General features: G+C 42.3%; 2 protein-coding genes across 6 annotated transcripts in view; both read left to right on the plus strand.

The window, feature by feature from the left end:
- Window positions 1–1,655, plus strand: part of LOC139380920 (zinc finger E-box-binding homeobox 2-like) — a 78,186-nt gene extending 76,531 nt beyond the window's left edge. For all 5 annotated transcript variants that reach the window (XM_071124083.1, XM_071124084.1, XM_071124085.1 and 2 more), the window contains one exon: window positions 1–1,655. This exon is cut by the window's left edge and continues 430 nt beyond it. In XM_071124083.1, coding sequence (XP_070980184.1) covers window positions 1–157 — 157 coding nt within the window. In that variant the 3' untranslated portion in view covers window positions 158–1,655.
- A 2,136-nt stretch (window positions 1,656–3,791) lies between these two features.
- On the plus strand, window positions 3,792–30,971 carry LOC139380712 (tRNA-queuosine alpha-mannosyltransferase-like). The gene is made up of 4 exons (XM_071123663.1): window positions 3,792–3,997; window positions 14,030–14,172; window positions 20,644–20,812; window positions 30,375–30,971. Exons 2-4 carry the CDS (start codon window positions 14,139–14,141, stop codon window positions 30,469–30,471), a joined length of 300 nt encoding a protein of 99 aa, XP_070979764.1. The 5' UTR covers window positions 3,792–3,997; window positions 14,030–14,138; the 3' UTR covers window positions 30,472–30,971.
- The last annotated feature ends 41,118 nt before the right edge of the window (window positions 30,972–72,089 follow it).

The raw sequence follows: 72,089 nt of genomic DNA on the forward strand, positions 1-72,089 counted from the left end.
GGTGACAGACAGACGAGAGGCGGGAAGTTTCAGGGAAGGAGAGGGCGAGGGTGACGGAAGGATGGACACAGCGAGGGATGACGAGGGGAAAGATGCAATGCATTCGATGGATGACAGTTCAACAGAAGGGAAAAGAGACACCAAGTCAGACCATTAGGAAGCAGATTAAATCAATTCTGCAGTCAGTCCCCAAAAAATATTGCAGAAAATATTTGTCATGATGGTTTGTTTCATTTCCTTTTTCCATTCTTCCAGCAAACATGAAACTTGCTTTGTTATAAGAAGGGCACTGCAGTGGCTAAGTCAAGCAACTTGTAGCTTCTCAGAAGCTCATAATGATGGACTCATGGAATGTGGTGACTGACTGCCAACATCAGAGTTGAGATGACAAGCTGGATGGGATTATTTAAGAATCAACATTATGATGTAATAACGATTATCATCATAATAAACAAATTAAATGAAGCTGTCTTTAATGCACAGTGTAAAATAAGGCCTAAAAGCTGTGTGGTGCTATAATGTTGTTAACCCTGTTTTATTGTGTTCATACCCCAAACCAGGAAATTGCACTCTGCCCTTTTAATCACTACAAAAACAATAAAAAACTATTTAAAAAACCCTATGTATATTTATACCGTGCTTGAAGACTTGGTAGCAGTCCGTCAGTGTTGTACTTTGTCTACTACTTACTGTGATGTCCTTGGTTCTACCCTCCCTTTTGCTCGGCAAACTAACCACACCATTTTTTTGTCTTTATGTGAAGGAAACTTTAAACCTGTGTGATTTTGATGAGTCTTAAAATGGACTGGAATGAAATGACAGAATGAAATAGAGAATTGTGAAATACGAAGGGCTCCATATGACAGACAAAAGAGACTTAGTATGTTTTATTTTCTCAAGAGAAAGCCTTATATGCAAACCTTTTCACCTGTGCGTTTCTGCAAGTGCCATCCCTGTACAGTGTAAAAATCAGAGTTTACTTGTATTATCTTTGCTCTGGCTTCAGTATTAAATCAATATTTCATCTAGTTTTTCAAAGTACCTATGTCAGTATTAGCATCGATAGAGACAGCAGTTCGTTAGTTTACATGTTTGTGCAATTTTACGTATTTTTCATTACCTTTTTTCAGTATTACTTTTGTTTTTGTAGATTTTTTTTCCCAAGCATAAATTACATTTCAATCAAATTTTAAGATTGCCATTTTATTTATGTGACTCATTTTATATTTCCTAATTGTATTTATTTCATACTGTAGTGTACAGTATGATAGTTCCTCAACAAATATATTTTAGTAAAGGATTGTGTCATTGACTATTGGAGAAAATCATCAATAGAAAGCACTCTATGGTATTTGGAAAAACAGTCATTGTTTTAAATTGTCAATTTAGTTCTTATCATTTTATTTCCTTTAAACTACTGGAAATTCGCAATTTGGGGAACTTTTGATACAATATTGTGAAAACACTGTATTTTTTGACAATAAAAACTCCACTTTAGTCATCCAGGTACAGAGATTAAGATAGAGGGGGTGTTGATGGAAAATTCCTAAAATGTCTTAAGTAGGCTATTATTGAATTTTTTATTTCTCTTGGAAATGACCTCGAATAAATGTAGCCAAAATAAATTTGAATAAAGCTGTGTTGTTCTTCTTGTACTTGAATGACTTCTATTCATTATCGATCTAACAGTGATCATTTATACTTGCAAACAGGCCTGCAGTCTTATCTCTATAGAATTTGTATTCAAGGTAAACTCAGCGATATGACGTGGATGCAGAACAGCATACTGTTTTTTTTCCCACTACAACTTAGCGTTGAAGTGCAAGGCTCATCTTCTCCCCTGTTTTAGTGCCCTGGCTACCATGCGGTACACAGCGTGAAGAGAATCCTTGCACAGATGCTGTGTGTGACTGTGTTGCATCATGCTCATCTCAATATATCGCTACCAGTGTTGCTACTATTGGCAGTCCTCAATCCATGTTCATAGGTTGAAGTGAAAAGATATCGATTGCGACACATACAGTAAGCTTACATCTCATACGTGGCCTCACGTGGATCTTAGTAACCACACAAAATACATACTTGCTGTTTTACATTGGATGCCGAGACGCAGTTCATCTTTCAGAATAGCCTATTTCTCCATAGGGAAACGTTTACCACGAGTAAGGCAATAATGCCTCTCAGGTTTGAGGATGGATTAACCTACTGTTTGTTTTCCAATGTCCTAACTAGAAAGCCCATAGAAGGGATGTGAAAATGTCACAGTTCAGTGTGTGGACTGGAGACGTTCTAACGGAGCATGGCACAGAAGGAAGCGTTTGTGTGTTGTGTTTTTGTTTCGCTTTACAATTGAATAATAATTGAATTTGAACATACCAATATAATGGTAAGTTCAATAAACATTTAAAAGGGAAACATTTTCAAAACTACTATAGACATTTCTAACTATCCCTGACAAGCTTCTAGTCAAGGATAGTTCCAATTTAATATAAAGTAATTAGCACAGACTTTTACTTTACTATAAAATGAGAAAGAATAATCTAAAATCTCTCTCTCAACTGTTAGTTATTGCTGCCTTTACACTTATGTGATTAGTTCTGCTGAATTATGACCTTCTGATGTGGATTCTACTTTATGTGAAGATTTCTTAGAGGCTGTGTGATAGACTTTTTTAAATTACTTTCGCCTCTTTGAAGTTTAAAAAGACTAGGCTTGAGCTCAAATTACCACAGCAGCAGACAACCAAACTGGCCATGAACTGTTTACACAGGATCTCAGAAGAACTACATTATCCATGACTTTACTAATTTAACTAACATAATGAAATGCAAATAAAATACCACACACACACACACACACACACACACACACAAGATAAAGTCTATTTTAGGATCTTGCAGATGTTGGGTAAAATATTGTACATATCTTCACTGAGTCCACTAAAACATGGAAGATCAGTTGTTGGCAGAGAATATGTTCACAAGTAGCCTAGAAAAATCATCCCTTGACAGTATTGTCAAAATAGCGAGCGAAAAAGCTATATCTCTCTCTTAGCCAGTGAAGACCTAAACAACGAACAGCGTGAGGGGCGTTCCTAAAACGACACCATCACGCACGGACGGAACGAGTGCGTCATTTTTTCTACCAATAATATTCAGGAAAAGGTGAGTTTTCGTTCCACATGCTGACAGAAACGAACACTGACATGTGCACTGCATGTTGTTTCAAACACTTTCTATAAAGCGACGCTTTATTTCTACATTAATTTGTCTTACTGAATAGAAAAACATTTGTCAATTTGCATAGGGAGACTGTAAATGTTTTCAATGACAAATATGGTTACGAATGGAAATGTGTCACTGGCAAAGGAGACGTTGTGTACAATCTAGCTCTGGTCCAGGGCATTACTGCGCCTTGTAAACTGAGCATTCTGGATCGGGCCAAAATACGAAATCCACGTGTAGTGACTGAATTCAATGTAGGCTACAAAGTAAAAAGGAAAGATGTTGCTAGGGTGTTGAATAACTGCTATCTGTAGGCTATGTGCCAGCTGCTATTTAAAAAAAATATGACTTATTTTGAGGGCATTTTGTTTACTGCCTTTTTGTTTTGTTTCCTACAGCATTGAACACATGCGCCTGAATCGGTTAGTCTAGCAGTTACCTAAAGCATTTTAACTTCGTATTATATTTCCTGAGCCTTGCCAACATGTCATGTGAAATCTAAATAGGCCTGGCCATGTGTTTTAAGCACTCTGTCACAAACCAGCCCATCATTTCAGATAAATCTAGGTCGGATGGTATGGCAAAGAGACGAGATGGGATTTGTATAAAATTGAAGCTCACTTACTTAATTTTTACACAAATTAAAAACAGTTAAAATCGAATTTGGAGAAAGGTAAAAACAAGCAACAGTGACTCCAGCCATGATCACCTTGTTGCTGTAGTTTAATTCACATCAGACAATATGGGATTTAAAGGGATAATCCACCTCAGAGGTAAAAGTCTTCATTTTTTATTTAACCTCATATCTCCCTCATTAACTTTAAGCACCAGCTGTCAGAGCAGCTCATAGATCACTGCACCTGTACATAGCCCATCTGTAAATAGCCCATCCAACTACCTCATCCCCATACTGTTATTTTTTGTTGTTGTTGCTCCTTTGCACCCCAGTATCTCTACTTGCACATTCATCTTCTGCACATCTATCACTCCAGTGTTTAAATTGTAATTATTTTGTCACTATGGCCTTACCTCCCTTATCTTACCTCATTTGCACACACTGAACATAGACTTTTTTTATATTGTGTTATTGACTGTATGTTTGTTTATTCCATGTGTAACACTGTGTTGTTATTTGTGTCGCATTGCTTTGTTTTATCTTGGCCAGGTCACAGTTGTAAATTATAACTTGTTATCAAATGGCCTACCTGGTTAAATAAAGGTGAAATAAAACACTTTATTTAACTAGGCAAGTCAGTTAAGAACAAATTCTTATTTACAATGAAGGCCTACCCTGGCCAAACCCGGACGACGCTGGACCAATTGTGAAACTCCTGTGGATTTGGTGAAAGCCTATGTTGTATCTGTAACCACGTTTCCATTCATATGTTTTTATGCGAGCAATGTCATACCGTATAAAACAAAATCAAGACACCTGTCATGGAAACAGGAAGTTTCAGTACAATTTAATGAATGCAGCCAGATCATTTGTTTGTTCGATATGGTGGGATCATTTTGTGTCGGTAAGAATAATTATGCGAGAAATGTCAGTGGAAACACCTTTATGCGCAAATATTGATATAATAGCCATTATATCAAAGTAAATTAGTCATGAGATGATATGGTATGTGATCCTTCTACTACAACTCAGGAAACCATGCCGTTTATTTGGCTACAGATGAAATAACTTATGATGAACTTCAAAGGTTGATGAAAGTACACAGTGATCTTGATACTCCTTTATACAGTAAATATCGAGGGGCTGATTCTGGTGACATGATGATCGATACTTGACTGCCATTTGACTAATAAAAATATTCTCGCTCTTTATCCATAATAATCTCATCATGTAGACTAGCTTACCCACTCTGTATCTGAGCGCAAATGCCAAGACCAGAGGCACATTTGGTATTTAACCCAACAGTTTTTGTGACAAACTAGAGTAGAATTAAAACTGTGATGGAAGTACGTTCAACTTTGAACTTTACATTTGATTCTGTACATAAAAACTTAAGCAAAAAAGTCAATTTTTTTGTGCACTGTCACCACGCACTGATTTTGTATCTGCAACGAGTTTGTTTGGTGGGAATATGCACATCTTTTTTTTAATGCTGATTTTGAAAATTTGTCATCAATCTAAACTGTGTACTAAATTCTTCAACTCAGTTTCTCCCTTTAAGTACCATCTTGCAATGCTCAGTGGCTGCGTTTCAAACTCATAAAAGACACCCTCGTCCACTTACCCTCGGCCTTATGCCCTTTGGGGAATCCCCGCGGGCATATTTGTCATCACTGTCCAAGTGATTAGCCTAGCAAGGGAAGTTTGCAACGTAAGCCCCTCAGCCCTCGTATTTAATGGAGTTTGCAAGTGTACAATTATGTTCACTTCGGGGCCTGAAACGCCCCATAATTCAATTTGCGATGATTGTACATCCCTAAGAAAAGTCAGCCAAAACTTAAAACCTCAACGTCAACATACAAGTGTAAGTAAAAACAAATGTAAATATGTTAGAAGTTGTCCTACTAATGCACAAACACGTCTTGTAAAAGTAAATATGTTTTTGTTTGGTTAGCTTTTGGATATTGTAGAAATAAAACATTTTCCTTCTTCGGAAGTTCCAGCTTGGCATGCTGACGTTAGTTAGCTCATTCATTTGCTAGCTATTATACTTACAGTAATAATTATATGGTTAATATAAGTAGACATGCAATAATAGAGCATATAAAACACAATCGTTGCAGGACGAACAAGTGATGAATTTCCGAACAAAAATGTAATGAATTCAAATGAATTCCTTCCTCCCTCGCCGCTTGCCTTGCAAGTGTAAACTCGTCAGATGTCATGATACGTCATCAGAAGTGTCCACTTATTTTGAGGGCTGAGGGGAGAGGGTATGTCTGTTAAGTGTTTGGAATGCAGCCAATGTCTGTGGGAAAGTGCCATTGTTGCCATAGCAATGTACTCTGCACTCGCTTTGGGCAGAGGCGGACTGCAAGTTGAACTCCTGAGATGGGACTCTTAAATTGATAGTGCAGTTTGTTAGTTTTTTTTTTTTTTTACAGCTAGCTAGCTACTGACTTTGGTATTATTGTTTGGATTTACGTTTGCTAGCTAGCTAGCTAGTCAGCCAGCCCAGAGAGAGATCATTGCATCGTGGGTTTTGTAGTCGACTTGAGCTGCAACAGATTTCCACAATGATTTTGACGTTGAGAGATTACCAACCTTGTTATGAGGACAAATTGAAAAAAAAAATCAGCAGAAATATAGTTTTCACATATTAGTGTTATTTAACGTAATCATAGGAATGTGTGGTTTGGGATGGATTCTAAAAACACATGTCATACTGTTCACCAGTTCAGCATCGGGATTACAACACTTGTTTAGCTCCATGACAAGTCAAACAGCAGTTACCTAGCCAAACAACAGTTACCTAGCCAAACAGCAGTTACCTAGCCAAACAGCAGTTACCTAGCCAAACAGCAGTTACCTAGCCAAACAGCAGTTACCTAGTCAAACAGCAGTTACCTAGCCAAACAACAGTTACCTAGCCAAACAGCAGTTACCTAGCCAAACAGCAGTTACCTAGCCAAACAGCAGTTACCTAGTCAAACAGCAGTTACCTAGTCAAACAGCAGTTACCTAGCCAAACAGCAGTTACCTAGTCAAACAGCAGTTACCTAGTCAAACAGCAGTTACCTAGCCAAACAGCAGTTACCTAGCGAAACAGCAGTTACCTAGTCAAACAGCAGTTACCTAGTCAAACAGCAGTTACCTAGCCAAACAGCAGTTACATGTACCTAGCGAAACAGCAGTTACCTAGCCAAACAGCAGTTACCTAGTCAAACAGCAGTTACCTAGTGAAACAGCAGTTACCTAGCCAAACATCAGTTACCTAGCCAAACAGCAGTTACCTAGCCAAACAGCAGTTACCTAGCCAAACAGCAGTTACCTAGTCAAACAGCAGTTACCTAGCCAAACAGCAGTTACCTAGTCAAACAGCAGTTACCTAGCCAAACAGCAGTTACCTAGCCAAAGCCATCTACTACAGTCATCTCTTCCTATGCACTGTTTTTAGAAAAAGTCACACTGTTCTCTGCAGCTGTGTCGACCCATTCTCCATAGAACAAGCAAGCCAGCCATACAGACACTCTTCTGCCATCCCGCTCCCTGGTGTCCGCATGGTCCTAAAGTCAGCCCCTAATACCGCTAAACTGCATTGACATTTAATTGGGATTGGAATGATTTTTGTAGCCTATTTTAAATGGTTGTTGAGCTAGGGTATGGTGACTGGTCACAATGTATGACATTTTTTCTGCCAACATCTGATAAGCCAACTCATACTAAGTAGTACCAAGTACGTCAACTCCATGATGATTTAATCCACGGAGTTGAGCGTAGACTACAGATTTTGAAATGAACATCTGACTAATTAGTCACTATGCAGTCGATAATATATATATTTTTTTTACATTTTAAACCCTTTCTTTGTTTGATGAAATCCATACTTTCTAATAAAAAATAAAATAAAACCATCGACTGCTCCCTTGTTGAGATTCAAGTGGCACATGGACATTTGCGCTGAGTTGCCATTTTAGATCAACAGCAATGAGGAAGCAGTCGGTAGTTGTATTTGATTTATGATTTATTAAAAAGGATGGAATTCAACAAACAAGATAGGCACTCAACAACAGAGGACAAACATAAGTACACGGTAAGGATAAAAACACACTAGTCTGCGCTCAACTCCGTGGATGAAATCATCGTGGACTTGAGGTACTTTGTAAACTTCGGAGCAGAGTAAAGTGTTGTCGTTTATGACAGTTCACTTACTGTGTTAATCAACAAATGACATTGTTCTTACTGCAGTAGACCTAGCTCATAAGTGAAACTTTCACCAGTGATGTGGTTTTTAAATGACTAAGGCTCTCTAGGCCTACTTCAAAGGGATGCTCTACATTTACAAGGCCACCCAAAGTCCTGAGAATTGCTTACACACAATGTAAAAGCCTTTTTTCAGTCAGTGGAATGCCTGAAAGTGTGATAAGTCAGCTGCATGACAAATCATATTCTGACCGATACAGTATGATTTTAATAGCAGAGTAAATCATTTTATATTCAATACATTTTTGACAACCCCTTTTGATTTGAACAGAACCTTCCATATGTATTTGCCCATTGTAGAAGTGCTCAGAAAGTAACTTTTTGGACCTGAATGCCAAATAATTTGAGATAAAGGTGTTTTTTGCATAACCCACCATACCATGAGACATACAGTACCAGTCAAAAGTTTGGAAACACCTACTCATTCAAGGGTTATTTTTTATTTTTTACTATTTTCTACATTGTAGAATAATAATGAAGACATCAAAACTATGAAATAACACATCGAATCATGTTGTAACCAAAAGTGTTAAACAAATCTAAATATATTTATTTTTTAGATTCTTCAAAGTAACCACCACCTTGATGACAGCTTTGCAAACTCTTGGCTTTCTCTCAACCAGCTCATGAGGTAGTCACCTGGAATGTCTTTCCAACAGTCTTGAAGTTCCCACATATGCTGGGGCGGCAGGGTAGCCTAGTGGTTAGAGAGCGTTGGACTAGTAACCGGAAGGTTTCAAGTTCAAACCCCCGAGCTGACAAGGCCCCTGAACAGGCAGTTAACCCACTGTTCCTAGGCCGTCATTGAAAGTAAGAATTTGTTCTTAACTGACTTGCCTAGTTAAATAAAGGTAAAATAAATAAAAAAATATGCTGAGCACTTGTTGGCTGACTTTCCTTATTTACAATGACGGCCTACCATGGCCAAACCCAAATGAGGCTGGGCCAATTGTGCGCCGCCTTATGAGACAATCACGGCAGGATGTGATACAGCCTGGATTCGAACCAGGGACTGTAGTAACTCCTCTTGCACTGAGACCACTGCGCCACTTGGGAGCCCATTTCAATGAGCATTTAACAACAGAGTTTTAAACTGCCCTACCGACACTAGGAAATCCAGGTGTTATTAGTTTTGTAAGGTATTCTATAATTATGGTGCATTAAAACTATAGGCAGATTTACCAAACTTTGTGGAGACAAGCGGAACCTCCAGAGTTAACCAACACTGCGAGCTGGACACGAGAAGGGAGTAATGATGTGATCTAAAGGGATTTAATAAGAGTATACTGTCAATCCTATGTAGGAAACCCATTGAAATCATAGAAATAGATAATAGAATACACATAACCATTTAAGTTGACAATCGACGGTGGGTGGGCCGGGTGGCCATCTTTATGGTAGTAATTTAAATGTAGCAGCTAATTTCCAGTGGTCTGAAGGGATAGGGCCATTCTATGAATTATAGTATTGAAATGGCACCCACTCTGTATTCAGAAACATGTTGTGTCTCAACTGATGGTGGGCACTACACCACCTCAGATGATGTAATCTAGGGTCTAAGCTACATCATATGTGAATATGAAAATAAAGACAATTGTAGTTGACACATTTTCAGATAATTGACATTAAAGGTTCAAAACATTTCCATTTGACAACCTTTGTTTGTAAGCTTTTAAATGATATCAAACCCCAACCGTTTATGTTTTCGAGTGACATGATGTCTCATGGATTGGTGGGGTAGGCAAAATGTTTAAACTGAGCACCTTTATCTCCTGAATGTTTTGGCATTCAGGTCCAAAATGTAACTTTCTGACCACTTCTTGCATGATCAAACATGTATGTAAAGTTTTGTTTAAATCAAAAGGGATGCTGTCAAAAAGTGATTGAATTCAAAGGGATTTACCCTGCAGAGTATAGAGGCAAGAGCACAGTTATAAAAGCAAATGAATGGCTCACCTCTCACATGTAGGGGGGTCATTTCCAAAAGGAGGACTGATATTCTTGAGTGGGGCACTCTAGTTTGTCATATATAGTCTGTGAAGTTCTACAGTGTAAAACACATTAAGGACACATTAAGGACACTTGATTGATCTTTCCATGTCATAGACTGACCAGATGAAAGCTATGAGCCCTTATTGATGTCACTTGTTAAATCCACTTCAATCAGTGTAGATGAAGTGGAGGAGACAGGTTCAAGAAGGATTTTTAAGCCTTGAGACAATTGAGACATGGATTGTGTATGTGTTCCATTTGCCTTTGAACGGGGTATGGTAGCAGGTGCCAGACACACCGGTTTGTGTAAAAAACTGCAACGCTGCTGGGTTTTTCACGCTCAACAGTTTCCCGTGTGTATCAAGAATGGCCAACCACCCAAAGGACATCCAGCCAACTTGGCACAACTGTGGGAAGCTTTGGAGTGGGCCAGGATCCCTGTGGAATGCGTTCAACACATTGTCGAGTCCACGCCCCGACGAATTAAAGGCTGTTCTGAAGGCAAAATGAGGGGGTGCAACTCAATATTAGGAAGGTGACCTAAATGTTTTGCACACTCAGTGCATATTGGACTGCCTTTCCATTTTCCTGGCTATTGTTCATATCACTGTGCCTTCTCCTTCTCCCCATTCAAAGCAGCACAGAGAGATTAACACATGTCCATGTGCCTATAATTATAGCTGTAGTCCCTTTCAGTGGATCCTTAAATGATTCGCTTTTACATAAAGCCTGCGCTTGTGAAGTACAAGGGCACGACTCCTTCAATTAAAAGAAGGAAAAGTCACTGCTCACTCATTTCACCGCTTTGAAACCTTAATCTGCGGAAAATGGGTGCTGCCTCCCCTTTTCTAATATGAGATCAAAGGAGTCCTGAATAGCATTACACGTTCCTTGCTCGATGTGGGAAGCCGCTTAAATTTGCATTGTCAACCTGAAAAGCCTGCCATGAGAAGACTGAATGAAAGGTTTTTAGGACACAATATTACTCTCTGTTTTGCTGGTTGAGCACTGATCCTAATGGAATCAGGGTTAGTCTCATGACTGCAGTACCCACTTTTGAACGATATCTGTGAATGTTATTGCCCTATGACCCATAACTTCATTATAAATCAGGATGGAAAATTCTATACATTAAGAATGTAGTCTATTTCAAGTATGTCATCTAACTAAACCTTTCAATCAAAATATTATACCTTGATATATACCATGACATCTATTCAGGTTAAAGGAAGAGAAAATGACAGAAGCTAACCTATTTTCTCAAATGTTTTCCCACATGTCAAACTGCAGTTTATTTGACTGTCTAGTGTATGCATTTCTATATTTAGATGTGTAGTAGGTGTGTTATGTTATAGATGTATTTACAACATTTGTCAAGTGAGACCTCTTCCCTAACTACCTTCCGGACGGTGCCTCCGCATCAGTCTGCCACGTTCTCAGCATCTACAGTATCTGAGGCGATATCTCATCTGATCTTATGTTAAGGATAAGTATCAGATCTATAGCCTCTTCCCTTTCAAACCCCATCCAATAAGTTGATGCCCACACACACACACACACACACACACACACACACACATACACACATACACACACACACACACACACAAACAGAATGCATGCTTAAACCCTGAATGGCCGAAAGGACCAAAAGGGAGGTGTTGGAATCTGGCACTCAAGCTCCAGCGATCTGTGTTTGTCGCTGGCCACTGCAATCCCATCCAACCTGCTATCCGCAAGGGCACGATGGGTGTAGTGCTTCTGGTGACGACTTTAATGGTCACGATTGGTCTTCACTGTGACGTCTTTATGCATTTTCTATATGGAATCACAGCGGCTCAGGCTGCCTCCCCCACCGTTGCTATTTAGGTCTATGTAAATCCTGCGTTTCTGCATGAAATCCCTTTGCACCTCAGGGCGGTGTGTGTGTGTGTGTATTTTTCAAAGGTACACACACATGATTTATAAAGCTGTGGCGATGATTGGCTGATTGTCCTTAGATCTTCACTGTATTCGCCCTATGCTCTGGAAATGTTGTCAGTGATGTTGAGGATGTGAAGCTACATTATACATGTGTAGGCATTGTGCTAAAGATTAAACCAGACAACAACAATTGTCCAATATTCACTTTTTGTCATATTGTTTTGTTTCCAGACAGGTGTTTTCGGTCTAAAGACTAACCCTATCTGAGAGTCTCCAGACAGACAGGTGTTTCAGTCTAAAGACTAACCCTATCTGAGAGTCTCCAGACAGACAGGTGTTTCAGTCTAAAGACTAACCCTATCTGAGAGTCTCCAGACAGACAGGTGTTTCAGTCTAAAGACTAACTCTATCTGACAGTCTCCAGACAGACAGATGTTTCAGTCTAAAGACTAACCCTATCTGAGAGTCTCCAGACAGACAGGTGTTTCAGTCTAAAGACTAACTCTATCTGACAGTCTCCAGACAGATAGGTCAGGTAGTGAAATGAATAGTCAGCATTCACAGTGTCCTTACCTTGTTATTCACTCCTGGGTGGTTTGGTGCGTTGGGGATTCCCTTTCATAGCAGCGTGAGGGGGAGAGAACGGTGACATGAAGCCTTTCAGTTCATTTCTGAGGTGGAAAGATGTCAGTACCCTGAATACTCTGAAGAGGTGGGCGAAAGGTATAGGTGAGGAGAGATTTGATCGTCAGCGGGTCCATTTCGCAATGGTTGGAAATCACCCCGGAGATGTGGTCTAAGACTTGTTGTTTCGTGTTCTATTCCAGATGAGATGTTTGTCTTCTGTTAGCTGTTGTTATGCCGAGCTTTATACAGCAATGGTCCAAAGTCTATCCACATGCTTTTTTATTTTTTTATTTTCCTGTGTAAGCGTCTATAATGTTTTGTGCTTGACAAGAGTCACACACAGTAGGTCAGAGATGTCAATATGTAACAAAGATTTCTACATTTAGCTTTTGTTTACACATTTAATGCTGCCAGTATGTCTTGGTATTCCATTAGGGGTTTTGCAACAATGGGTCACAATTGTGCTTTCAGGAAGATAGATTTTTGTCATTGGCCTAAACTTCTGTTTGACCTGTAAAACATCCACTTTCTACTGAACTCCACGTCTTTTAAACTCCTAAAGGGTTTGTCATTTACACAAAGATTGCACAGCTCATTCCCTGCTTAAGATATGACTTGCATTTCAGAGCGAGAGAGGGACCAAGATATTGACTGATTGGAAAGTCTGTGGGCGAACGATGAGTTACCCATTGTGGGCAGGAAGAATGAGATGGAGGACCGTATTTACTGTAGATGTAAACTGGATGTCATGGTGAGATAATTCATTGGAAAAGAAATTGCACTCAAACACAGTTTTTATTTTATTTAACTAGGCAAGTCAGTTAAGAACAAATTCTTATTTACAATGAAATCCTAGCATAGTACGATGCTGGACCAATTGTGCGCCTCCCTGTGGGACTCACCACTAACGGCCTGTTACGAAACAGCCTGGAATCGAACCAGTGACGCCTCTAGCATTAAGATGCAGTGCCTTAGACCACTGCGCCACTTTGGAGCCCGGTGTCCTGTATATCAATGTATTCTCAGCATTTTAGTCTGCCATTTCCTTCTATCGCCATCACTCATATTCTTCCTTGCGCTTGCCATTCCTTTACACTACCAGATAGAGTTTGTGATGACTATTTTACAAAAAACGAATTTGTATGTGATTGTCAATTTACTGTAACTAATACATTTGGAAAAGACTGTGTGGGGTTAGCTCAGCACATATTTGTATTTGTTCCACAGGAAATGAATAGATTATACTTCCCAAAATGTAACTGGTCTTTTCCCTTTCCCTGCCAAGGAGGCCTTCATTGCCAACCTCTGATTTCCCCATCATTTCCTGTTCTTACTGCAGTGTTCTTTGTCCTTGCTTATGATCATCCCATGTTTCTCTCCTCAGATTCAGCATAGCCTATCCATGAGTGTGCTTCTGTTGGAGGTGCTCCCACAAGCAGCTGATAGACCTGTTCAGAGAGAATGTGGAAGACTGCGTAGCCATCAGCAGCCCAATGCCCAGGCCATCCCGGCCAGCCCCTCAAACAGGTTAACACGAGTTAATTAATACATTCCTGAGTAAGGTTGCTAAGTAATTGGTGTTGCAAAACGTACACTGGGTTTCTCTTTCCAAGACGTTGTTTGTGAGTTTCCATGTACAGTGAGCTCAGTATAGGGGAAATCCAATTCCTCTGTTTTGGTACAGTGAGATGGAGAGTGGGGCATGCGGTTGTCAGCTATTCTAAGGTACCCTGGTATCACTCACTACTAGATGTCAGAGATTGGGATTCCATTCTGTCATTTACTTCCACGTAGAGGGTTTAGGTAATATGTAGAGCAGGTGTGTCACACTCATTTTGGCCCGCAGGTTTCATTCAGTCTTCACCAAGGTCTGGATGGCTTCACTTAAAATGTATTATATTTTCTCGTCATAAAAATTTGCAAACATAATCCTCTATCCCAGGGTTTCCTAAACTCGACCCCCTGAGTGCTCTGGCCTTACACAGCCGATTCAAATAATCTTGATGATGATTTGGTTATTTGAATCAGCTTTGTAGTCCTTGGGTAAAAACCAAAACGTCGGCCCCGGAACTGAGTTTGGGTAACCCTGCTCTATCCCATTGCTTCTAGAATTTCCAATGCTCCCTGATTGTCTATCTTTCGTTTTGATTACTGTTAGCAAGCTGGACAGCGTGAAGAGACTGTAAATACAGGTTCATTTTCGTTTCTACACAGTTTCCATTTGGTTTTAGTCATTTCCATTTCGATTGAGATTGTCCCCCCCCCCCCAAATGTTTTTTTTCTAAACAAAATAATTGAAAGGGTTCCGTATGTTTGACACCTTATTAATAAGGGAAGAACCCAATGTATAACAGTAGTTAGTCATCCTCTTTTTGTGCGTTGGAATTGCTTGCATGTTTTATTGGCTACTTTCCTTTGTCGTTAAGCCAGAGTGTGCAGTATAATCATTTGATGAGAAACTCTGCTTTGCAGACACTGGTCTGATTCAGGACTTGGTGAGTACTTGACAGATTGCCAAAGTTGGGGTGATTTACTATACGTTTGGAAAAGCGATGCAGTGATGCTGCAGTCCTTCCACACACCCACAGGACTACCACTCAGGATGATGTGTAACCTTCTTGTTTGGTTTTTGATCTCTTATCTGTCCTATCTGCAACACTGCTGTAACGGTTGCTACTGAAGAAACACAGTGGGCGAGCCACGTCACATACAGTAGAGTGAAATTCCTACTTCAAAAGGTCATCAGTCAAAATGAAGACAGGTAGTCAAATCGGTAGTGGCTAGATAGCCTACATTATGGAGTGCCATGTTGCTAAGTAATAGCTCATACAGTAACTAAACTAAGCAATTTTCTCTTTCTCTTCTTTTTGATGATACTTTTTGATACAGAACGAGATATTCCCTTTTCCCTAAGTGAAAACAAGTTGTAATTCAACACATAACAAATCAAAATGTTCTACTTATTATTCATATAATAAAAACTGAAAGCAAAAAAAAGAATCTATTTCCTGCTAAAGTGATAACATTAAGTAACTCCTCCAGTCTCTGTGCTTCTAATTCTTAACTACACAGGATGTCCCTGTGGACTATTCTACTGGCAGGAACAAGTTAAAAGTAGAGAACTCTCATCTGGTTTGAGTCAGAGCCCTGCATTACCAACAGAGTTTAGGCGGTGAGGGTGATTTCTGTAACGTGCAGTACTGTAGGCCTCTTTTGGTTTTGATCGAAGGCCCAAACAGGCCAGGAAATTGGGCTAATCCCAGGTCTGAGAGGCACACGGGGACGTGATCTTAGCGATGGCTCGTGGACTCAACCACATCAAAGAGTCCTGCTCATGGGTAAAGGGGACTGACTGACTGATGAAGGGACGAGCCATGGCTTGAAGTCACTTAGGGAGTTGCTGGAGCTTCAAAGACTCATCACTGAGCACGCAACAGATACAGAGACGCCGCAGAGAGAGACGGAGAGAGAGAGAGAGATGTGTGTTCCACAGGGCTGCGGTGGAAACGATGCAGTTCTTATAGCCTTTAGCCGTACCCTCATCCTACTCCTCCTCTGTTCCTCTGGTGATGTGGAGGTTAACCCAGGCCCTGTGTGTCCACAGGCGCTCTCATTTGCTGACTTCTGCAACCGTAAAAGCCTTGGGTTCATGCATGTTAACATCAGAAGCCGCCTCCCTACGTTTGCTTTATTGACTGCTTTAGCACACTCTGCCAACCGTGATGTCCTAACCATATCTGAATCCTGGCTTAGGAAGGCCACCAAATTTTTTAAAATTTCAATCCCCAAGGTTGCGGAATTGCAATCTACTGTAGAGATAGCCTGCAGAGTTCTGTCATACTATCCAGGTCTGTGCCCAAACAGTTCGAGCTTCTACTTTTAAAGATCCATCTCTCCAGAAATAAGTTTCTCACTGTTGCTGTTTGCTATAGACCCCCCCTCAGCTCCCAGCTGTGCCCTGGACACCATATGTGAATTGATTGCCCCCCATCTATCGTCAGAGTTCGTACTGCTAGGTGACCTAAATTGGGATATGCTTAACACCCCGGCCGTCCTACAATCTAAGCTAGATGCCCTCAATCTCACACAAATTATCAAAGAACCTACCAGGTACAACCCCAAATCCGTAAATGGGCACCCTCATAGATATCATCCTGACCAACTTGCCCTCTAAATACACCTCTGCTGTTTTCAACCAGGATCTCAGCTATCACTGCCTTATTGTCTGCGTCCGTTATGGGTCTGCGGTCAAACAACCACCCCCCATCACTGTCAAACGCTCCCTAAAACACTTCTGTGAGCAGGCCTTTCTAATCGACCTGGCCCGGGTATCCTGGAAGGATTTTGACCTCATCCCGTCAGTAGAGGATGCCTGGTTGTTTGCTCACCATCTTAAATAAATAAACTTAAACATGTAGAACTAAGAACAGATATAGCCCTTGGTTCACTCCAGACTTGACTGCACTTGACCAGCACAACAACACTCTGGGGCGTACTGTACTAGCATCGAATAGTCCCCACGATATGCACATTTTCAGGTAAGTCAGGAACCAATACACACAGTCAGTTAGAAAGCAAAGGCTAGCTTTTTCTAACAGACATTTGCATCCTGTAGCACTAATCCCAAAAAGTTTTGGGACACTGTAAAGTCCATGGAGAATAAAAGTACCTCCTCCCAGCTACCCACTGCACTGAGACTAGGAAACACTGTCACCACTGATAAATCGAGATAATCGAGAATTTTAATAAGCGTTTCTCTACGGCTGGCCAGGCTTTCCACCTGGCTACCCTACCCCGGCCAACAGCTCTGCACAACCCACAGCAACTGGCCCAATACCCCCCCCCCCCCCCCCGCTTTTCCTTCACTCAAATCCAGACAGCTGATGTTCTGAAAGAGCTGCAAAATCTGGATCCCTGCAAATCAGCTGGGCTAGACAATCTGGACATTCTCTTCCTAAAAGAATCCTCCGCCATTGTTGCAACCCCTATTACTAGTCTGTTCAAACTCTCTTTCGTATCATCTGAGATTCCTAAAGATTGGAAAGTGGCCGCGGTCATCCCCCTCTTCAAAGGGCGAGAGACTCTAGACCCAAACTGTTACAGACCTATATCCATCCTGCCCTGCCTCTCTAAAGTCTTCAACAGCCAAGTGAACAAACAGATCACCGACCATTTTGAATCCCACCGTACCTTCTCCGCTATGCAATCTGGTTTCCGAGCTGGTCACGGGTGCACCTCTGTCACACTCAAGGTCCTAAACGATATCATAACTGCCATCGATAAAAGACAGTACTATCCAGCCATCTTCATCGACCTGACCAAGGCTTTCGACTCTGTCAATCACCGTATTCTTATCAGCAAACTCAACAGCCTTGGTTTCTCTAATGCCCATCTCTCATCCACCCTATTAATTTTTTAATATATTTTTTATTTCACCTTTATTTAACCAGGTTGGCCAGTTCAGAACAAGTTCTCATTTACAACTGCAACCTGGCCAAGATAAAGCAAAGCAGTGTGACAAAAACAACAACACAGAGTTACACATGGGAAACAAACGTACAGTCAATAACACAATAGAAAAATCTGTATACATTGTCTGCAAATTAAGTAAGGGGGTAAGGCAATAAATAGGCCAATAGTGGCAAAGAAATTACAATTTATCAATTTACACTGGAGTGATATATGTGCAGATGAGGATGTGCAAGTAGAAATACTGGTGTGCAAAGAGCAGAAAAACAAAAACAAATATGGGGATGAGGTAGGTAGTTGGTTGGATGGGCTGTTTACAGATGGGCTGTGTACAGCTGCAGCGATCGGTAAGCCGCTCTGACAACTGGCGCGTAAAGTTAGTGAGGGAGATATAAGTCTCCAATTTCAGTGATTTTTGCAATTCGTTCCAGTCATTGGCAGCAGAGAACTGAAAGGAAATGCGGCCAAAGGAGGTGTTGGCTTTGGGGATGACCAGTGAAATATACCTGCTGGAGCGCGTTGCTATGGTGACCAGTGAGCTGAGATAAGGCAGAGCTATAGCTAGCAAAGACTTATAGATGACCTGGAGCCAGTGGGTTTGGCGACGAATATGTAGCGAGGACAAGCCAACGAGAGCATACAGGTCGCAGTGGTGGGTAGTAAATGGGGCTTTGGTGACAAAACAGATTTGCTGAGTAGAGTGTTGGAAGTTAATTTGTAAATGACATCGCTGAAGTCAAGGATCGGTAGGATAGTCAGTTTTACGAGGGTAAGTTTGGCAGCATGAGTGAAGGAGGCTTTGTTGCGAAATAGGAAGCCGATTCTAGATTTAACTTTGGATTTGAGATGCTTAATGTGAGTCTGGGCAGAGAGTTTAGAGTCTAGCCAGACACCTAGGTATTTATAGTTGTCAACATATTCTAAGTCAAAACCGTCCAGAGTAGTGATGCTAGTCGGGCGGGCGGGTGCGGGCAGCGATCGGTTAAAGAGCATGCATGCGTTTTACTAGCATTTAAGAGCAGTTGGAGGCCACAGAAGGAGTGTTGTATGGCGTTGAAGCTCGTTTGGAGGTTTCTTAACACAGTGTCCAAAGAAGGGCCAGATGTATACAGAATGGTGTCGTCTGCGTAGAGGTGGATCAAAGAATCACCCGCAGCAAGAGCGACATCATTGATACATACAGAGAAAAGAGTCAGCCCGAGAATTGTTGAACCTTGTGGCACCCCCATAGAGACTGCCAGAGGTCCGGACAACAGAACCTCTGATTTGACACACTGAACTCTATCTGAGAAGTAGTTAGTGAACCAGGCAAGGCTGGGTGGATTATCCTGCTGGGGGAAAGTTAGTACATCTGGGTGATGTTAATGTTTTACCTGCTGGTTTTAACCAATGGCTATTAAATTAATTTTAGAGGTTGGCATCGGAGGGAACATTTAATTCTGACATGGCTCAGCTAAAAAAGACAGTTCTCTCTCACCTCCCAAAGTTGAATTTTAGTCACACAGTAGTAGGATTAGAGGATTAGGAAGTAAGGCTTGGCATTTGTTAGTGAGGAATTCATGTATTTGCAGATAGATGAACTCACCATCCTGACCCACTGTGCTGTGTTCTGGTCTAGTGTGGTCTGGTCCTCAGGGTACTGAACCTGTCTGAGCTGGTGGCCCTGTGCCCTGATCTGGCCACACTGAAAAATGTGCTATACTTCCACCAGAACCAGCTGGTCTATCCAGTCCGCAAGAGTCAGGACAGACACTTCCAGTATGGATGCAACCATGGTGAAGATTGACCTGGCCTTGACTGTACAGTACACAATGGATTTGGTGCCATGTGTGTGTACCTTATTATCACAGTTAACATGGACAAAACTACAAAACTAACGTTAAAGCAAACAGCTGTCCCAAGAAACAAGAGCTCAAACAAGCAAGGAAAAATTAGCAGCACGCATAATTACTCTGTGTATTTAAAATAACAACAACACTATTCATACGGTAATAGTTTGTCTTAATGAGCATGTCAGGGGTGCGCAACATGATTGGTTAATTGCGATAGGCCAACATGATGCTCTCTGGGTAATTAAAGTCACTTGTGTCGAGCGACTGCGATGTCATTAATCAGAGGGCAAACAGTAAAGAGAGAGGCACTCTAAAGAAAAGTCATTGTTGTTGATCTGCGTAGGGAAACGCGTCAATAAGCCAGTTCTGTAAGGCCCACTCAATCCACTTTAATGTCATTAACCCAGTCAAATATGGCAGCATTAAATAATACGCTACTCAAAGGGAATGTATCATTAAGAGATGTTTGATTGGATTCAAGCCAGATTGCTTTGCTAATTTGAATTATAATGCAGGGCTTTCGTTGTAATGAAAGAGAATGGGAGCCATTTTAGACTGTACAGATAAATGCACACTATGCTGAACCTTTCCATGTGGCACACAGAATCTGCAAATGAACGGCACAGCAGTGTCACTTTGTGTGTGTGTGTGTGTGTGACACTGACTGTGTGCACCCTCTTCCCCCCCCCCCCCCCAGCTTGGTGGAAGATGTTCAACTCCTCTTTTTTCAACATGGAGTCCTTCCTGTCCTCCATTTCGTCCTTCATGAAGATGATTCCGGACCACAGGCCCAAAGACCTGGACAAGCTCATCTGCCCAAAGGGCCGGGTCCTCCACTTCCCCATCCAATCCCCCCATGTCACAAGGTCAGTGTCATCATCCTTGGCTACAGTCATTTGCCTTCTAGGGATAACCAGGCCACTGATTAAAGGAAGCAGAGTTGAGAGAGAGAGCGTTGCAGGCTCCTAATCCGACCCAGAGAGCTGATAGGGTTTGGAAGCATAGTTAATGGCAATCTGACTGACTGGAGAGAAGTTAGTTCTGTAAGAGTCAAGATTAGAAGTGACTACGGAGCTTTAATATCCTGTTTTGTTGAAGCCCATCTTTCACTCTCATCCGTACTGTCCTGAGTATATGTTACAGATGTCGAAGTGACGTTAAAGATTTCGGTGTGACATTGCAGATGTCGAAGTGACGTTACAGATTTCGGTGTTTAGTGGACCTGTGTGAAGTGTTTGGGTGAGATGGTCAGAGGTGGCAACATTAAGAAAACATTGTTTGTTATCTCTTTAAATTCTTCATCAGTGTAAGGAACATAAACTCAGCAAAAAAATGAAACATCACTTTTTCAGGACCCTGTCTTTCAAAGATAATTCTTAAAAATCCAAATAACTTCACAGATCTTCATTGTAAAGGGTTTTAACACTGTTTCCCATGCTTGTTCAATGAACCATAAACAATTAATGAACATGCACCTGTGGAACGGTTGTTAAGACACTAACAGCTTACAGACGGTAGGCAATTAAAGTCACAGTTATGAAAACTTAGGACATTGAAGATGCCTTTCTACTGACTCTGAAAAAAGAAAGATGCCCAGGGTCCCTGCTGATCTGCGTGAACATGCCTTAGGCATGCTGCAAGGAGGCATGAGGACTGCAGATGTGGCCAGGGCAATAAATTGCAATGTCCGTACTGTGAGACGCCTAAGACGGCACTACAGGGAGACAGAACAGACAGCTGATTGTCCTCGCAGTGGCAGACCAGGCCAGCGAAGAGCACGGATCTCAATCCCATTGAGCATGTCTGGGACCTGTTGGATCGGAGGGTGAGGGCTAGGGCCATTCCCCCCAGAAATGTCCGGGAACTTGCAGGTGCGTTGGTGGAAGTGTGGTGTAACATCTCACAGCAAGAACTGGCAAATCTGGTGCAGCCCATGAGGAGGAGATGCACTGCAGTACTTAATGCGCTGGTGGCCACACCAGATAATGACTTTTGATTTTGACCCCACCTTTTTTCAGGGACACATTATTAAATTTCTGTTAGTCACATGTCTGTGGAACTTGTTCAGTTTATGTCTTAGTTGTTGACTCTTGTTATGTTCATACAAATATTTACACATGTTAAGTTTGCTGAAAATAAACTCAGTGAGAGGAATTTTCTTTTTTTGCTGAGTTTAGTGTCGAGGGGTGGTACTATATTTATAAGCTGTTGTCTTGGATCAGTGACGAGGGGTGGTACTATATTTATAAGCTGTTGTTTCGGATCAGTGACGAGGGGTGGTACTATATTTATAAGCTGTTGTCTTGGATCAGTGACGAGGGGTGGTACTATATTTATAAGCTGTTGTTTCGGATCAGTGACGAGGGGTGGTACTATATTTATAAGCTGTTGTCTCGGATCAGTGACGAGGGGTGGTACTATATTTATAAGCTGTTGTCTTGGATCCGTGACGAGGTGTGGTGCTATATTTATAAGCTGTTGTCTCGGATCAGTGACGAGGGGTGGTACTATATTTATAAGCTGTTGTCTCGGATCAGTGACGAGGGGTGGTACTATATTCATAAGCTGTTGCCTCGGATCAGTGACGAGGGGTGGTACTATATTAATAAGCTGTTGTCTTGGATCAGTGACGAGGGGTGGTACTATATTTATAAGCTGTTGCCTCGGATCAGTGACGAGGGGTGGTACTATATTTATAAGCTGTTGTCTCGGATCAGTGAAGAGGGGTGGTACTATATTTATAAGCTGTTGTCTCGGATCAGTGACGAGGGGTGGTACTATATTTATAAGCTGTTGCCTCGGATCAGTGACGAGGGGTGGTACTATATTTATAAGCTGTTGTCTCGGATCAGTGACGAGGGGTGGTACTATATTTATAAGCTGTTGTCTCGGATCAGTGACGAGGGGTGGTACTATATTAATAAGCTGTTGTCTTGGATCAGTGACGAGGGGTGGTACTATATTTATAAGCTGTTGCCTCGGATCAGTGACGAGGGGTGGTACTATATTAATAAGCTGTTGTCTCGGATCAGTGTTGAGGGGTGGTACTATATTCATAAGCTGTTGTCTCGGATCAGTGACGAGGGGTGGTACTATATTAATAAGCTGTTGTTTTGGATCAGTAATGAGGGGTGGTACTATCTTATTGCTCTGTTCAAAAACAATGTACTCTCTGCGAAGCACTCCAAAACTCGATGCAACAGAGAGGGCCAGCTTCTTATCAGAGACCAAATCAACAACATACAGTTCTTCACATGAAAGCGAGAACATCTTAACAGTTTAAACTTCAATATTAATATTGAAATTCCAAATTTATTCGGACAAAGTCTGACACTTGGTTGCACAGGTTTGTGCATGTCACCCCGTCGTCTGTGTCGCTGCTTGAACAATTCTCTGATGTATCACACACAGCTGGAATTTCTTACATGGTATCCCATTTTTAAGCGAAACCATAATGCCTAATATTTTCATCGGGCAGCGTGGCGTTTATTGAATAGGAACTGACAATCACCTGATGCAGTTTATTTTGCGAATCCTCTGCTTGCTTTCTTGCCAGCCTTGTCTTTATGGAAAAGATGAAAGCAGTTTCCGTCACTCACCCAAGTTGCTCTGAGCATACTCTTTTGGCATATTATAGCTAATTATGTAGGCCTACGTCCCCTTGGGAGTTCCCTCTCCATGAAACTTGTGTGTGAGAGTGTGTGACCCTGCCTGCAGTTATTGTGTCATGCAGACTTTATTTTATGGCCTTTCCAATTAGAGCAAGTGAGTTATGTGATTTGAGTCCACTCCGATTTATGCTGGATGCACATAGTCCCTCACGGGGATAATGCATAACCACATAACTAGCCAGCTTTTGTGCCTAGATTAAGAGTAAGGTTTGTTTATAGTATTTAGAGAGTATTTATTTTGCCTTTTGAAATTTTAAGTACATTGAAAGCAATGATGAGCAGAATCTATGTGTGTGTATTTCCACATGTTTCCTGTATATTAGCTGGGGTAAGAAATACTGAAAGTGAGATGACAAGGATGACGCAGGCCTCTCGCCCAGAGTGATTTTCAGCTCATTTTCAGATGGTAATTTGCCTGATCCAAAGCAAACTCACGGAGTGTAAGTAAGCGATTATATGCATGGCCGACAATCCCTAAACATGCCTGCGGTCCATTTCCAAACACAGTTAGTCCAGCTCTTTGAAAATATAAAACTCTCAAAGGAACACCAGATGATTGTTCTGTATTTGTGTTTTCATTGTCTCTGACATGTTCTCTCAGTCCAAGCGCTCAAATCATCTGGATAGTGTGTGTTTTCGGTATCCATCTATCACTCGGCTTTAGAGAGGTGGACATTTGTAATTGAATTGCGATTGACCTGAGCCAGCAAAAACCTGCAGTGAGAGACAAAGCTATCACATTTATCATGGTGGAACAGCAGGACATTGAATTTCTTTGAGAATTGTCAATTCAGAGGTCTGGTGTGTAATCAAATCAATATGCAGATAATCAGCAGGTGCCAGATTCTGGGACCCCACTGCAGTCTCCCCATTCACCCCAGTTCTCTCAGAGGTGTTTGTGTAGCTGTCAGGCAGTGTGTATTTCTGTTCCTCCGGAGAACAGAACGCCGTCAGGTGCTCAAGGGGGAGGGGAAACCAGATTGATCATGATTAGTCTATTTTCTCACAAAGAATGTGGAAGGAACCAAGGGTTATATGGAACAGGTTCTCCATTGTTAATGTTAAAGGGAAAAAGAAGGGACTCTTTCATGTTCTTCCATGAAAAGATATCAATGCAGGTTTCAACTCTGCATGAAAGCGTTGCACGTCCTTTAGGACCTCCCACTGATGACCGGTTTTCATTAAAGTCCCTTAACTCACTGCAGATAACTGAAGAAAACTTTTAAGTTGATTGGGAAAAGGTTGTTCTTTTTTTGGCTACCTTTAAAAGCCATTGATGTGGCTCCTTGTGAAGAAGCAGTCAAGTCAGTCAGCTCAGGTCTCAAATGACTGACTCCTGGAATGAGTCTGCTGGAGGAGCAGATGGCAGGATATCCTGTTTGAAACGTTCATTTGACAAAGTTCAAATGCAACTGGACGTTTTCGCAACCGATGAAGATGGTAACATTTTAAAACCGGGAGGACACAAATAATGTTTAGTCCCAACACTATCCACAATAACTTAATTTGTCTTGTCCGTTGTGTCCTGCTATACAGTAAAGATGGTGTGTTACTGTTTGACTGATGAGACAGACACATCTAGACGTTTAGGTGAATACTGTGATGTGTGAAAAATGGAGAGGTAAACCGGTTTTGCATTAGTTTCTTATTAGAGAGATTGTTGTTGTATCAGCCACCCCACATGGAGAACCTATGAAGAGAAAACCACCCCAAGGAATGTTGACAGTTTTCCAGATTCTGGACATCTGAAGGCAGTTGTTGCCACGTGCCTCGGTGAGCCTTGGTGAGGCTGTTTAGCCGTGGGACTGTGGGGACTAATTGGAAACATTAAAGCGATGGAGCAGAGGAATCTGAAAGGCAGTCTGGGTCTACTGGCTTAGTGAGAGGGGTTTGTGTTAAACAGGGGTTGTGTAGACAGACAGTAGACTGACTGATGTGATTTATTTACCATGGGATCAACAGGGTCATTTTGCTTTAGAAATTAACACTTAATAGAGCATTCAATGTATTCTGTAGGTTATTTAGTCACTTGAAGCTATGTTGAAAAGTGAAAATAATTCAGACTTTGTCTGGTTGGTTAATTACACTATTTGTATTAGAACGTTGATGGTGCATATCCCCTTACTGTGAATTGTATTCAGATGATTCTATCACTTTGACTTTCTTTATGGATTGACTAGAGACTGATCCTCTTGTTTACCCACCCTCTACACAATCAGTTGGAGAGGCTTCTCTCTGGCCGGCACTTCATAATGCCCATGGCCAAGAAGAATGTGTTCAAATATTCCTTTGTTCCTTGTGCTGTTGGACTACTAAATGCAAAGTAAATTGTATCGGTATATGTACTAATCTATCTAGTGCAGTTGGGACAATGGTCAGTTGTGAGTGAATGTATTAATGTCCTCTAAGTTTTTAATGTATGCAACATGATGCACTGACTGGTTTAAATGTGTCTGATGTGACAATGTCTGTGATCCTTTTAATGGAAGGTGATGCCAAAGAAACATGTCCATCCTGGATCGACCAAGTTTTATTCTATTCTAACGAAAACATAGAACAATATTTTGTGTTCACCGTAATTCTATTACCGTGTACTTGTGCACTCCAATCTGAACTTCTAATCTTGATCATGACACCGAGTTAGAGACAAAGACAATGAGGTACATCTCCCTAAACCTCACCTCAACCAGCCAGCCACTCACCCAACCACCTCAACCAGCCAGCCACCCAGACACCAACCCAGCTAGCCACTCACCCAGCCACCTCAACCAGCCAGCCACCCAGCCATCAACCCAGCCAGGCAGCTGTCAATCCAGCCATCAACCCAGCCACCCACCCACTCAGCTACCCACCCAGCCAGCAACCCAGCCAGCCATATCTAGCCAGCCAGCCATCAACCTAGCCAGCAAGCCATCAAACTAGCCAGCCAGCCATCAACCCAGCCATCAACCAATCAACCCAGCCAGCCAGCCATCAACCCAGCCAGCCAGCCACCCACTCAGCCAGCCAGCCAGCCAGCCAGCCAGCCAGCTAGCCACCAACCCAATTACCCAGCCAGCCAGACACCAACCCAGCCTGCCCATAATAGCCAGCCTCGCTCTGCCCACCATAAATTTCACAAGTCACTCAAGCATCCAGCAAGCCAGCCACTCTCCCAGCCAGCACAGGCTAGCCAGCCTCGTTCTGCTCTGCTCTGCTCTGCCCTACCCTACCCTAAACCTCACCCGCCCACCCAGCCAGCCCAGCTCTGCCCAGCCCCGTCCCGCTCTGCCCCGCCCCTCGAGGGTTTATTCCACTGTCACCATGTGGCTCCTAAGCCTGTCATCTTATCAGACGACCCAACACTCGTCCCACAATGTCCTCTTTGATTACTCTCCAGTCACCGGCCGGCGGTCACCCTGACTGCGAGGGTAGGTGGAGGGAGAGGAGAGGGGGAGAAGGGTAGGGGCTGGAGGAGGGGGAAGCCTAGCTTTCCTCATTAAACCACCCATGTTTAAGCTCATCGGTGACATGATGAAAACAGCTGTCGGTCGGGTTGGTCTACTATCTCCCCCCCTCACATTTGAGTACAGTATGTATGGAATAAGAGCTCAGCCCAAAGTATGATGACAGTGTACAGCAAAACTGCAGGTACGGTGGTGCCTCGGTTTTCAGTTGCTCGTGTGCCAGGAACGACCACAATTAGGTCCATATAGTGTCTTTGAAGTTCGGGGGAACTAACTGTGATGATTAGGAACGAATTAAAGATCAAACCCTGTATTGGTGATTTGTCCTTAATACCAAACATTAGCTAAAACGCATTGGCATCTGTTCAGTGGTGACATCATTTACTTTTAGCACATGGCAGGTCTGAAATGTGCTTTCTCATTCTCAATAACAAAAAATGTAAATACATGTTTACATTTTTTTTTTTACATAAAAATACTTCACATTGTAAAATACAGTTGAAGTCGGGAATTTACATACACCTTAGCCAATTACATTTAAACTCAGTTTTTCACAATTCCTGACATTTAATCAGAGTAAAAATTCCCTGTATTAGGTCAGTTAGGATCACCACTTTATTTTAAGAATGTGAAATGTCTGAATAATGGGTGTGTAAGAAGTTTACATACACTCAATTAGAATTTGGTAGCATTGCCTTTAAATTGTTTAACTTTGGTCAAGCGTTTCGGGTAGCCTTCCACAAGATTCCCACAGTAAGTTGGGTGAATTTTGGCCCATTCCTCCTGACAGAGCTGGTGTAACAGAGTCAGGTTCGTAGGCCTCCTTGCTCGCACACGCTTTTTCAGTTCTGCCCACAAATTTTCTATGGGATTGAGGTCAGGGTTTTGTGATGGCCACTCCAATACCTTGACTTTGTTGTCCATAAGCCATTTTGTCACAACTTTGGAAGTATGCCTGGGATCATTGTCCATTTGGAAGACCCATTTGTGACCAAGATTTAACCTGATGTCTTGAGATTTTGCTTCAATAAATCCACATCATTTTCTTGCCTCATGATGCCATCTATTTTGTGAAGTGCACCAGTCCCTCCTGCAGCAAATCACCCCCACAACATGACGCTGCCACCCCCGTGCTTCACGGTTGGGATGGTGTTCTTCGGCTTGCAATCCTCCCACTTTTTCCTCCAAACATAACGATGGTCATTATGGCCAAACAGTTCTATTTTTGTTTCATCAGACCAGATGACATTTCTCCAAAAAGTATGATCTTTGTCCCCATGTGCAGTTGCAAGTCGTAGTCTGGCTTTTTTATGGCGGTTTTGGAGCAGTGGCTTCTTCCTTGCTGAGCAGCCTTTCAGGTTATGTCGATATAGGACTCGTTTTTACTGTGGATAGAGATACTTTTGTACCCGTTTCCTCCAGCATCTTCACAAGGTCCTTTGCTGTTGTTCTGGGATTGATTTGCACTTTTCTCACCAAAGTACATTCATCTCTTGAAGACAGAACGCGTCTCCTTCTGTATGACGGCTGCGTGGTCCCATGGTGTTTATACTTGTGTACTATTGTTTGTACAGATAAATGTGGTACCTTCAGGCGTTTGGAAATTGCTCCTAAGGATGCACCAGAGTTGTGGAGGTCTACAATTTTCTTTTGATTTTCCCATGATGTCAAGCAAAGAGGCACTGAGTTTGAAGGTAGGCCTTGAAATACATCCACAGTTACACCTCCAATTGACTCAAATTATGTCAATTAGCCTATCAGAAGCTTCGAAAGCCATTACATAATTTTCTGGAATTTTCTAAGCTGTTTAATGGCACAGTCAACTTAGTGTATGTAAACTTCTGACCCACTGGAATTGTGATACAGTGAATTATAAGTTAAATCATCTTTATGTAAACAATTGTTGGATAAATTACTTGTATCATGCACAATGTAGATGTCCTAACTGACTTTCCAAAACTATAGTTTGTTAACAATAAATTTGTGGAGGGGTTGAAAAACGAGTTTTAATGACTTCAACCTAAGTGTACTTCCGACTTCAACTGTAACTGCCTGTGACAAACCCTCCAATGACTGATACCTGATCAACGCTAATGATATGTCCTGTTAGAATGTCACTTTCATGTTCCTGTTAGCTAATTATCTACAACCAGTCAAATGAGCTTGGGTCTCACACAGACAATCTCCATTCACCAGAAACTTTAGATATTCAATATACAGTACACATGCAATACCAGGCAAAAGTTTGGACACACTACTCGTTCCAGTGTTTTTCTATAGTTTTACTATTTTCTACATTGTAGAAAAATAGTTAAGACATCAAAACTATGAAAATCACATGGAATCATGTAGTAATGAAAAAAAGTGTTAAACAAATCAAAATATATTTTAGATTCTTCAAAGTAGCCACCCTTTGGCTTGATGCAGCTGTGTACACTCTTGGCAGTCTCTCAACCAGCTGTTGAGTGCCTTGCTAAAAGTAATTTTATGGAATTTCTTTCCTTCTTAATGCATTAAAACCAATCAGTTGTGTTGTGACAAGGTAGTGGTGATATACAGAAGATAGCCCTATTTGTTAAAATACCAAGTCCATATTATGGCAAGAACAGCTCAAATAAGCAAAGAGAGATGACAGTCCATCATTACTTTAAGACATGAAGGTCAGTCAATCTGGAAAATTTCAAGAACTTTTAACGTTTCTTCAAGTGCAGTCGCAAGAACCATCAAGCACTATGATGAAACTGGCTCTCATGAGGACCGCCACAGGAAAGGAAGACCCAGAGTCACCTCTGCTGCAGAGGATAAGTTCATTAGAGTTACCAGCCTCAGTAATTGCAGCCCAAATAAATGCTTCACAAAGTTCAAGTAACAGGCACATCTCAATATTAACTGTTCAGAGGATACTGTGTGAATTAGGCCTTCATGGTCAAATTGCTACAAAGAAACCACTACTAAAGGACACCAATAAGAAGAAGAGACTTGCTTGTGCCAAGAAACATGAGCACTGGACATTAGCCTGGTGGAAATGTGTCCTTTGGTCTGATGAGTCCAAATTTGAGATTTTTGGTTCCAACCGCCGTGTCTTTGGAAGATGCAGAGTTGGTGAACGGAATATCTTTGCATGTCTAGTTCCCACCGTGAAGAATGGAGGAGGAGGTGTGATGGTGTGGGGGTGCTTTGCTGGTGACACTGTTAGTAATTTATTTAGAATTCAAGGCACACTTAACCAGCATGGCTACCACAGCATTCTGCAGCGATACGCCATCCCATCTGGTTTGCACTGAGTGGGACTATCATTTGTTTTTCTACAGGACAAGGATCCAAAACACCTCCAGCCTGTGTAAGGGCTATTTGACCAAGAATGAGAGTGATGAAGTGCTGCATCAGATGACCTGGTTATCTGTATAATACTTTTTTGGTTACAACATGACTCCATATGGGTTATTTCATAGTTTTGATGTTTTCTCTATTATTCTATAATGTAGAAAATAGTAAAAATAAAGAAAAACTCTGGAATGAGTTAGTGTGTTCAAACTTTTGACTGGTACTGTATCAGTCCTGTGCAATATTGTTCCTAAACATTTATCCCGTTACACAAATGTTATTTATACCCCATACTTGAGATTTAGAAGGAAAATGACAATTATGTAACCTCAATGACAGGTCAACAGATCATTAAATCATGGAAAGATGGCGGCCTCCATGCACTTAACACAAATTCCTAATTTTGCTAAGTATTGCACTTTGCTCTCCGATACAACATTTTTTTTTGTGGTCATTAGCACTGTATACATGATACCAATTTTAGCTTCAAGATGCCGGCAATTGGAAAAAATGAAAAAGTAGATTGTGTTGATTTATTGGCACGTGGAACCATGTCACATGCTCTAATAAAAAAAACTATGACATATCTCAATTCTGCCATCTTTATGCATGACTACCATTACGTTTGAGTCTTTTCTCCTGGGATGGATAGTGCTTCCGTGTCACAATGGAAGGCGCTACTTTTATTCTGTGTTCCAACCCAGTAAATGACAATGGTTCACGTTCAGGGAAACAGTTATGAGAAAAAACGGCCCATGTATTGTGAGCACGGAGGTCAGTTTGATGTCTCTGTGGGATCCGTGCTGTATGGTGTACCTTTTTTTTCTCCCTCTTTGCAATGCATTATGGGGCCTTTATATTCCTTTTTTTTGTGATGACAAATCAAATCCTGACATGGGGATGTTACATTAGGATTTTCATGTCTGAAGCTCAACCTGGATGAAAACATTGAGCGGACAGGTTATATTGGTGAGGGTATTACCGTCCAATCTCCTCTCCACAGCAGATGTCTGGGCTTTGTGTCTCTGGTGAAAGCTGATTGTTCCCGATGTCACATTCTGCAAGCCATATGCATATTACATAATGTCAGCATTTTCCCAGAATAATCACCACAAAAAAACTCACTATGATTTTATCTGACTTTTGGGTCTCTGAGCTCTACTGTTTTGCCATGATGCTGAAGGCAAAATGTCATCCACCCTCCTCTGTCCTCCTCGCTCCTCTTCCTTCCATCTTAATCTCTGTCTAAGTCTGAACACTCGTGGGGAATTTCCCCCTGGGCCCTCGCTCTGACCACAGCCTCCTATCACCATGCCAGATGGAGTGGACCAGTGTTCCTCATAGGGATGCTGCAGAGTGGACCTATAGCTTCTGACTAAAGGGTCAGCTCGCCAGCCTCGTAATGACCTTAAAGTAGATCTTAATGTGTTTTAACGAACTGCTCCGTCCATGCCACAGAGGCTGAGGCTTCTCCCAGTGTTCTCTGGCTGCCTCTGGAACGGCTATAGCGGCTGTCTGGCCTTCCCTCATCAAGCCACTATTAGCTGGGCTAAATGCTCTATCCTGGTTCTTTAGGAATATACTGATGAGATTATTTTGAAGTTTTGGCCTCAGGACAGTAACCTTGCTGCTAAACCTTTGGATGGTTTTCTCTTCTATACTCTAGTGGCCAATCACTTACTCTGTCAGGTCAGATTCACCCTGAGGAGGAAGGAGCAGGAGTTGTCCTTGACCACCTGTACGTAATCCCCAAAATGAATGATACAGTTGAAGTCAGATGTTTACATACAATTTAGCCAATTACATTTAAACTCAGTTTTTTCATAATTCCTGACATTTAATCCTAGTAAAAAATTCCCTGTCTTTGGTCAGTTAGGATCACCACTTTCTTTTAAGAATGTGAAATGTCAGAATTATAGTAGAGAGAATTATTTATTTCAGCTTTTTATTTATTTCATCACATTCCCAGTGGGTCAGAAGTTTACATACACTCAATTAGTATTTGGTAGCATTGCCTTAAACAATTTAAACTTCAAACATTTCAGGTAGCCTTCCACAAGCTTCCCACAATAATTTGGGTGAATTTGGTCCCATTCCTCCTGACAGAGCTGGTGTAACTGAGTCAGGTTTGTAGGCCTCCTTACTTGCACACACTTTTTCAGTTCTGCCCACAAATGTTCTATAGGATTGAGGTCAGGGCTTTGTGATGGCCACTCCAATACCTTGACTTTGTTGTCCTTAAGCCATTTTGCCACAACTTTGGAACTATGCTTGGGGTCATTGTCCATTTGGAAGACCCATTTGTGACCAAGATTTAACTTCCTGACTGAGACTGTCTTGAGATGTTGCTTCAATATATCCACATAATTTTCCCACCTCATGATGCCATCTATTTTGTGAAGTGCACCAGTCCCTCCTGCAGCAAAGCACCCCCACAACATGATGCTGCCACCCCCGTGCTTCATGGTTAGGATGGTGTTCTTCGGCTTGCAAGCCTCCCACTTTTTCCTCCAAACATAACGATGATCATTATGGCCAAACAGTTCTATTTTTGTTTCATCAGACCATATGACATTTATCCAAAAAGTATGATCTTTGTCCCCATGTGCAGTTGCAAACTGTAGTCTGGCTTTTTTATGGCGGTTTTGGAGCAGTGGCTTCTTCCTTGCTGAGGAGCCTTTCAGGTTATATCGATATAGGACTCGTTTTTCTGTGGATATAGATACTTTTGTACCTGTTTCCTCCAGCTTCATCACAAGATCCTTTGCTGTTGTTCTGGGATTGATTTGCACTTTTCTCATGAAAGTACATTCATCTCTAGAAGACAGAGCGCGTCTCCTTCCTGAGCGGTATGACGGCTGCGTGGTCCCATGGTGTTAATACTTGCGTACTATTGTTTGTACAGATGAATGTGGTACCTTCAGGCGTTTGGAAATTGCTCCCAAGGATGAACCAGACTTTTACGAATTTTTTTCTGAGGTCTTGTCTGATTTCTTTTGATTTTCCCATGATGTCAAGCAAAGAGGCACCGAGTTTGAAGGTAGGCCTTGAAATACATTGACACCTACAATTGACTCAAATGAAGTCAATTAGCCTATCAGAAGCTTCGAAAGCCATGACATCATTTTCTGAAATTTTCCAAGCTGTTTAAAGGCACATTCAACTTAGTGTATGTAAACTTCTGAACCCCTGGAATTGTGATACATTGAATTATAAGTAAAATAATCTGTCTGTATACAATTGTTGGAAAAATTACTTGTGTCATGCACAAAGTAGATGTCCTAACCGACTTGCTAAAACTATAGTTTGTTAACAAGAAATTTGTGGAGTGGTTGAAAAATGAGTTTTAATGATTACAACCTAAGTGTATGTAAACTTCCGACTTCAACTTCAACTGTATATCATGAGAGGGCCATAAACAGTAACTGGTAGTGCTGCATACTCCAACAAAGTTTACAGTCTCATCTTCCTGGTAAAAGTGTTATGAAATAATGAAGTGTAGTTACTTTAGAGGACACAAGCTCAAGTACACAGTACAAGATGATACAAATATTAAAATATGAAACATTTGATGATGCATTTTCTATTCAACAAAACTGTGTGACTAAGGCTTGAAATGACTTGTATGCTTTCAAAATATAGTTAAACAAATGATAAAACAACAAACTATAAGATGTCACCCTCCTTAAATGTCTGCCCATCTCTTTGAACGTCTCACAGAGCTCTAGCTTGGCTTCCTGAACTCAGTAGGAACTCGCCTTTCATCTCATATTAATCTTGTCCATCTTATTTAAAATATATTAATTATTTTAGATTACTGACTATAAATTGATCTCTGAATGTGCTACAGTGCAAAAACACTGTCTCCTGCTGTGCTACGATGTCAAGATTCCAGGCGTTGTCAGTGGCTGTGACGTTGGGTTCAGCAGGACTTGATGGACAGTCAGAACAGCGAATGAAAAGCTAGGAGGGACATCCCAGCTTCAAGTGGTGCCAGATTTCACATCTTGCTTCACACAGGCTAAAGAGACAAGCCCTTTTCATCTATGGTGTCCCCAGATCGATTTATAAGTGAAAATGTTGGTCGGAACTGGTACTGGTACCAGAAACACAAAGGTCCCCAAAACAGGGGACATTTTACATCTAATAGGTTTTAACAGCTGTGTCTATTTATGCAATAAGGCACGAGGGGGTGTGGTATATGGCCAATATACCACGGCTAAGGGCTGTTCTCCGCACAACGCAATGTGGAGTGCCTGGATACAGCCCTTAGCCATGGAATATTGGCCATATATCACAAACCCTCAAGGTGCCTTATCGCTATTATAAACTGATTACCAATGTAATTAAAGCAGTAAAAATACATGTTTTGTCATACCTGTGGTATATGGTCTGATATACCACGGCTGTCAGCCAATCAGCATTCAGCCAATTGGCTCGAACCACCCAGTTTATAATATTGTTTAAAACTCAGTTAGTTTTGGGGAACCTATGCTGATCATTTCCTGCTCCCATAGGAGCTATAGATTTTACATCAACCTCACAAACAAAGAAGAAACACCATCACCTACAATTCTTCATTGTCATTATACTTATTTATAGTCACATTAGCAAACAACACAATAATACTGTGACTGAACGGCACACATGGCCTCCATTCTCCTGCCTCCCCAGAGCAGAGCATAGAGCCCAGCCCTGCTTCACCATGGCTCAAAATCACTGCTGTTTTTCATTACCCGGTGGGAAATTAGATCAAATGATTTTTTGACTTCCCCCTTCGTCCTTTCACATTTAATCACATGCAGATATAATGGCTTCACAGAAATTGCTGTTGATTTAAAAATAAGCAGCATTTTTTTCTAAGTACCTCTGTCTGTCTGTCTGTCTGTCTGTCTGTCTGTCTGTCTGTCTTTATTTATTTATTATCCCTAGTCAAAACCTTCATCCAAATGTTTAAATGGCTTATCAAATAATATGTTCACAGGGTGCTGTGAGGCAGCCTCATTGGTCATACCTAACCACAAGTGTCTCCTTGTCAGCTCCACCGCCAAGCTGTTCGGCAGAGATGATCCCATGTCCATTTCTGTTAGTTAATTTATCTGCCTACTTTATCCCACTTTTTCAGTTTTATCAAGGTAATGCCTGGCAGCATGGTTTCAGCAACACTGCTTTGAAAATAAATGTTTTTATAGATTCTCTAGAGATGGACAGCACTTACCATAAAGCTTAGCCGTGTTTTCATGTATTCCTTATGCTAATCTTTCCACAGCCAAGGCAATATTATCACCCTCTATTCATTCTGTCCCCCTAAGCAAGCTTCATTATATGACAAGGAAATGTATGAAGTTGGCATGAGGAACCTGTTTTTACCCAGCGCAACCATATGTTGTAGTCTATATGCTACCACATTCCAGTTTGTTTCACTTTTCCAGAAATAGAATAAAAAGGCCATAAACACCATCAACATCTTATGGTAACATGTCTAGATCTGTCAGCGGAGATTCGTCACGCCGTGATGTCATTCTCACCATAGGTTTATTATGGCGTCAGTAACAAGATTTGAATGAAATTCAGGATGTGCCTAAACTCCACGATTCAGACCCCTTGACTTTTTCCACATTTTGTTATGTTACAGCCTTATTCTAAAATTGCTTAAATTATTTCCCCCCCTCATCAATCTACACACAATACCCCATAATGACAAAGCAAAAAACAGGTTTAGACATCTTTACAAATGTATAAAAAAAATACAAAACTGAAATATCACATTTACGTAAGTATTCAGACCCTATACTCAGTACTTTGTTGAAGCACCTTTGGCAGCGATTACAGCATCAAGTCTTCATGGGTGTGACGCTACAAGCTTGGCACACCTGTATTTGGGGAGTTCCTCCCATTGTTCTCTGCAGATCCTCTCAAGCTCTGTCAGGTTGGACGGGGAGTGTCGCTGCAAAGATATTTTCAGGTCTCTTCAAAGATGTTCGATCGGGCTCTGGCTGGGCCACTCAAGGACATTCAGAGACTTGTCCTGAAGCTGTGTGCTGTGTGCTTAGCGTCATTGTCCTGTTGAAAGGTGAACATTCACCCCAGTCTGAGCACTCTGGAGCAGGTTTTCATCAAGGATCTCTCTGTACTTTGCTCCGTTCATCTTTGCCTCGATCCTGACTAGTCTACTAGTCCCTGCCGCTGAAAAACATCCCCACGGCATGATGCTGCCACCACTATGCTTTACGGAGTGGCTTTTATTTTACATTTATTTAACCAGGCAAGTCAGTTAACAACAAATTCTTATTTTCAATGACTGCCTAGGAACAGTGGGTTAACTGCCTTATTCAGGGGCAGACCTTGTCGGCTCGGGGATTCGATCTTGCAACCTTTTGGTTACTAGTCCAACACTCTAACCACCAGGCTACTCTACCAGCTCTAGGAAGAGTCTTGATGGTTCCAAACTTCTTCCATTGAAGGATGATGGAGGCCACTGTGTTCTTGGGGATCTTCAATGTGGCAGAAATGTTTTGGTACCCTTCCCCAGATCTGTGCCTCGACACAATCCTGTCTCGGAGCTCTACGGACAATTCCTTCAACCTCATGGCTTGGTTTTTGATCTGACATGCACTGTCAACTGTGGGACCTTTATATAGACAGGTGTGTGCCTTTCCAAATCATGTCCAATCAATTGAATTTACCTCAGGTGGACTCAAATCAATTTGTAGAAACATCTGAAGGATGATCAATGGAAACAGGATGCACCTGAGCTCAATTTTGAGTCGCATAGCAAAGGGTCTGAATACTTATGTAAATGAGGTATTTCTGTTTTAATTTTTTTACTTTGTTTTCACTTTGTCATTATGGGATATTTTGTGTAGATTGCTGAGGATTTTTGTTCATTGAATCCATTTAAAAAGAAGGTTGTAACGTAACAAAATGTGGCAAAAGTGAAGGGGTCTGAATACTTTCTGAAGTCATTGTATTTTCTAGTTGGTTCATTTGGTTCCGGTATAGTCGCTGAGAAAGACCAAGGCTGTGGGCGGTATGCTTTGATACACAGTGGGGTCCAAAATGATTGACACCCTTGATAAAGATGAGCAGTAATGACTGAGTAAAACAAATAATTCAAATATTGAGCTGTATTGTATGCTGAAATTTAATGACCTCACTGTACTGTGTCGTAGTGTTCCTCACCCACTGGAAAAATACAGGTATTCATAAAGCCAATGAGAATGACTTTGAACCAACCAGGAACTCTTGAGTAATACTTATTGGCCTAATCATGGTTTGGCCCTGAGGTCTCATACTGAAGTGGCTGAACCTCCACACTAGAGAGGTAACAATACACTCTGAAGGATGCCAAGTAACGGCTCCATAAATCCACCCTAGCCACGAACACTTGCCGTGGTGCCAGCATTTTCAATGTGTTCCCCATTCCTTCGTCAATGACATCAGCATCTTTCCATGCTTGTTTGCTTCCTCATCCCTGTCTCCCTCTCCAAGCAAAGCAGAAGACAACCAAAGATTTCAGTAGCATTGGAAGATCCTCCTTCGTTTGTTTTCATTAGTGATTCTGTTGTCTTATGATGCAAACCATTCAAGATTCACAAGATGGATACAGTTCTATGAGGAGATTTTCATATCTACTTAGATTTCTGTGAAATTTAAGTGTGTGCATTTAACAATATTCCTTAGAAGTATATGCTTTCTCTATTCCCCAGACTCCTCCCTGGACACAAGCTCCGTCACAGGCCAGCAGTCTTGTGTTAATGACCTCAGAGCCCCACAAGCCTCACAGGGTCAACCCATGTGTCCAGGCAGGCCAGAGACTCACAGGGTCAACCCATGTCTCCAGGCAGGCCAGAGACTCACAGGGTCAACCCATGTGTCCAGGCAGGCCAGAGACTCACAGGGTCAACCCATGTCCCCAGGCAGGCCAGAGACTCACAGGGTCAACCCATGTCTCCAGGCAGGCCAGAGACTCACAGGGTCAACCCATGTCTCCAGGTAGGCCAGAGGCTCACAGGGTCAACCCATGTCTCCAGGCAGGCCAGAGGCTCACAGGGTCAACCCATGTCTCCAGGCAGGCCAGAGGCTCACAGGGTCAACCCATGTCTCCAGGCAGGCCAGAGGCTCACAGGGTCAACCCATGTCTCCAGGCAGGCCAGAGGCTCACAGGGTCAACCCATGTCTCCAGGCAGGCCAGAGGCTCTATGGTAACACACTAGGAATAGTAATAATATGAAATAATAAGCCATTGGCTATGAAAAATTACTAAGCTTTTCATTGTTAAAAAGTGTCATTATTGGGGCCTCCCGGGTGGCGCAGTGGTTAAGGGCGCTGTACTGCAGCGCCAGCTGTGCCACCAGAGACTCTGGGTTCGCGACCAGGCTCTGTCGTAACCGGCCACGACCAGGAGGTTCGTGGGGCGACGCACAATTGTCCTAGCGTCGTCCGGGTTAGGGAGGGCTTGGCCGGTAGGGAAATCCTTGTCTCATTGCGCACCAGCGATGGTTGCCAGGTGCACGGTGTTTCCTCCGACACATTGGTGCGGCTGGCTTCCGGGTTGGATGCGCGCTGTGTTAAGAAGCAGTGCGGCTTGGTTGGGTTGTGTTTTTTATTTTATTTTATTTCACCTTTATTTAACCAGGTAGGCTAGTTGAGAACAAGTTCTCATTTGCAACGGCGACCTGGCCAAGATGAAGCATAGCAGTGTGAACAGACAACAAAGAGTTACACATGGAATAAACAATTAACAAGTCGTAAAAAAAGTAGACAGTAGAAAAAAAAGAGTCTATATACATTGTGTGCAAAAGGCATGAGGAGGTAGGCGAATAATTACAATTTTGCAGATTAACACTGGAGTGATAAATGATCAGATGGTCATGTACAGGTAGAGATATTGGTGTGCAAAAGAGCAGAAAAGCCAGTGGGTCTGGCGACGAATATGTAGCGAGGGCCAGCCGACTAGAGCATACAGGTCGCAGTGGTGGGTGGTATAAGGCGCTTTAGTAACAAAACGGATGGCACTGTGATAAACTGCATCCAGTTTGCTGAGTAGAGTATTGGAAGCTATTTTGTAGATGACATCGCCGAAGTCGAGGATCGGTAGGATAGTCAGTTTTACTAGGGTAAGTTGGTGGCGTGAGTGAAGGAGGCTTTGTTGCGGAATAGAAAGCCGACTCTAGATTTGATTTTATATTGGAGATGTTTAATATGGGTCTGGAAGGAGAGTTTACAGTCTAGCCAGACACCTAGGTACTTTTAGATGTCCACATATTCTAGGTCAGAACCATCCAGGGTGGTGATGCTAGTCGGGCGTGCGGGTGCAGGCAGCGAACGATTGAAAAGCATGCATTTAGTTTTACTAGCGTTTAAGAGCAGTTGGAGGCCACGGAAGGAGGGTTGTATCGGAGGACGCAGGACTTTCAACCTTCGTCTCTCCCGAGCCCGTACGGTAGTTGTAGCGATGAGACAAGATAGTAGCTACCAAAAACAATTCAATACCACAAAATTGGCGAGAAAAAGGGGTAAAATTCCACACACACACACAAAAAAAAGTGTCATTATTGGAATAATAAAGTGCAGTATCATCATCAAGGGCCATTTCATATTGTGTTTGTCTTTATCACATCATGAAGTGGTGGCAGTACAGTGTCTTCACCCTTTATCTAACCCCAACAGGCCTGAAGAGCTGCTGTGTCCAGTAGAACAGGAGGAAGGAAGGGGAGGCACCTCTCAGCTCTCTCAATTCCCCTCTGGCTCCCAATGCACTGCTCTTGAGCCTAGAGCCAGAGGCTGCCATGCTGGATCAGGCACTGGGCATGCTGAGGCTTCTACTGACCCCAGGGAAGAGCGAGGGCCTGGGGGAGAGATGGAGGAGTAGGAAGAGGCGGAGGGATAGGGGAGAGGGCCATATTAGACCTCTTCATATCATCTGGCCTCATTGGTGGTAAGTTGATTACTCCCCATCTCTCTGTGCTCCACAAGTACATATACACAGTCGGTAATGATGAATTACCGATGCTAACCGTAGTTGATTGTTTTGTAAAGACTACAGAAAAACCCTATGGATGGAAAGTGTTTGGCGCCAACTGTGAAGGCTAGCGTGTTAGCATATCATAACGCCTGTCACCATTTTTCAGAAACAGCCCAACTGGCCTGTTATTACCTTGCTTGCTTTTCTGTGTTTGCTGCTCCTGACATCGCATGGCATGACTTACAACAAAGTAGCATCACAAATAATAATCATCATGTTGTAGGCCTGTCCTGGAACCTAAATGACCCGGAAATACTTCTCTAACAGCAATGCACGTACTTACCAACCAAGTTATTTTCTTTGGATCGTTAGGGGGTTGTCTTGACAACAAACTGAGGGCATGGAAAATTACTTACACGCATTTTTGTGTAACGGTGTCAAAGGGGAAAGCTAGCTAGATATTGTTGGTTGTGTGTTGAGCTCAAGCTTTAAGGCCTTCATTAAGGATAATCTATAAACAGGTATGCTCTTATTGTGTGGTTGCCTTGGCAACATTAGACATAGAATGTAAAAGCACAAGTTTAATGAAGTAACACTTTATTTGGTCCCATGTAGATGTTCAATAAATGTCAACATTTCAACTAACTACAGTACCTTGCAAAAGTATTCTTCCCCCTTGCCATTTTTCCTATTTTGTTACATTACGACCTGTCATTTATATGGATTTTTATTTGGATTTAATGTAATGGACATACACAAAGTAGTCCAAATTGGTGAAGGGAAATTAAAAAAATAACAACGGAAAGGTGGTGCCTGCATATGTATTCACCCACTTTGCTATGAAGCCCCTAAATAAGACCTGGTGCAACCAATTACCTTCAGAAGTCACATAATTAGTGGCATGTTGTGTAAATCAAATGATACAAACCCTCAAAAAAATCCATTTTAATTCCAGGTTGTAAGGCAACAAAATAGGTAAAATGCCAAAGGGGGTGAATACTTTTGCAAGCCACTGTATCTACTAACCCTAACCCTGAACTTAACCCTTACCATAACCTTAGGCCTAAACCTAACCGTATAACCTAACCATAACCTTAGGCCTAAACCTAACCGTATAACCTAACCATAACCTTAGCAAGCAGTTGCTTATCAACAGATAGTCTGTAGAGCATCTATATGGAACTATCCAAATAAAATGTGACCAAAACATGACTGTTATCAAAATACTGTGGGTGGATTTGTGATTTTTGTATTTTAAGAAAGCAGAAATATCCTTTACGTCATTCAGAGTAGTGTTTTTTTTTTTTGCACACCGTTTCTCTATAGTTGGCTCATCTGTGTTGCAGAGGAAAGAGTCTCTCTCTGTGGATTAACATTTTTCTCCTCTGACTCCGTCCTCCTTTCGGCAGCGAGTTTCTTCACCAAAACATGTCCGTAAATCAGATTAACAACCGCAAAGACCACCAGTACCGTAGTTCTTCGCTGGCGCCGTGATTTGCCATTGTCACCATCATCCATTCTCCTTCCTGCTCATTGTTTTCATGGGGCAGCGTCTGTCTTTCACCTACTCTTATATCATTTACAACAGCAGCCATCATGTAATCTCCTCTAAACTGAGCAAAACACAGATGGATTAGCGCTCACAACATCCAGGCTCCATAAACGTTGGCTTTATTCTAGGGCAAATTAGGAGCGAGAGAGATGGGGAAAGGGAGAGGGAGAGAGAAGGAAAGGGAGAGAGAGAGAGAGAGTTGGAAAGAGAGAGAGAGAGAGAGTTAGAAAGAGAGAGAGAGAGAGAGTTAGAAAGAGAGAGGTGGAAAGAGGGAGAAGGAAAGGGAGAGAGAGAGTTGGAGAGACAGAGAGGGATGGAAAAGGAAAGAGCGAGAGAGATGGAAAGGGAGAGAGAGTTGGAAAGAGAGAGAGAGAGAGTTAGAAAGAGAGAGGTGGAAAGAGGGAGATGGAAAGGGATAGGCAAAGGGAAAGAGAGAGTGGGAAATAGAGACAGATAGAAAGAGAGAGGATAATCTCCATTGATGCTGCTCACAGTTGTTTAATTTCATTCTCCTAATTTCTCTCTCTCGCTATCTCTCTCTCTGCCCTCACTTTTTCTGGGCTCATCATTGGTTGCAGATTGTTAATCTGCGTGTGGCCTGGATAGGCGTTCACCCTCAGATTACAGGACTGTTTTATTGCAGGCAGTGGCCCGGGTGGCCAGGCCAGAGGGGATCAGATCAGATCCTGCCCAGCCTGCCCCACCAGAGGACAGGACAGCTGTTTACAGGTGAAGATGGCTTCGTGCCACAGTAGTGATGATAACATCCAGCCAGTGGAAGAGCAGAGGTTGATTCTCTGTTGCCAGGGGTTTTAACTCCATTTAAGGTTGATCAGGATCAGCTTTTACCTCAAGAGGATTGTCCTCCTGGAGTATTTCTGATTGCAAAACAAACAAAGCAATCAAGACGTGTAGACGCACGCAGGCACACCGCTGAGGAGGAAACAGCAGGTGATAGACAAGCAGCACATCGTGGGGGTGTAAGACCCGTTGAGGGGCTAGACTTACGTTGTTGAGGGGCTAGACAAGCGTCGTTGAGGGGCTAGACTAGCGTCGTTGAGGGACTAGACTAGCGTCATTGAGGGGCTAGACAAGCGTCGTTGAGGGGCTAGACTAGTGTCGTTGAGGGGCTAGACTAGCGTCGTTGAGGGGCTAGACTAGCGTCATTGAGGGGCTAGACAAGCGTCGTTGAGGGGCTAGACTAGCATCGTTGAGGGGCTAGACTAGCGTCGTTGAGGGGCTAGAGTAAAGTCATTGAGGGGCTAGACTAGCGTCGTTGAGGGGCTAGAGTAAAGTCATTGAGGGGCTAGACTAGCGTCATTGAGGCGGCGGGGTGTATTGCTTGTTGTTTTTCTGCTAATCCCTGTCCGGACGGGCCACTTATCATTAAGTCCTGACGTACAGACAGGCCACCCGTCCAGTGATGTGCCTACAGTCCAGAAGTATTGGCCCCCACCCATCCTGGTCTGGGCTTTCCCCTGGCATGGCCTCAGGCCACCACCCTAATCTCAACCAACCCTTAGGACTTAACGACATACATAGGACCAGGAAATGAAAGTTAAACACAGGGGTATGATCTGATTGACTAATCTTTTTTTGGCCAGTTCTGTTTCTCAGGTTCATCCCTACAAAGTGGTGTTTGTCAGGCTTTATGGCCATTTATTCATCATATGTGATCCCACATCCCTAGTGTGGCCAGCACTGTACTCCAATGAGACTATGTCATGTGGGGCCGGTACAGTGTAGTAGGCAGCAGGCACTGGAGAATACATGTAGACTTTGTGTGTGAAGATGGAGCCCGTTGCCATTCCCAAAGTTAAAGTTATATTTATAGAAATGTCTAACCATTTGTAGTTCTCCTAGACGTATGGTTTGAAAATCCCCACTATCTACAGTGGAGCATGTTGTCAGGCCTTTGAACGGAGGATTCTCATTGGTCCGCTCCTTCTGCATGTTGGTCTGTCTTAATCAATCTTCAACAACCAAGTCTTTGTCTTTCAAGTGTCCCCTTAATTAGTGCGCATTCCTTTGGTTTCTGGTGATTGGGCTCATTTCACAATTGTGCGTTGGAGTAAATAGTATTTGAATTTTAAAACGCACCTCTTGGGTGCAACATAAAGTAGAATATGTAATCAGATTTTTAAATGAGAGGATCTTATTTTCTTTTGGCTTCTACGTGATGCATATTAATGAGGTTTCTCTGGGTAGTAGGGAGCATACTTTTTTCATTATCATTTTACCCAACTTCATCTGTGAGGTCACAGGGGTGATAACACACCACAAAGGACTCATAAAGTAAGAGCAGAAAGAGAGGAGATGTCAGGGCTCTGTGCAGGCCAGTCAAGTTCTTTCATTCCGATCTCAGCAAATAATTTCTGCATGGACCTCGCTTTGTGCACAGGGGCATTGTCATGCTGAAACAGGAAAGGGCCTTCTCCAAACTGTTGCTACAAAGTTGGAAGCATAGAATCGTCTCGAATGTAATTGTATGCTGTAGTGTTAAGATTTCCCTTCACTGGAACTTAGCCCGAACCATGAAAAACAGCCCCAGACCATTATTCCTCCTCCACCAAACTTTACAGTTACAATTTTGCATTGGGGCAGGTAGCGTTCTCCTGGCATTTGCCTAACCCAGATTTGTTCGTTGGACTGCCAGATGATGAAACGTGATTCATCAATCCAGAGAACACGTTTCCACTGCTCCAGAGTCCAATGGCAGCAAGCTTTACACCACTCCAGCCGATGCTTGGCATTGCACATGGGGATCTTAGGCTTGTGTGCGGCTGCTCGGCCATGGAAACCCATTTCATGAAGCTCCCGACAAACAGTTATTGTGCCGACGTTGCTTCCACAGGCAGTTTGGAACTCGGTAGTGAGTGTTGCAACCGAGGACAGATCCTTTTTATGCGCTTCAGCACTCGGCGGTACCGTTTTGTGAGCTTGTGTGGCCTACCACTTCGCGGCGCTTGTGTGGCCTACCACTTCGCAGCGCTTGTGGGGCCTACACCACTTTGCGGCTGAGCTGTTGTTGCTCCTAGACATTTCCACTATACAATAACAGCATGTACAGTTGAACACTTCAGTAAGGCCATTCTACTGCCGATGTTTCTCTATGGAGATTGGATGGCTGTGTGCTCGATTTTATACACCTGTCAGAAACGGGTGTGGATGAAATATCTGAATCCACTCATTTGAAGAAGGGGTGTCCAAATATTTTTGTATATATACTGTATATATACCGAAAGTATTCAGACCCCTTGACTTTTTCCACATTTTGTTACATTACAGCCTTATTCTAAAATCCTCATCTATGTACACACAATACCCCATAATGACAATGGAAAAACAGGTTTATAGGAATGTTTGCTAATTTTATATAAAAAATAATCATTTTAAATCACATTTACATAAGTATTCAGACCCTTTACTCAGTACTTTGTTGAAGCACCTTTGGCAGTGATTACAGCCTTGAATCTTCTTGGGTATGACTCTACAAGCTTGGCACGCCTGTATTTGGGGAGTTTCTCCCATTCTTCTTTACAGATCCTCTCAAGCTCTGTCAGGTTGGATGGGGAGCGTTGCTGCACTGCTATTTTCAGGTCTCCAGAGATTTTCGATCGGGTTGAAGACCTGGCTCTGGCTGGGCCACTCAAGGACAGTAAGAGACTTGTCCCGAAGCCACTCATTGTTTTGGCTGTGTGCTTAGGGTTGTTGTCCTGTTGGAAGGTGAACATTGTCCCAAGCCACTCGTTGTTTTGGCTGTGTGCTTAGGCTTGTTTTCCTGTTGGAAAGTGAACCTTCACCCCAGTCTGAGGTCCTGAGCACTCTGGAGCACATTTTCATCAAGGATCTCTCTGTACTTTGCTCCGTTCATCTTTGCCTTGATACTGACTAGTCTACGGACAATTCCTTCGAACTCATGGCTTGGTTTTTGCTCTGACATGCACTGTCAACTGTGGGACCTTATATAGACAGGTGTGTGACTTTCCAAATCATGTCCAATAGTTTGAATTTACCACAGGTGGACTCCAATCAAGTTGTAGAAACATCTGAAGGATGATCAATGGAACATGATGCACCTGAGCTCAATTGTCTCTTAGCAAAGGATCTGAATACTGATGTAAATAAGGTATTTCTGTTTAATGTTTAATACATTTGCAAAAAAAATTAAACAATTAACTCTTTTCACTTTGTAACTATGGGGTATTGTGTGTAGATTGCTGAGATTTTTATTTAATCCATTTTAGAATAAGGCTGTAACGTAACAAAATGTGGAAAAAGTGTGTGAATACTTCTGGAAGGCACTGTGTAGGCACCTTCCTAATATTGAGTTGCACCCCCTTTTGCCCTTTAGAACAGCCTCAATCAGGGCATGGATGTTTAAAGTGTTCCACAGGGATGCTGGCCCATGTTGACTCCCATGCTTCCCACAGTTGCATAAAGTTGGCTGGATGTCCTTTGGGTGGTGGACAATTCTTGATACACATTCTTGAGCGTTAAAAACCCTGCAGTGTTGCAGTGTGTGACACAAACCAGTGCACCTGGCACCTACTACCATACCCCGTTCAAAGACACTTATATATTTTGTCTTGCCCATTCACCCTCTGAATGGCACACATACACAATCCATGTCTATATTGTCTCAAGGCTTAAAAATCCTTCTTTAACCTGTGTTCTCCCCTTCATCTACACTGATTAAAGTGGATTTAACAACTGACCTCAATAAGGGATCATAGCTTTCACATGGTCAGTCTGTCAGGGAAAGAGCAAGTGTTCCTGATGTTTTGTACAGTACACTCTGTATGCGTGGGCACGTGTTTTTTAAGTAGGAGCTGGAAACTTAAGAAGTTGAAATAAGCTAATGGGAGCAACGAATATGTACTAACCTCATATCTGTTGAGGTCATAGGCAACTACTGTAGTAAACGGACAACACGTTGGCTTCTACTTCCAGATTATACATATAGTACAAATATTTACTAAAAAAACTAAAGTAAAAAATAAAACTAATATAAAAAGTAACACAATAAAATAATAATGACAGGCTATATACAGGAGGTACCAGTAATTGGTAGGTAGGGTTAAAGTGACTATGCAAAGATAATATACAGCGAGTGGCGGCAGTGTAAAAACGAAGGGGGTGGGGTGTCAATGCAAATTGTTCAACAATCTTATGGCTTGGGGGTAGCAGTTGTTAAAGAACCTTTTGGACCTAGACTTGGCGCTCCGGTACCGCTTGCCGTGCAGTAGCAGAGAGCACAGTCTATAACTTGGGTGACTGGAGTGTTTGACAATTTGTTGGGCCTTCCTCTGACACCGCCTGGTATATAGGTCCTGGATGGCAGGAAGCTTGGCCCCAGTGATGTACTGGGCCGTACGCACTACCCTGGCACCGTACGGTCAAATTCTCAACCGGTGAACATACCAGGCAGTAATTGAACCGGTCAGAATGCTCTCGATGGTGCAGCTGTAGAACTTTTTGAGGATCTGGGGACCCATGACAAATATTTTCTGTCCCCTGAGGGGGAAAAGGCGACTGTCTTGGTGTGTTTGGACCATAATAGTTTGTTGGTGATGTGGACACCAAGGAACTTGAAACTCTCAACCCGCTCCATTACAGCCATGTCAATTTGAAAAATGGCGTGTTCGTCCCCCCTTTTCCTGTAGGGTTTATTTTACAATAGTTATCTTTTGTTTGTTTTCAATCCAATCCTTCGTCCTTCACATAGCCTTCGTTTGTCACTCTCCCTCTAATCAGTGGGATGACGGCTCCCTCCGATTTGGTTGACTATCGCTAGGGGTTAACAGTCCTCATTAACAGATCTAGGTCATTAGTGGGGAGTCACGGCGTGTGTGTGTCCCTATGTGTGCCCGTGTGTTTGACAGTCAGTGCAGAGAACATTGTCATCACAGACTCATTGTTCTACAGAGGGGGATGCTAGTGCGGAGAACATTGTCATCACAGACTCATTGTCCTACAGAGGGGGACGCTAGTGCGGAGAACATTGTCATCACAGACTCATTGTCCTACAGAGGGGGACGCTAGTGCGGAGAACATTGTCATCACAGACTCATTGTCCTACGCTAGTGCAGAGGTGTGCTGGGGGCAACCTTGTGCTGGGGGCAATAAAAGGCCACTTTAACATTTGCAGTTTTGTTACCCAACACAATGCCACAGATGTCTCAAGTTTTCAGGGAGCGTGCAATTGACATGCTGAATGCAGGAATGTCCACCAGAGCTATTCCCAGATCATTTGATGTTAATTTCTCTGCTGTAAGCCGCCTGAAGTCATTTTAGAGAATTTGGCTGTTTGTTCAACTGGCCTCACAACCGCAGACCACGTGTAACCATGCCAGCACCAGGACCTCCACATCTATCTTCTTTACCTGCGGGATCGTCTGAGACCAGCAACCCGGACAGCTGATCAAACTGTGGGTTTACACAACCAAATAAAATCTGCAGAAACTGTCAGAAACCGTTTGAGGGATGCTCGTCTGAGTGCTCGTTGTCCTCACCTGGTCTCGCCCTGACTGTAATTCGGCTTCATAATCGATGTGGGCAAATGCTCACTTGCGATGGCCACTGGAAAGCTGGAGAAGTGTGGAGAAGTGTGCTCTTATGTGAATGTATGGCATTGTGTTGGCGAATGGTTTTGCCGAACAGAGTGTCCCATGGTGGCAGTGGTGTTTTGGTATGGGCAGGCATAAGCCACGAACAACAAACACAATTGCATTTTATCAATGTCAATTTGAATGCACAGACATACCATACCACACACAGCGAGATCCTGAGGCCCATTGTCGTGCCATTCATCCGCCGCCATCACCTCATGTTTCAGCGTGACAATGCATGGGCCCATGTTGCAAGAATCTGTACACAATTCCTGGAAGCTGAAAATGCCCCAGTTCTTCCATGGCCTGCATACTCACCAGACATGTCACCCATTGAGCATGTTTGGAACACGTGTACAACAGCGTGTTCCAGTTCCCGCCAGTATCCAGCAACTTCACACAACCAATGAAGAGGAGTGGGACAACATTACACAGGCCACAATCAACAGCCTGATCAACTCTATGCAAAGGAGATGTGTCGCCCTGCATGAGGCAAATGATGGATGACTGATTTCCTTATATGAACTGTAACTCAATACAATCTTTGTAATTGTTTCATGTTGCGCTTATATTTTTGGTCAGTATATTATAGTGCTTTGCAAGGGGCAATTCAAAAACCTCAAACATCAACTATCACTAATGTGTGGCTTCAATGGTAGATTCATGCAGGGCAGCCATTTTACTCCACAATACTCAACACACAGTGATTGTCAGTGGAGAGAAGCTGCAGGGACTATTAAAAAGTGCTATTATATATAGCACATAACAGTTGGCTACAGGGTCCATTCCACCTTCATATTCCTCCTCTTGGTTGAGATGAGGGACATGGGAGGTTTAGTGACCAGAGAGAACCAGGACCTACATTGTTTTTTTCACATCCAGTGCGATGGCCTAGTCACAACCTGGTAGTCTCACAGACCCCCGCTCTACAGCTTCAGAGGTAAGCCACCAGAGATCCACAGGGTCATACATCCACCGGGTCATTCAGTCACAGGCTCATACAGGGTCATACAACCACAGGGTCATACAGGGCCATACAACCACAGGGTCATACAGGGTCATACAGTGAGTCATACAATGAGCAGACACTCTTGTTAGTCACTAAAGGAGTTTTTTTATGAGAATGAGCAGACACTCCTGTTATCTCAGTTGACTTTAGTCCCTGTTCCATCCTTCAGATTAGCATGGAGGTGAGAGACTTTCACAGCATGACATCTGCTCCCCAGCTGAGCACAGCACCTGTGTTAACTAGGATCACTCCTCCCAGGGCCAACGGGGCTTCTCTCTGAGCCAACAGGGATCTCTGTCTCTCTCTCTGTCAGCTTGTTAATTCCTCCACCTGGTGCACCACACCGATACCACAGTCAAGAGTCCTCTAGGGAGTGCTATGATCTTTCTCTCTTTCAGCCTTGGCTTGTGTAACCTGGCCTGTCTAGTACCTCTCTGTGTGTGTGTGTGTGTGTGTGTGTGTGTGTGTGTGTGTGTGTGTGTGTGTGTGTGTGTGTGTGTGTGTACGTACGCGAGTGTACGTATGTGTGTGTACGTACGCGCGTGTGTGTGTGTGTGTACGCGTGTGTGTGTGTGTGTGTGTATAAATCCCAAAGCAGAATGGTACTGGGAGGCGTAAGCCTTCGGGTGCCTGGTGCACACCAGGCACACACACACACACACACACACGAGCCATTCTACAAGTAAAACATTTAGTTTGCTCTGGTTCGGCGATGATACTCATTTTCAAAGCAGCAGTGGATGTTTGGGTTTAAAACTCAGTTCATTACTCAGTTCACGGCGGTGTGGTGCACCAGGTGGAGGAATTAACAAGCGGACAGAGAGAGAGAGACAGAGATCCCTGTTGGCAGTGTAATATACGCTTTTGCAGCCAAGGTGTTATGTTGAGTGTTCTGGCTTTCAGTGTGACTGGTCATTTCAGTAGGTGTAGGGTTAAGGCCGTCTCAGAGACCGGTGTTTTTAGCCCTCAGGACAGTTTTTAATTGATCTTCTTCCTATTAGTAGATGATGATGCTACAATGACATCGGGATGCTGTAATTTATTCACAGTTGAGTGTTAAGTAAATTAATTCACATTCTGGCCCATGGCTGGAAGCAAAGACAGGCTAACAGGAAACGTACTCAATTATATTGGGAGGATAAACATGGAAAGAGAACGTACATTTTTCTCATATTTAGTTATTACGTTTATGATTGCTCAGAAGGTAATCGTGTTAGAACAATTTTAATCTAGTTAGTCACTTTATTGATTATTCTCACCCCTCGTCTGTTTCTCCCAATCTCCGATTGTATATAGATTCAGTTCTGACCTGTGTTTTTGATATAAAGAGTTAATTTTCCTCTGTTTTCCTAGATTCACTGTTCCTAGGCCGTCATTGAAAATAAGAATTTGTTCTTAACTGACTTGCCTAGTTAAATAAAGGTAAAATAAATTATGAGTCCAGAATGTCACAGACAGATGATTTGAAATGCATTTTGTTGCATTATGTTATTTAGTAAACTGAAGTCTTTATGTAGGAATCTAATTGGTTATAAAGAGTTCACAAAGTGAGCGACTGAACAAAGCTGATTAATCTACTCAGACATTTTACTTAATTAAATGAAAGCAGATCAAATAATGTTATTTGATCTCATTCATACAGTAACATACATTGTTATTGTAAATAATCGACATCAGTCTCTCTCTCCCTTTATCTCTCTCTCTCTCTTCATCTCTATCTCTCTATCTATATATCTCTCTTTATCTCGATCTCTCTCTGTCTATATCTCTTCTCTCTCTTTATCTCTATCTCTCTCTTTATCTCTATCTATATCTCTCTCTTTATCTCTATCTCTCTCTTTATCTCTATCTTTATCTCTATCTCTCTCTTTATCTCTATCTATATCTCTCTCTTTATCTCGATCTCTCTCTGTCTATCTCTTCTCTCTCTTTCTCTATCTCTCTCTTTATCTCTATCTTTATCTCGATCTCTATCTCTCTCTTTATCTCTATCTATATCTCTCTCTTTATCTCTATCTCTCTCTTTATCTCTATCTCTCTCTTTATCTCTATCTCTCTCTTTATCTCTATCTCTCTCTTTATCTCTATCTATGTCTCTATCTCTCTCTTTATCTCTATCTATATCTCTATCTCTCTCTTTATCTCTATCTATATCTCTCTCTTTATCTCGATCTCTCTCTGTCTATCTCTTCTCTCTCTTTCTCTATCTCTTTATCTCTATCTTTATCTCGATCTCTATCTCTCTCTTTATCGCTCTCTCTCTTCTCTTTATCTTGATCTCTATCTATATCTCTCTTATCTCTTTATCTCTCTCTTTATCTTGATCTTTCTCTATCTATAGCTCTCTTATCTATTTATGTCTCTCTTTATCTCTCTCTCTATCTTTATCTCTATCTCTCTTTTTATCTTTATCTTGATCTCTCTATCTATATCTCTCATCACTTTATCTCTCTCTTTATCTCTGTCTTCATCTCTCTCTCTTTCTCTCTGTCTTTATTTCTCTCTAAATCTTTTTCTCTCTCTACCTTTCACTCTTCATCTCTCTCTCTCTCTTTATATATCTTTCTCTCCCTCTCTCCCTCCACATTCAGACATCTTTGCGGAAGAAAAGTTCATATTTTGTAATAATAACAAAATATGAACTGCTGAACGAAAGAATGAAAAGTGGTGTTCATGTGAAGGAAACGTGTTTGAATTTGACATGTTGTTTGAATTTGACATGTTGTTTGAATTTGACATGTTGTTTGAATTTGACATGTTGTGTACATGAATACAATTGAGATGGTTCATTAAAACTGAAGGGTTTGGTCAGATCTAGTCTACAACCAAGGTAGAACAGGAGCCAGAAAGGAGGAGGAGGGTTGTGATCTTAGAGAACACCATGCTGGCTATATCCTTCTGCCTACAGCACAAAGTCCCATCTAACAGATAGGTCCATGGGAAAGGTACACTATGTATGCTGTGTGTGGCAATATGAGAATCTGTCTTCGACAGAGCGAGGACAACATGTAGAAGCTTGACTGTGTGCAATAATGAAGCCACGTGCTAATTATGGTTGTGAAAAATCCTATTCTGACTTTGAGGCCGGAATGTCCGTCTGGGGGAGTCGTGTACAGTGATCGTCTCCACTTACCAAAACCAGGGGGATCTGAGACACACAAGTCCACCCACTGAGCTCCATTGATGGTGGCCTTGTGGTGGTGGTGGTGGTGGTGGTGGTGGTGGTGGGAGCTTTCTGTGTGTTTTGGACAACACAGAAAAAACCCACACATTGAATGGATCAATATGAACACTGGGGTTTCCCTCCAGCCTCCAATTGGCTTCCCGAAAGTAAACTAAATAGATATCAGTGCTCGTTGAGAGTGTTCCATTCCATTACGTTCCTTTTCAAGTCAGTAAGGGATTTAGAATAGATGTTTAATGTTATCAGCTTCACATAGTGTGGCATTCAAAGCTGGAAAATAGTTGGACGAGTTTCTCATTTCCACATTCTTCTTCAGGATAAACAAGAGCACAATCAGAGAAAAGAGTAGTCCAGTCATATTGCCTGACCAGAGGTGTGTTTTAGTCCTCATTATTCTTTCATTTGACCCTAATCTGATTAATTATGCGCTAGCAATCTGAGCAGACGCATATTCATGCCCTGAAGTGAATAAGTCATTTAGCCCAGCAAAATTGTCAGCTAATTCTATTTTAGGAAGAAGCCTGTCAACCATAACCTTGCCCACTTTACACACAACTCCACTGAAACGGAACTGACCTTAATAATCGGTTTCATAGATTTCGCTGTCATAGACCACGGGGCTATTGTCTTGCTACCTTTAAATTAGCTTGATTAGCCATGCCATTCTTTGGAATGCAGGCGAAGGCTATTCGACTATTAGAAAGCGTTAACCACTTTCATACAAGCCCGAAAGGTAGTTCCTCTCATTAAACCTAGGACAAACTGTTGTCTGTCAAACATGTTAGGATGAAAGAATAAGACTATTCATTTTAATAAGACCATCATTAAATAGTCTGGAAACGATTAGTACCTAGCTAGTTATTACTAGCTGTTACCCAGTTTGGCACATTTTAGAATGTAGACTACAGGGTCTGTTTATCGAATGGGACTAGATGTGTGAGGAGCTTTTGCCCATCCATTTTAGTCTTAACATGAAATTAAACTCTGAAAAACTAATCCCATGTTTAAAAATGTATGTCTGTTGCATGAGGAATGATGTACTAAAATGATGGAAAGGAGTGAAATTGAGGTGTCATCAAATATTGATGCACATTCTACAAAATATTTAAATAGGCAGGTTTATGCACTGGTCAGTAGGGTTCAGATATGTTCAGTGAATATAATGGGAAGCTCTATGTACCATAATATACTATGCCATACCATACTATACCACATCATACTATTGCTATACTATACCATACCCTACCATAGTATTACCATACCCTACTATACCATTACCATATCATTACCATACCCTTCCATACAATCTATTGCCACACTATACCATTACCATACCCTACTATACTATACCATGACCATACCCTACCATGCTATACCATTACCATACCCTGCCATACTATACCATTATCATACCTTACCATACTATACCATTACAATACCGTTACCATACCTTACCATACTATACCATTACCATACCCTACCATACTATACCATTACCATACCCTACCATATTATGCCATTATCATATCATTATTAAAACCTACCATACTATTCCATTACCATATCATTACCATACCCTACCATAACATATCATTATCATACTATACCATATCATTATCATACCATAGCATTTCATTACCATACTATACCATAGCATTTCACCATTGCAATACTATACCAAACCCTACCATAGTATTACCATACCCTACTATACCATTACCATATCATTACCATACACTTCCATACAATCTATTGCCATACTATACCATTACCATACCATACTATACTATACCATTACCATACCATACTATACCATGACCATACCCTACCATACTATACCATTACCATACCCAGCCATACTATACCATTACCATACCCTACTATACTATACCATTACCATACCCTACTATACTATACCGTTACCATACCCTACCATGCTATACCATTACCATACCCTACTATACTATACCATGACCATACCCGACCATACTATACCATTACCATACCCTACCATACTATACCATTACCATACCCTGCCATACTATAGCATTACCATACCCTACTATACTATACCATGACCATACCCTACCATGCTATACCATTACCATACCCTGCCATACTATACCATTATCATACCTTACCATACTATACCATTACAATACCGTTACCATACCTTACCATACTATACCATTACCATACCCTACCATACTATACCATTACCATACCCTACCATATTATGCCATTATCATATCATTATTAAAACCTACCATACTATTCCATTACCATATCATTACCATACCATACCCTACCATAACATATCATTATCATACTATACCATATCATTATCATACCATAGCATTTCATTACCATACTATACCATAGCATTTCACCATTGCAATACTATACCAAACCCTACCATAGTATTACCATACCCTACTATACCATTACCATATCATTACCATACACTTCCATACAATCTATTGCCATACTATACCATTACCATACCATACTATACTATACCATTACCATACCATACTATACCATTACCATACCCTACTATACTATACCATGACCATACCCTACCATACTATACCATTACCATACCCAGCCATACTATACCATTACCATACCCTACTATACTATACCATTACCATACCCTACTATACTATACCGTTACCATACCCTACCATGCTATACCATTACCATACCCTACTATACTATACCATGACCATACCCGACCATACTATACCATTACCATACCCTACCATACTATACCATTACCATACCCTGCCATACTATAGCATTACCATACCCTACTATACTATACCATTACCATACCCTACCATACAATACCATTACCATACCCTGCCATACTATACCATGACCAAACCCTACCATAGTATTACCATACCCTACTATACCATTACCATATCATTACCATACCCTTCCATACAATCTATTGCCATACTATTCTATTACCATACCATACTATACCATACCCTACTATACTATACCATGACCATACCCTACCATACTATACCATTACCATACCCAGCCATACTATACCATTACCATACCCTGCTATACTATACCATTACCATACCCTACTATACTATACCATGACCATACCCTACCATACTATACCATTACCATACTATACTATACCATACCCTACCATACTATACCATTACCATACCCTACCATACTATACCATTACCATACCCTGCCATACTATAGCATTACCATACCCTACTATACTATACCATGACCATACCCTACCATACTATACCATACCAATACCATACCATACTATACTATACCATACCCTACTATACTATACCATGACCATACTATACCATTACCATACCCTGCCATACTATAGCATTACCATACCCGACTATACTATACCATTACTATACTATACCATTACCATACCCTACCATACTATACCATTACCATACCCTGCCATACTATACCATGACCATACCCTACCATATTATACCATTACCATACCCTACCAAACTATACCATTACCATACCATACTATACTATACCATTACCATACCATACGATACCAATACCATACCCTTCCATACAATCTATTGCCATACTATACCATTATCATACCCTACCATGCTATACCATGACCATACCCTACCATACTATACCATTATCATATCATTATTAAAACCTACCATACTATTCCATTACCATATCATTACCATACCCTACCATAACATATCATTATCATACTATACCATATCATTATCATACCATAGCATTTCATTACCATACTATACCATAGCATTTCATTACCACACATACCAATTGTCTTCTCTATCTCCAAGTTATTTCAGGAGATGAACGTTTAAAAAAATAAGTTATTCACATTTGAAAACTTTTGTATGGCTTTTTGGTCCTCTCTATTTGTTTTTTAACGTCCTGTAACATTGATGGGTGCACTGAAAGAGCGGCTTTTCTCTCCACATCATTTTAACAATGGGAAAATGTGGTGCTGGGAAATGTGCTAGCCTCGTCTGGATGCTTTCTTTCCTCTAGATATTCCCAGCTAGTATATGGGGCTTTATTTATTCAAAACTGTGCATGAAAAAAACAATGTCAACAAAGACACAATGGGATCCATTTTGACATCACTGTTAGGCTCATGGCATTATTAGTGCCAGATATTGTGTTCACTTTCCAATTTTGGGGACAGAGCAAACCCAACTTTTGTCCGTCATTGGCAAGACCAGAACTCATTTTTTTTAGTAAATGGATTTCTGACAAAATGGTTATGTATAGAACTGGTGCCCAAATGTAGAGCCACTGTATTACTTGTTGGTTTTAAGCCAATGCTTTCGACGGGAAACTAAATGATACCGTTTTATATCGCAGGCTAGAAAATGTTCATTGTGGCTGCTATCGAATGTGCCCCGAGGCTTTAGTGTATCCTTAAATATTACCATGTATTCCCAGTATGCTATAATACACCATTAGATTGCAAGACATTTCATTCTCTAATTTTATTATCTCTAGAAGTGTGTTGTATTTAAATGTTCAGGATGTAAATCTGCAAAATCAACCACAGAAATTGGACCTGGTGCTTAACAACAGAGCGGTGCTTGTACCTTTAATCAGATTTGCATAAATAATGCGACTTTAAAAATAATACTAGTTCAGTTATGTAAAATCTGTCCCAGTTCAGGGTAAAATGTATTTTTTATGATAAAAGTGAACGGTGTTCAGCCTGTGCTTTGATGTTTTTGTTTAATTAAAGATGTATGTTCTCCTACAGCAGGGTATCTGTAATCTTCACCTGAACACTGTAATGTTAATGTGATGCTCCCCCTCCTACAGCAGGGTACCTGTAATCTACACCTGAACACTGTAATGTTAATGTGATGCTCTCCCTCCTACAGCAGGGTATCTGGAATCTACACCTGAACACTGTGATGTTAATGTGATGCTCTCCCTCCTACAGCAGGGTATCTGTAATCTTCACCTGAACACTGTGATGTTAATGTGATGCTCTCCCTCCTACAGCAGGGTATCTGTAATCTACACCTGAACACTGTGATGTTAATGTGATGCTCTCCCTCCTACAGCAGGGTATCTGGAATCTACACCTGAACACTGTGATGTTAATGTGATGCTCTCCCTCCTACAGCAGGGTATCTGTAATCTTCACCTGAACACTGTGATGTTAATGTGATGCTCTCCCTCCTACAGCAGGGTACCTGTAATCTACACCTGAACACTGTAATGTTAATGTGATGCTCTCCCTCCTACAGCAGGGTATCTGGAATCTACACCTGAACACTGTGATGTTAATGTGATGCTCTCCCTCCTACAGCAGGGTATCTGTAATCTTCACCTGAACACTGTGATGTTAATGTGATGCTCTCCCTCCTACAGCAGGGTATCTGTAATCTTCACCTGAACACTGTAATGTTAATGTGATGCTCTCCCTCCTACAGCAGGGTATCTGTAATCTACACCTGAACACTGTGATGTTAATGTGATGCTCTCCCTCCTACAGCAGGGTATCTGTAATCTTCACCTGAACACTGTGATGTTAATGTGATGCTCTCCCTCCTACAGCAGGGTATCTGGAATCTACACCTGAACACTGTAATGTTAATGTGATGCTCTCCCTCCTACAGCAGGGTACCTGTAATCTACACCTGAACACTGTAATGTTAATGTGATGCTCTCCCTCCTACAGCAGGGTACCTGTAATCTACACCTGAACACTGTAATGTTAATGTGATGCTCTCCCTCCTACAGCAGGGTATCTGTAATCTACACCTGAACACTGTAATGTTAATGTGATACCCTGCTGTAGGAGTGAGAGCATCTGTAATCTACACCTGAACACTGTAATGTTAATGTGATGCTCTCCCTCCTACAGCAGGGTACCTGTAATCTACACCTGAACACTGTAATGTTAATGTGATGCTCTCCCTCCTACAGCAGGGTATCTGTAATCTACACCTGAACACTGTAATGTTAATGTGATACCCTGCTGTAGGAGTGAGAGCATCTGTAATCTACACCTGAACACTGTAAATTGACAGTTGACACCACAGCTTATTCCTGCCTTTTATTATTTTGTCTGTGTTCCACTTTAGGTTGACACTAGTGTCTATTCCTGGGATGCTCTGAAGGAGGACTTCAGGAGTCTGCTGGCATGCGAAGAGGACCACCATCCCTGACAGACAGAGACTGGGCCCAAGGCGAGGCAGGTCAGGCAGTAGCCTCCAGTCTCCACAGATCTGCTCAGAAGTGGCAGAATGAGATGAATGTAAAGGTTGCTGGAAAGTCTGAAGTGTAGCGAGGGAGGGAGAGTCTCGGGGGGACGTCGTCATAGCTTCCTGACATGGAGCCACGGGCCACAAACCTGTGGTGGCTTCAGACAGCCTGTCCCCACCACCTCTCTCTCCACTCAGCTCTACTCTTCTCCGCTAGGCTAAAATCAAAGCCATGCCTTTTTGGAGACATTGTGCCGGCTGTAAACGTTCCCCATCTTCACGTGCGAGAGAGAGAGTCTTTCATGTCTACTGTGGTTTCTATTTGAAAAAAAGAGAACAGAAGGACACATGTGTAAAGGCTTTCATGTTTCCCAAAGGCGGTACCACCTCACATATCCGGTTGTATCCATTTTTATCCTTTGTACTGGAGAGGACGTGGGGCTGCAAATCGTCGTCCGTCCGTCCCCCCCCCCACCACTCCTAACAGAGTTGCAGCCAAGTTGTGGGTTGAAATGCCATTCTCTACCTCCCCACCTGCCAGACCTGGAGTCTCCCTGAGAGCCTGCTGAAGTACCTAAACAGTATTTTTCTTCGTCTGCTGGTGTCAATGCAGGTTTCTCTGTTTGCTCTCTGATTTCTTGTAAATACCACTGCAACTGGTTCCAAGTTGTTGTTTTTTATTACTTTGTTTAGTATTTGTTTTGCAGAATATAGTATTTGTTTCTGTTTTGAGAATGTTCAAATCAAATCAAATCAAATCAAATCAAATTTTATTTGTCACATACACATGGTTAGCAGATGTTAATGCGAGTGTAGCGAAATGCTTGTGCTTCTAGTTCCGACAATGCAGTAATAACAAGTAATCTAACTAACAATTCCAAAACTACTGTCTTGTACACAGTACAACAGTTCAACATATAACAATACTAGAATCCATTTCTGACAAGTGAATGTCTTTTGGTCCTTTCAATTTCAGATGGAGCTCTCATAATGTGTCATGCCCAGACTGCCTGTACTATCACAGCAATCATGTACTACCACGGTTTAAATAATGGATCAGACATCTTTAGAGAATACCTTACAACCATGTATTCAAGGTAGAGCAGACACTTCCATTAGCGGAGGACGGAAAGGTTTAAGGTTAACCTTATCATCAGGACTGAACCATATAGGCCTAACTGCAGCATTGTTTGGCCTCCTTCCCCTTTCAATCTACCCACTTCTCAAAGCATGTTCCCCTTTAGTGTTGCTAGCAGCAACCTGAATCCTTCGCCTTCTCATGTACCCTTGATGTTTTATGGAGTAAAAGCAGGCCAATAAAACAGAATTTGTCCAAAACGGGCTCATACGACACAGAGGGAAACGATGTTTAAAACAGATTTTTAATATTTGAATTCAACTTTTTTTTTTATGAGAACATACTGTAGGGCATCTGTGTTTTTAGGGTTAGGCTGCATGGGGACTGAGTACACTAGTGAGTACACTGGGAGCCTCAGTATGGTCACTGTGTTATGTTAGGAGTAGTGAGTACACACAGAGCCCTCAGTATAGTGACTGTATTCTGTTAGTAGCAGTAGTGAGTACACACAGAGCCCTCAGTATAGTGACTGTATTCTGTTAGTGGGAGTAGTGAGTACACACAGAGCCCTCAGTATAGTGACTGTATTCTGTTAGTAGGTGTATTGAGTACACACAGAGCCCTCAGTATAGTGACTGTATTCTGTTAGTAGGAGTACTGAGTACACACAGAGCCCTCATCATGGTGACTGTATTCTGTTAGTAGGAGTACTGAGTACACACAGAGCCCTCATCATGGTGACTGTATTCTGTTAGTAGGAGTACTGAGTACACACAGAGCCCTCATCATGGTGACTGTATTCTGTTAGTAGGAGTACTGAGTACACACAGAGCCCTCATCATGGTGACTGTATTTTCTATTGACCTAATGCCTAGGATATTGTCAAGTAGCTTGGAGGTCGATGGGTTACTAGGAGATAATGACATCTTTGATGCTTTGAATCCGATTCAAGTCCTAGATTGCCTATTTAGGCTGTTGTAAGTCCCTTGGGATTCATTTGTTTCGTGTAGGTCCGTTTGTAATTTTTCAGACGAAAAAGTATCTATTTGGTGTTCACACACATCCCCCTAAAGCAATTTACTGGACTTGTTCTCCTTCCCGTAATGAAACCCTCTCATCTCCAATATTTAGCCCTGTACAAAGCGGACCAAAATGCAATGTGTAACCGTCGGTATCATTCAATTAAATGGGCACCAAACACTACATGACACATCACTGCAATTTACCACTAACACGTATTCATCTGTAAAAATGTGAATAAAAACACATTCCATGTTTAGACACTGTGAACAATTGTTTCCTGTGGTTATTCTCCTCCACCTGGTAGTTAACTGGTCATTTCTCTTGCTCTAACCAAAGTGTGTCAGACTGTTCAAGTCGTACTCTAGCACGGTATTGTAGAGAAACAAACAGCACAGTCCGCTTAGTTTGTGGACAGTGGTAACGGTTAGATCAGTATTTAAATCAAGGCTGTTAAAGATGGTACGATTAGAGCAGTATTTAAAACAATGCTATTATAGATGGTACGATTAGAGCAGTATTGAAATCAAGGCTGTTAATGGTGGTAAATCAAGGCTGCTGACAATTGTACTGTTAGAGCAGTTTTTAAATCAAAGATGTTGAAAATGTTGAATTGTGCTAACATAATTAGTGAGTGGCTGGGTGCATTAGATATTGAGAAATAAGACATTGTTGTGCGGATGAATCCTCACATTTCACCAGAAAGTATTTGGAAACAGGTGAAATATTGTCTTTCCATATCGCTCTGAAGATTGTATGAGGTACTATTACATTTTGAACAGATGTCACTCCTCGCCTATGCAGAACAATTAGGAGATGATCTGATAATCTGACAGGATAAACAACAGTTAAGAATATGAATCACGGCATGCCTCTGATTGGACAGTTAAAATCATGGCACAGATTAGGTATAATATTGTCAAGGCTCAGCTTGTTCTGTGCCTACTCTTAGATTGCCCACATCACTCCTGTGTGGTATACTAGCAAGCTAGATCTACTCAAGGTTTTATAAAGCTAGCCGGCTTCAGTTAACTTCACATTCCAGATTAGGCTTCATCCGTACTATGACAGTGGATATTTCTGGTCCTCATGCTGCTAACTCCAGCAGGCTTGTAACTGCGTGTGCATGTCGTACTCTTCATTGAGACAATGCTGAAACATCAACCCATGGGCGAGTCAGTTGCCACACTTTAATTTCTGCCAAAATCAAAATGAAATAAAAGTTCTTGCAAATGCAGCAGGCTATGGTGTGAAATAGGCTTTTAGAAGTGCCATCTTTATTTTATGACTTATTGGTAATGTCTTTGTGCTTATAAATGCTCAATCACCTTTCTCCCGCTCCTCCTCCTATCTGTAGAACAGCTTGTTGTGTTGTGACCATAGTCATATAATCCATAGAAGGCGTTTGGAACCTCTAACCCTGGCAATTTGACTGTTAAACTGATGGGTTAACTAGCAATGACTGCCAGTCTTGACTTGAATGGAAAATGCTGTCTATGGATTACAGTGTCTTGCAAAAGTATTCACCCCCTTGCCGTTTTTCCTATTTTGTTGCATTACAACCTGCACTTTAAATGTATTTTTATTTGGATAGTCCAAATTGGTGAAGTGAAATGAAAAAGTGAAATGAAAAAAACAACTTTTAAAAAAATGGAAAGGTGGTGCATGCATATGTATTCACTCCCTTTGCTACGAAGTTCCTAAATAAGATCTGGTGAAACCAATTACTTAACATAATTAGTTAAATAAAGTCCACCTGTGTGTAATCTAAGTGTCACATGCTCTGTCACATGATCTCAGTATATGTACACCTGTTCTGAAAGGCCCAAGAGTCTACGACACCACTAAGCAAGGGACACGACCAAGCAAGCGGCACCATGAAGACCAAGGAGCACTCCAAACAGGTCAGGGACGAAGTTGTGGAGAAGTACAGATCAAGGTTGGGTTATAAAAAAATATCCAAAACTTTGAACATCCCATGGAGCACCATTAAATACATTATTAAAAAAATGGCACCACCACAAACCTGCCAAGAGAGGGCCGCCCACCAAAACTCACGGACCAGTCATGGAGGGCATTAATCAGAGAGGTAACAAAGAGACCAAAGATAACCCTGAAGGAGCTGCAAAGCTCCACATCTGAGATTGAAGAATCTGTCCATAGGACCACTTTGAACTGTACACTCCAAGGAGCTGGGCTTTACAGAAGAGTGGCCAGAAAAAAGCCATTGCTTAAAGAAAAAAGTAAGCAAACACTTTTGGTGTTAGCAAAAGGCATGTGGGAGACTCCCCAAACATATGGAAGAAGGTATTATGGTCAGATTAGATTAAAATTGAGCTTTTTGGCCATCAAGGAAAACGCTATGTCTGGCGCAAACCCAACACCTCCCATCACCCCGAGAACACCCGAGGACACTATCATCAATAGGGACTGGGAAGCTGGTCAGAATTGAAGGAATGATGAATGGCGCTAAATACAGGGAAATTCTCAAGGGAAACCTGTTTCAGTCTTCCAGAAATTTGAGACTGGGACGGAGGTTCCCCTTCCAGCAGGACAATGAACCTAAGCATACTGCTAAAGCAACACTTGAGTGGTTTAAGGGAAAACATTTAAATGTCTTGGAAGGGCCTAGTCCAGACCTCAATCCAATTGAGAATCTGTGGTATGACTTAAAGATTGCTGTACACCAGCGGAACACATCCAACTTGAAGGAACTGGAGCAGTTTTGCCTTGAAGAATGGGCAAAAATCCCAGTGGCTAGATGTTCCAAGCTTATATATAGAGACATACCCCAAGAGACTTGCAGCTGAAATTGCTGCAAAAGGTGGCTCTACAAAGTATTGACTTTGGGGGGTGAATAGTTATGCACGCTCAAGTTTTCCGTTTTATTTTCTTATTTGTTGTCTGTTTCACAATAAAAAATATTTTGCATCTTCAAAGTGGTAGACATGTTGTGTAAATCAAATGATACAAACCCCCCCCCAAAATCCATTTTAATTCCAGGTTGTTAGGCAACAAAATAGGGAAAATGCCAAGGGGGTGAATACTTTCGCAAGCCATTGTTTATGTCTATGGTTGGTTGCTGCTGTTTCAAAATGAATACAGATCCAATTTCACGAAAACCTACAGTTTGTAAAGCAAGTGAGTAATTTGATAGGTATTTTAACATGATATACTTTTTTACACACAAAAACACATTTCATGAATAATATATTTCTTCAGTCGTCTTCCTCAAATGAAAGGGATGATGACAATCTTTGCTAGAAGGAGGGTATCTGATTTCATTGGTCCTCAACTTGTAGCTCAGACACTTCATTTAAGATAAATGGAGTTAGCCCTGAGTTAGCCTGCCCCGGAACAGTTTAGTTCGTTGCCATAGAAATGTAACTGGTTAAAAGGTCAGCCACTTTTGTGGTACCGGTTAACTCAAGAGTTAGCTCCTCAAACCTGATTCGTAGTACTGGGCTCTGCTTTTACGCTGGAATTAAGCATCCTTCCATCAATTAATCAATATCTCTCACTTACACCTGATTAGTTTCTATTCTGTCCTGATTGTGAACAGATAAGATTTCGAAGGTATTGATAAAGTAACCCTAGCTTCATGTCAAAATCCCGGTTCAACCATAACCCTAGCTTCATGTCCACATCCTGGTTCAACCATAACCCTAGCTTCATGTCAACATCCCGGTTCAACCTTAACCCTAGCTTCATGTCAACATCCCGGTTCAACCATAACCCTAGCTTCATGTCAACATCCCTGTTCAACCCTAACCCTAGCTTCATGTTAACATCCCGGTTCAACCCTAACCCTAGCTTCATGTCCACATCCCGGTTCAACCCTAACCCTAGCTTCATGTCCACATCCCGGTTCAACCATAACCCTAGCCTCAACCACAACCCTAACCCTGGCTTAATGTCACATCCCTGTTCAACCCTAGCCTCAACCACAACCTTGGCCTTAATATCTACTTCACATCCACTGTTTCTCTACCCATGACCTCTTTTCCATACTCCTGTGGTCTCTTCATCCGTGCAGTCTTTATCATGCTCCTAGTGGCCATAGACTAGCAGGGCAGCCACAACAGACCCAGTTCATGTCCTCACGACGCCGTGAAGTCCATAACAATGTCGCCCGTCTCCCCTTCGCAAAATGCCACCCCACTCATAAAGGTTTTATAGCGGAGTCCATAAAACACTGAATGCATTAAACCTTTTCATTGGCCTGTTAATACACGTTGCTTTGAACAGTTGGTGTCATGTGTACTGCCTGTGTGTGTGTTTAGTGTAGGAGTTGTGTGTTCTGAAAGTGTGTGCGTGTAGGAGTTGTGTGATCTGAAAGTGTGTGTGTGTTTTGATTTGTACATGACTGTTGATCTCGGACTGTTTGCCTCAAAACAGCCAACTTGACACCACTTTGCCCATTCTGGTTTCGGAAAACATCCTCAACTTAAGTTGGATGGAAACATTACTGACGTGTTTGTTTGTTTGCACCACCTTCCATTTAGCTAATATTCCATGTTTGTTAGTTTCTGATTAAGAACATAATCATCAAATCACTTTTATAGTATTTTGTTACAGTATATTTCCAGAGAGTTTTAGAAGGTGACATACTGTACAGTCTACTTTGTGGTAAGGTAACTAAGGAAGGAGGCAGGCTTCACAAAACCTAACCCATGAGAATCAACGTTCCGTGATCTCTCTCCATGTCTTGGTGTTACATTTGGGGTTTGTTGTCACTCCCTATCCCATCCCCTCCACTTACACATACAGCCAAGTGAGAATCATTCTTTCCCTGGTAATTCGTCTTTTCTTTTTGCCACGGGTCAAAGGAAGGGGAAACGGTTCATTCCTTAATGTGAAGGTCGGTTAGATGAGTGCATCATTGTTTCTGGAGGCCCTGAGCACATGGCTTATTCATTTGTCTTAGCCTCACAATGAAATTGACTTCCATAGATCCAAGGTGATATCATTTTTCCTCATGTCAAAGGCTGATGCAATTTTTCAAGAAATGACTGACTCCTGCAGATAGTTTACCTATATGATGGACAATATTATTCTGGATATTGAAATGAGAATTCACTTTTTTTTTTATATAAACTATTTTGAGAGATGGAAGATGGAGAAAAGGACTGCTATTTGAATTTGAAAGTAAGAACATTTTGGTTTGGGGCATTTTGATTATCAACAAAGTGTAGCAACATTAATTTCACGCATCAGGCGAAAGCCTGGTTCTCCCATTCCGTCCTCTTGGTTCCGAGGCTGTCTGATTTTAGACTGAAACAACACCCCCAGCATGGAATGACAAACTAAAAGAAAGACAATCTCTGGTCTTGGGAAATGTGTTTATTTAAATGTTCATGTGGATATGGATAAGACTGTTTTCCTCATGACATCTGATATATGTCCCCATATAAGAAGACCTGTTATGTCACTGTGGCGACTGAGTGAGATGATGAATGCATATGTTGATCATCTCTCTAATGGCTTTACTATAACTGTCAAGGTCTTTGACAAAAATCTATTTGCTACATGCAATCCATCAGTTGTTAATCAGGTATTTTCATTTTTTTTATTTTATTATGCAGTATTAACCACAGGAGGTTGGTGGAATCTTAATTGGGGAGGATGGTAATAGCGGAAGTGGAATAAGTGGAATGGTATCAAATGCATCAAACACATGGTTTGATGGCGTTCCATTCGCTCCGTTCCAGCCATTATTGTGAGCCGTTCTCCCCCCACAGCCTCCACTGGTGTTAACCTATGCATAATAACCACCATTTAATATCATGCAATATCAGGCAGTTGTGAGCTATGATTTGTGAATGCTATAACATGTAAAGAGGCTGTAGAAACAGTACCATAAGATGAATTGCTTCCCAGTTAACTGTATAGTTCCTTACAGTTATTTACTGTGCCATATGCCAGTCGTTACTACTCATGCTGTGTTGCCACATTTGTTCCTAGAACACAATAAAGGAAACAGAAAATGCATCAATTCACATAGATAAACGAATAAATAAAGAACAGTCTTTGAAGTGGCAACTTCGTTTACCACACATGGAAACTGAATTCAGCAAATCAAACCTTAACCCAAGTGTAGGCCGATCAAAGGACTTCTGCAACTGTCACAGAAACCCGGGGAGTTATTTAAAAATGTAACTCTTGAGGAAGGCAAATACATTTTTAAATAAAGGCGAGCCTCAATCTTCCATGAGGCTTCAGATGAGCCCTGTCCCAGGAGAGGCAGCATTAAGGGTAGAGTAATTAGCAGAGCCCAGCTAGCGCTTATTCCAGTCTTTTTACTGTAGCCATATGGACCATTGGATTTCTCTGTGACAGTGTTCCCTGACAAGAAGAAGTTAAATTTTAAAAATGAAGGCGTTTTTTCTCAAGTGACAGTCATATGCTATCAATATGCTGTCATGTTCTTTAGGAGCTGAGGCTGTGTTTTATTGGCCCCGGTGGTTAGAACGTGGCATGTGTTCACAGGGACACTGTATTACTGAGGCTGTGTTTTATTGGCCCCGGTGGTTAGAACGTGGCATGTGTTCACAGGGACACTGTATTACTGAGGCTGTGTTATAATGGCCACGGTGGTTAGAATGTGGCATGTGTTCACAGGGACACTGTATTACTGAGGCTGTGTTATAATGGCCCCGGTGGTTAAAATGTGGCATGTGTTTCACAGGGACACTTTATTACTGAGGCTGTGTTATAATGGCCCCGGTGGTTAGAATGTGGCATGTGTTTCACAGGGACACTGTATTACTGAGGCTGTGTTAAAATGGCCCCGGTGGTCAGAACGTGGCATGTGTTTCACAGGGACACTGTATTACTGAGGCTGTGTTATAATGGGACCAATGGTTAGAATGTGGCATGTGTTCACAGGGACACTGTATTAATGAGGCTGTGTTATAATGGCCCCGGTGGTCAGACCGTGGCATGTGTTTCACAGCGACACTGTATTACTGAGGCTGTGTTATAATGGCCCCGGTGGTTAGAATGTGGCATGTGTTCACAGGGACACTGTATTACTGAGGCTGTGTTATAATGGCCCCGGTGGTCAGAACGTGGCATGTGTTCACAGGGACACTGTATTACTGAGGCTGTGTTATAATGGCCCCGGTGGTTAGAATGTGGCATGTGTTTCACAGGGACACTGTATTACTGAGGCTGTGTTATAATGGCCCCGGTGGTTAGAATGTGGCATGTGTTCACAGGGACACTGTGTTACTGAGTCTGTGTTATAATGGCCCCGGTGGTCAGAACGTGGCATGTGTTTCACAGGGACACTTTATTACTGAGGCTGTGTTATAATGGCCCCGGTGGTTAGAATGTGGCATGTGTTTCACAGGGACACTGTATTACTGAGGCTGTGTTATAATGGCCCCGGTGGTCAGAACGTGGCATGTGTTTCACAGGGACACTTTATTACTGAGGCTGTGTTATAATGGCCCCGGTGGTTAGAATGTGGCATGTGTTTCACAGGGACACTGTATTACTGAGGCTGTGTTATAATGGCCCCGGTGGTTAGAACGTGGCATGTGTTTCACAGGGACACTGTATTACTGAGGCTGTTTTATAATGGCCCCGGTGGTTAGAACGTGGCATGTGTTCACAGGGACACTGTATTACTGAGGCTGTGTTATAATGGCCCCGGTGGTTAGAATGTGGCATGTGTTCACAGGGACACTGTATTACTGAGGCTGTGTTATAATGGCCCCGGTGGTTAGAATGTGGCATGTGTTCACAGGGACACTGTATTACTGAGGCTGTGTTATAATGGCCCCGGTGGTCAGAACGTGGCATGTGTTTCACAGGGACACTGTATTACTGAGGCTGTGTTATAATGGCCCCGGTGGTTAGAATGTGGCATGTGTTTCACAGCGACACTGTATTTCTGAGGCTGTGTTATAATGGCCCCGGTGGTCAGAACGTGGCATGTGTTTCACAGTGACACTGTATTACTGAGGCTGTGTTATAATGACCCCGGTGGTCAGAACGTGGCATGTGTTTCACAGGGACACTGTATTACTGAGGCTGTGTTATAATGGCCCCGGTGGTCAGAACGTGGCATGTGTTTCACAGGGACACTGTATTACTGAGGCTGTGTTATAATGGCCCCGGTGGTTAGAACGTGGCATGTGTTTCACAGGGACACTGTATTACTGAGGCTGTGTTATAATGGCCCCGGTGGTCAGAACGTGGCATGTGTTTCACAGGGACACTGTATTACTGAGGCTGTGTTATAATGGCCCCGGTGGTCAGAACGTGGCATGTGTTTCACAGGGACACTGTATTACTGAGGCTGTGTTATAATGGCCCCGGTGGTCAGAACGTGGCATGTGTTTCACAGGGACACTGTATTACTGAGGCTGTGATATAATGGCCCCGGTGGTTAGAATGTGGCATGTGTTTCACAGGGACACTCTATTACTGAGGCTGTGTTATAATGGCCCCGGTGGTCAGAACGTGGCATGTGTTCACAGGGACACTGTATTACTGAGGCTGTGTTATAATGGCCCCGGTGGTCAGAACGTGGCATGTGTTTCACAGGGACACTGTATTACTGAGGCTGTGTTATAATGGCCCCGGTGGTCAGAACGTGGCATGTGTTTCACAGGGACACTGTATTACTGAGGCTGTGATATAATGGCCCCGGTGGTTAGAACGTGGCATGTGTTTCACAGGGACATTGTATTACTGAGGCTGTGTTATAATGGCCCCGGTGGTCAGAACGTGGCATGTGTTCACAGGGACACTGTATTACTGAGGCTGTGTTATAATGGCCCCGGTGGTTAGAATGTGGCATGTGTTTCACAGGGACACTGTATTACTGAGGCTGTGTTATAATGGCCCCGGTGGTTAGAATGTGGCATGTGTTCACAGGGACACTGTGTTACTGAGTCTGTGTTATAATGGCCCCGGTGGTCAGAACGTGGCATGTGTTTCACAGGGACACTTTATTACTGAGGCTGTGTTATAATGGCCCCGGTGGTTAGAATGTGGCATGTGTTTCACAGGGACACTGTATTACTGAGGCTGTGTTATAATGGCCCCGGTGGTTAGAATGTGGCATGTGTTTCACAGGGACAATGTATTACTGAGGCTGTGTTATAATGGCCCCGGTGGTTAGAATGTGGCATGTGTTCACAGTGACACTGTATTACTCAGGCTGTGTTATAATGGCCCCGGTGGTCAGAATGTGGCATGTGTTTCACAGGGACACTGTATTACTGAGGCTGTGTTATAATGGCCCCGGTGGTTAGAATGTGGCATGTGTTTCACAGGGACACTGTATTACTGAGGCTGTGTTATAATGGCCCCGGTGGTTAGAACGTGGCATGTGTTTCACAGGGACACTGTATTACTGAGGCTGTGTTATAATGGCCCCGGTGGTTAGAATGTGGCATGTGTTCACAGCGACACTGTATTACTGAGGCTGTGTTATAGTGGCCCCGGTGGTCAGAACGTGGCATGTGTTCACAGGGACACTGTATTACTGAGGCTGTGTTATAATGGCCCCGGTGGTTAGAATGTGGCATGTGTTCACAGGGACACTGTATTACTGAGGCTGTGTTATAATGGCCCCGGTGGTTAGAATGTGGCATGTGTTCACAGGGACACTGTATTACTGAGGCTGTGTTATAATGGCCCCGGTGGTCAGAACGTGGCATGTGTTTCACAGGGACACTGTATTACTGAGGCTGTGTTATAATGGCCCCGGTGGTTAGAATGTGGCATGTGTTTCACAGCGACACTGTATTTCTGAGGCTGTGTTATAATGGCCCCGGTGGTCAGAACGTGGCATGTGTTTCACAGTGACACTGTATTACTGAGGCTGTGTTATAATGGCCCCGGTGGTTAGAATGTGGCATGTGTTTCACAGGGACAATGTATTACTGAGGCTGTGTTATAATGGCCCCGGTGGTTAGAATGTGGCATGTGTTCACAGTGACACTGTATTACTCAGGCTGTGTTATAATGGCCCCGGTGGTCAGAATGTGGCATGTGTTTCACAGGGACACTGTATTACTGAGGCTGTGTTATAATGGCCCCGGTGGTTAGAATGTGGCATGTGTTTCACAGGGACACTGTATTACTGAGGCTGTGTTATAATGGCCCCGGTGGTTAGAACGTGGCATGTGTTTCACAGGGACACTGTATTACTGAGGCTGTGTTATAATGGCCCCGGTGGTTAGAATGTGGCATGTGTTCACAGCGACACTGTATTACTGAGGCTGTGTTATAGTGGCCCCGGTGGTCAGAACGTGGCATGTGTTCACAGGGACACTGTATTACTGAGGCTGTGTTATAATGGCCCCGGTGGTTAGAATGTGGCATGTGTTCACAGGGACACTGTATTACTGAGGCTGTGTTATAATGGCCCCGGTGGTTAGAATGTGGCATGTGTTCACAGGGACACTGTATTACTGAGGCTGTGTTATAATGGCCCCGGTGGTCAGAACGTGGCATGTGTTTCACAGGGACACTGTATTACTGAGGCTGTGTTATAATGGCCCCGGTGGTTAGAATGTGGCATGTGTTTCACAGCGACACTGTATTTCTGAGGCTGTGTTATAATGGCCCCGGTGGTCAGAACGTGGCATGTGTTTCACAGTGACACTGTATTACTGAGGCTGTGTTATAATGACCCCGGTGGTCAGAACGTGGCATGTGTTTCACAGGGACACTGTATTACTGAGGCTGTGTTATAATGGCCCCGGTGGTCAGAACGTGGCATGTGTTTCACAGGGACACTGTATTACTGAGGCTGTGTTATAATGGCCCCGGTGGTTAGAACGTGGCATGTGTTTCACAGGGACACTGTATTACTGAGGCTGTGTTATAATGGCCCCGGTGGTCAGAACGTGGCATGTGTTTCACAGGGACACTGTATTACTGAGGCTGTGTTATAATGGCCCCGGTGGTCAGAACGTGGCATGTGTTTCACAGGGACACTGTATTACTGAGGCTGTGTTATAATGGCCCCGGTGGTCAGAACGTGGCATGTGTTTCACAGGGACACT

This window comes from Oncorhynchus clarkii, chromosome 22 (assembly GCF_045791955.1).
Source record: "Oncorhynchus clarkii lewisi isolate Uvic-CL-2024 chromosome 22, UVic_Ocla_1.0, whole genome shotgun sequence".
Classification (NCBI taxonomy): domain Eukaryota; kingdom Metazoa; phylum Chordata; class Actinopteri; order Salmoniformes; family Salmonidae; genus Oncorhynchus; species Oncorhynchus clarkii.

Bases quoted from the DNA above. Each gene is read 5' to 3' on its own strand.
- LOC139380712 (XM_071123663.1), top strand. From the start codon at position 14,139: ATGCCCAGGCCATCCCGGCCAGCCCCTCAAACAG. The intron at 14,173-20,643 runs GTTAACACGAGT...CCCCCCCCCCAG, and splicing joins CCGGCCAGCCCCTCAAACAG to CTTGGTGGAAGATGTTCAAC. The intron at 20,813-30,374 runs GTCAGTGTCATC...GTTTTTCTACAG, and splicing joins CAATCCCCCCATGTCACAAG to GACAAGGATCCAAAACACCT.